We start from the raw sequence: 71,637 nt of genomic DNA, 5'->3' as shown, positions 1-71,637 counted from the left end.
ACACACACACACACACACACACATGATTGTTTTTGGCGACCAAGCTATTTTGTGGCTAACATTGTACTTTACTTTTCATTAAGGGTTTTGGAGCTGTCCAGCAAAGTAAAGGTAATTTTGCAAGTTTGTTGAACTCCTCGCATCATCCGTTACTTTAGTTTTTCTTTGCTTCTGAAAAACCATGTCACATAGGTTCACAAGATGGCTATGGAGAAATAACTACTTCAGGAAAGGGAGATGGGTCCTTAAATGATGTGCACAGGTTAGAGCATTTCATTTTTGTTCAAATATTTCATATATAGTTTGAAGTTGATTTTCATCAGGTTAAATGTTTTTCCATTTGCTTTCTTCTCTGTTTGGATTTTGAATCTTACTTTCTCTCTCTCTCTCTCTCTCTCTCTTTTTGGGTTTTTCCTTTTGTTTGGGGGAAGAAGGGAGGGGGAGGTTGATGGAGTGATTTTGGATCGAATTAAACTTCTCTATTTTCTGTAGTTTATAAACGACCATATTTTCTCTACTGTTTTCAGTATTTGGTTACGGTCATGGAACTTTATGTGAGTGATATAGAAGGTTATAACTCTAGACACCATGATGTGCAAGAGAGATAAATGACAATTGCAAATATGCCTTTTAGTTTTTGCAATCCTATGCCACTGTATGATTATGAGAGTCCAATTTATATGTACACAGGCCTGGTCAGGATTTTCACTGGAAATCTTGCCCTTTGTGGCTATATTATTTATGTTCTAATTTTAAAATTTTTGTGAATGTAATAGGGATGGTGGTCTGGTGTACATTGATGCCACGAATGACACAAATGGGGATAATCATCAGCTAGACTCAGGTGAAACTAGAGAAGATATTTTTTATTTTACTTTATTTTATTTTGTCAGTTGCCTTAGATGTCTTATGATTAAAATAGCACACTATGTCAAGAGACCTTTTCTAGCTCAAGATCTTTAACTGATCATGTAATGCCCTCCTAATTTGTTTATGGTCAACTAACTCTGCTAACTAATTGGATGTCCTATGATCCTATTAATGCAGGTTTAAAATCTAGTTTACATGATGAAAACGGCTCAGTAATCAAAGAGAAGGTTGTAGTAGAAGCTGCATTACCAAATGGGAATTCAGGGCCCAGGTAAATCTATTTCTCACTGGCTTTCCTTTTTAGTTGGACGTTCTGAACTTAAAACCTTGTTTTCGTCTAAACTTTCACGCGACCTTTTTTTTCTGTTGATAACTTGATATACATAACCTGCTTTTCACATTTATCTAATCAGGCGTATGTGGGTTCTTATTCATTTAACACTTTTACTGATATATGCAATCATGCATAACCTCACCTCACATATTTGCAATTTCACCTGGTATAACAAATCAAAACATATAAAAAATAACAGAAAGAAATTCCATATCAATGTGAAGGGGAAATCTAAGAAGTACGAGAACGATAGGTATAAGGGAGTGTGTGCAAGAGATCTGCCCAAATTCTCTGCTAACAGCACACAGGGCAATGAACATGATCCTTCCAGTTCTCTGTTACAACTAACTACCACCTCTTAATTCCGAGCTGATTGATGATAGCTTCTGTTACTTGCGCTGGGGTATCCCCCAGCTTCAGCTGTAATTTGTTCCTTTTTGTTTTATCTTATGAACATGCTCTTTTAAGGGTGATCCCATATCATCACCATTTGATTATGACAATTCCCGCCGTATTTTCTGTGTGATTACGTTCTCATTACCAATGAGCCACAATTTTGTCTTTGAAGTCTTATTTCTGCTGTCAAGAGGTGAATAATTTTTGATTGCCTTGAATCATCATAAATTCATAATGGGAAATCAATTTTCATTCGGACACGACTGGGAAAAAAATATCGACCTTCCTGTCCCTTGTCCTTTTATCAAAATAGTAACAATGCCATTTTCTTTGTTGCTAGAATTCATGCAGGGCAGGTTATTGAACAGAACAGGGAGACACTTGATAATGAACCCACTACAGTTTATTCAAGGCAGGAGGAGACGACAGCTCAGAGGGTTCTTGAACGAGATAACTGTAAGGTGTTGAGTGAATCCATTGAAATACCCGACTCTCAGAACAGTTCCAGCATACAGTATGAGGTTCAAGAAGACAATAATCTGCCAGGTTCGGAAGCTAACTTGGAAGCCACACAAAGTAGTATTGCCAAGCGAAAGGGTAAGAGAGTTACCAGATCCAACACGCGAGGAGGCTGGGCCAAGGGTGTCAAATAATTCGTGTGTGTATTTTTAATGTTGGATTGTAATTTATTTTAGCTTAGAAGTTAGGGATCTTCAGGCCATTTGTTGTGAGATCAAGAGTTAGTCCACGTCAGTTAGGGTTGCTTCCCCTGAAATTCCGGGGAGGATGTTGAATGTATTTTATTATGTATAAATCGTTAAAATTAGAGACATCGAAGATTTTTCTTTTCCTTGTGTTAACTAAACAGGTTATATGGATCTTTTGTGGGATGTTATGCTCATGAAGCCAGAATAACACTGGGATCTGGAATACTAATAAAAAAACAGAGGATGCAATGCTAGATTGCTAGCTTCTGGAATAAGGCTCTCACCTCAAGCTGAGTGTGGTGTGGGCACTGGCTTTATGAAGATAACACACATATCCACCACCCTGCGGGAGTTGAAGTTTAACTATTATTTACTTCTATCCTGAAGGGTGATTCAAGTATAGCACATTTAAGCATGATGCCTGAGGGTTATGTAACGCCAATAGTTTGGAATTGCAAGAACTTTGTGATGTACACTAGAATTTATTTGTGAAATGCATGACGCCAATTTCAAGGTGCTTATTTTATATATTCTCAGAAGTGAATTTTAACATGAATTTTATATGTAGCTGAAAGTTAAAAATAAGAATATTTTTTACAAGGCTGTCTTTCTTGTTAGTTAAAAAAGTTGATCATGTATTAATCATGTTATATGAACACAAAATGAATCATTAATCAGTCATTTATATGAACACATACTTGGTATTTATGAAAAAAATTGATTATATTATAAAAAATTTGTTTATTTTACTATGATAAGTTTAAAATTTTTTTTTGGTTGTGATAAGTTTAATTATTTTACTGTGTAATGTTTGAGCACGGCTTTATTAAAAACTTTATTTTGGACGTGGGTTGGTCCGTTTAAAAAGTCAGGCTTTTTCCTATTTTAAAAACTTGTTAAAAAAGTCTAAGCCCAAAACAAAACACTTATCAAAAAAAGAAAATAACAAATTATTTGTCTTTTTTGCAAAATTATTGTGTTATATTCTTTATAACTAGTTTGCCACAGGGATTGGAAGGTAAGAACTAAGAAGTAAGTGTAACCCTAAACAAGACGAATTCCTATTTGAAACCTAACAAATTAAATTACGCAAACGTAAATTAAGTTATTAAATTTTAAATATGTTTAGATAAAAAAAATTATTAAAAAAAATCAATAATATCTGATTTTTTTTTAAAAATAAAACTAAAAAATATTTTTAATATTTAAAAATTCTTTTTAAAAATCTATTCAAATATAAAATATTTTTTTGTTTATTAAAAAGAGATTTTTTTTTAAAGAAAAAAAAATTTTTTTTTCCAGGAGTGAATCCAATCTAACCATAAACATCTAATAATAAAAAAGGGTTGATGAATGATGAGGAGGCTAGCGATGCGAGAGTAGCAGAGTGAAACACACTCACTCACAGTCACGTCAGTGTTGCTGTGAGAGCCATCGTCTCGTCTCGGTTCTGTTCTGTTCTGTTCGGATTTTCTAAATGGAAGGTTCTGGAAGCAGCGTTTCGGCGTCATCATCGGCAGCGATGGCGCAACAAACATGGGAGCTGGAAAACAACATAATACCCATGGACACACCACCTTCCGGCGCCGACGACTCCATCTTCTACTACGACGAGTCACTCCAAGGAGAGTACCAGCGCGAAAAGCCATGGTCCAACGACCCTCACTACTTCAAGCGCGTCAAGGTTTCCGCTCTCGCGTTACTCAAGATGGTTGTTCACGCGCGTTCTGGCGGCACCATCGAGGTCATGGGTCTCATGCAAGGCAAGATCGACGGTGACTCTATCATCGTCATGGATGCTTTTGCTTTGCCCGTTGAGGGAACCGAAACGCGTGTCAATGCCCAAGCTGATGCGTATGAGTACAGTGTTGAGTATGATCAGACCAACAAGCGTGTATGCCTAAAACCCTAATTTCTCGCTGATACTTTTCTAGTAACCCTAATTCAGATATGCTTCCTGTGTTTTATTTGAAGGCAGTGGAGGGGATTTGGTAACCCTAATTTATTTGAACTTGGTAAAATTAGTGATACTAATTGGAGATATACCCTAATTGAGTTCCCTGTTATGTTTCTGATTATTTGCATTTGAAGGTAATGAAGGGAGTTAGTAATCCTAGTTAATCTGAAACTCAATGCAGTTCATAACCTTGATTGGAGATATGCCCTAATTGAATTCCCTGTTATGTTTATATACATTTGAAGGCTATGGAGGCAGTTAGGAACTCAGAATCCTATTTTCTTCCTGTCATGTTGATGATTGTTTAGATCTTTTTATTTTTACTTTTTTTAAAAATGCACATGAAGACAATGGAGGGAGTTTGTAATTTGAACTCAGTAGAGGTAGCAACCCTAGTTGGAGATATGACCTAATTGAATTCCTGTTATGTTTATTATTTCTATTATTTTCAAAGGCAAATTGAGGGAGTTAGTAACCCTAATTGGAGTTACAGCCTCCTTGAATTCCCCCATTAAGTTAGTTTACTTTGATTGGAAGCTGATGGATGGTGTTATACCCTAATGTATTGGAACTCGGTAGATTGGTATCCCTGATAGAGTTAATACCATGTTAGTTTTCTTTAATTCGGATTGAAGAGAGCTAAGCTTGTGTTTCCTGTTGGTTGTCTTGTTTCTGATCGAATGAACATGATGCTGTTAGTAACTATCATTGGAGATAACCTTAACTTAGTATATGCAGCTTGTAACCCTAATAGGATTCCCTGCTATTTTATTCTCTGTTTGAAGTTGGAACAAACTTGCAGTTAGTAACTCTAATTTGAGACACCCCTGTAGGATTCCCTGTTAGTTTTATTTAATTTGTATTTTATATAGCATTCTTAATGTGTTTGTCGGGGTGTAGGCTGGGCGATTGGAAAATGTTGTTGGGTGGTATCACTCTCACCCTGGTTATGGGTGCTGGCTTTCTGGTATAGATGTGTCGACACAGATGCTCAATCAGCAGTTTCAGGAGCCCTTTCTGGCTGTTGTTATTGACCCCACTAGGACTGTTTCTGCTGGGAAAGTTGAGATTGGGGCCTTCAGGACATACCCTGAAGGGTATAAGCCTCCTGATGATCCTATTTCCGAGTACCAAACCATACCCCTCAATAAGATTGAAGACTTTGGTGTCCATTGTAAACAGGTTATTCTTCATTCTTCTTTTCTTTGTGGAAGTGTTTTGGCTCTTGATTGAACTCCATTTGTTTGTGTGCTTTTGCAGTATTATTCATTGGATATCACTTACTTTAAATCTTCTCTTGATTCACACCTCTTGGATCTGCTATGGAACAAATATTGGGTGAATACGCTTTCTTCTTCTCCCCTATTGGGTAATGGGGACTATGTTGCTGGACAAATCTCAGATTTAGGTACTGTTGATGAACTTAATGGGTACTGATGTATTCCTGGTTTTAGTTCTTTATCTTGGTGGTAGACTAGATTATTTCCATGTTTCTCACATAAGATCCCTGTTGTTATTATTATTATTCTTATTATTCAAAAGTATAAGTATCTCTATTTGAAATGTCTGTTATTGCAGCTGAAAAATTAGAACAAGCAGAGACTCAATTGGCGCATGCACGCTTTGGACCATTATTAGCACCTGCTCCAAGAAAGAAAGAAGTAAGCAGCTAGTTCTTTATAATTCCATAGCAATTCCTTTCTTACATTTGTTAAAATTCAGTTCCTTCTTGTCTCTTGGTTTCCTTTGGATTATTGGAGGGTTTCATCTTGTTAGTTTTCCATCAAATGACAGCATGACTTTTGATGAGACGATTGTTTATTTATGCAGTTCATGCGACAAATTAAGGCTTTAAGGGTGAATTCATAATCAGTGTCTAGCATTATGGTTTCTTTCTCATAACTCATAAGTGATAGACATATCTGACTATTCTATTACATTTCTTCCAAGATTGTTGGCTTGTCTCCACCTCAAAAATCAGCTTAGTTATTCCTATAATTTTAAGATGGTAGCAAAGCTGATCTTTTGTTAATATTAGAATTAGGCCATCTTAGATCAGGTTGGAACCTTTGGTGAGTATTGGGTGTGCCTGCTACCTTAGAGCAGTTCTTGACTAGGTTTCTTGGTGTGGAAGTAGTGAAAGAGGCAAAATCTGTAGCATTGTGCAATATTATACGCCACTATTAGACAAGCAAGTTTTAAGGGATAGGATTGAACATTTGGCCTCTATTTAGTGTAAAGCTTTTGATTATTTATAGGACTTCCCCTCTTAGACATGTTGAGAGATTGGAAAGCTATGCTTCGTAGATAGCTTTCCGTATTATCTCTTTTTAAATCTCTCTCTCTCTCTCTCTCTCTCTCTCTCTCTCTCTCTCTCTCTATTGTATGGACGATTGCTTTTCCTTCATTTCTTGTATTATTAGTCTTCTCTTTGTCTTGATTTTTCTTTTCAAAAATGAGGTTTTATGTACACTTCGACAATCTCTAGGTTTCATGCTCTAGATGTCTAGCCCTAGTGAGGGATTATAAATCTACATTGCTTCAAATATGGCCAAGATAGGTTTTATGTATACTGGGATATCCATAGCTCTAGTGTACCCTTTTGGATGAAGAATTTCTGCATAAAATATTTTTATAACATGGGTGTCATATGTAAACGCTAACGTCGTGTCTTGCACCTTTAAATAAATTATTTGCTTGGATTGGGATAGAGAAGTCTAGAAATTTCAGGAAACATAGTTAGAGCCAAATACTGAATAAATTGCCAAGTGTTTATGATAGATTGATACCAGATAGCTTTCTTTCTGGTTGTTATTTTTTTAAAAAAATGTTGTAATAGATCCATTTGGCTAAGTTAGGAGTCAGAACTTCCTCAAATGTACGGATGATTGAAGTAATTCATTCTCTTTGATTTCAGCTTAGTTTGCTTAGGTGACAATTGCATTTCTTATTTTTTGTTAGATTTACTAGGTCAATTTACAGATCTATTACAAGCATGTTTGCTCATGTTTTTTAACTTTTGGAATAGTTGTATTTAATCCAAATAAAGTTTGATTAGCCAATGCTCATGTTGTTTGGCTACATATCATTTCCGAAATTCCATGAGTGGGGTCAGCCTTTTTTAATGTGCTAAAAAAATTCTATGGAACTTGCACGTTCGTGATTTTGGTGTGATGGATGCAATGCCGATTACCTCGAATTGACTTTTGCAAATGCTTTGCTTTAAATTCTTTATTTAGTTTCATTTAATGCTATTTTGTGATTATCTGCTTTGTGAGCCATGAAATCTCTACTCAGTTTTGATGTTAGCTTCCTCTTTCTGCTGCCCTTAAATTTTTTTCTTTGCATGTTTGATGCTGACATCTCATTCATTGCAGGAAGAGTCTCCACTCGCTAAGATTACTCGTGATGGTGCAAAAATTACTGTGGAGCAAGTGCATGGACTAATGTCACAGGTGACTTACATAACGAACTCTTTTTTCTCTTAATTTGTTTTTGATATATTGCCGTAATATTTTGGGAAATTTACTCCTGCATTTTGAATTGTTTACCATATCCCATTTCTCTGTAGGTAATCAAGGATATTCTATTCAACTCTGTTCAATCAAGTAGGTCTCGCACAGAAACATCTGGCCCTGAGCCCATGATTGAAAGTTGATTCTGCCATTTTTCTTGGCATGCTTTTATGAATTCTTTTTTAATCTTTTTTTTTTTTTTGGTGGGGGGTGGGGAGGGTTATCTTCATCCTTGGCTGGCCAGTTACATCTAACTTATGGACAGTATATCCAATTTTCAATAGTAATGTAATATACCATTTTATCTAATTCTTGCACTTTAATGGATTCTACTGAAGCTTGTGGTTGGTGATTTTTACACCGTTCATGTACGGATAACACGGATACCAAGTCACCTGTCCTGGTAGTACCTCTGTGCCTTTGGTTTCTAGGTGTGGTGTGTCCACGGCCAATTGAAATTCAAACACTGGTAACTATTTAAGTACTTGACGAGAGAATTGATTATAAGTTATAGTAGTTAATGTGATGGTATATGATTTGATGATTGTAAAATAATAAATTCACTTAGTGACGGGTTTGTTTGCAGCGCCACATATATATAAATAAAAGAACAATGAGAATGAATATGTGGGTACAATAATTGCTGTTAAATCAAGGGGAATATTTGATAGTCACTTGCTCAACGGCAGTCTCTACCATTGTGGGCATCCCCACAAATTTGGCTAACTAAGAAAATAAATAAAAGAAGGATAACGAATAAAAGGTCTCACATTGATAACGACAAATACATAGCAATGATGGCAACTAAGAACCTGCAATATTTAACAGTTATCGTTCGATCTACTATGAGAAAAGTTTCCTATGGCAGAAGTGTCGAATTTGGATACGCATAATAAGAGAATGGTTGTTTCATACAAAAACATGCGAAAACTTTGTATGATTCTAGAGGAAGATAGGATCTAGATTTGGTCGGCGCTTGCATTTGATCATGCACATATGCACAGAAGGCTTTAATTCTGCAGTCATTTTCTTATGTAATGTACTTTATTTTGTAATCATTTGGTCACCCAATTTTAGAGGCCTCTAAGAAGACGTATTCTTGGTGTTTCTTCCCCACTAAAATGCAAAAGGGCAAAACCAAGTGAAGCTGGAATTATTAAATCATCTACTTACTTTAAAATTAGGTTGTCAATGTAAACCTCATAAACTTATGTAGACTTTATCAGGCTCCTAACATTACTTTAATTTACTCTTATATGAAGCTGTTAGACCACAATAACCTACTTTCTGAATACTAGCAAAAATACTTTTGATTTATGATCACAACAAAGATATTCTCAATATTGAAAAATGCGTTAAAAATATCCAGACGTGAAGAAAAGGTCATCTTTATTAATAGAAAAGCTGAGGCCACAAATACCAATGCTTATGTCAACGAAGAGAGTCTTTCTGTAAATTTAAACACTTTTGACACCTTTTTAAATATTTTAAAGACGTTACTATAAATCATTAATATTTTATAAGAGAGATAATTTAGAGACATTTTGTGGTATACTCAACTTACTTACGGTGAAAACTCAGGTGTAATCAACTTCACGTAAAGTTGATAGTTAAAAGCCGTTAAATGATTTGACTGATTTAACTAAATTTTCATCTAATGGCTTTCAGTTATTAGCTTCACGTGAAATTGAAGGTGAAACTTACTTATTTAATGATGGAAAGGCAAAAATATGTTGTAGCAAATATTTCTTTGTCTAATGTTAGTGGGATTTGAGGGTCTAGTGGATTGTGATAGAAATTATGCTCCTTATGACTCTATCTCCTTCACCACCAAACCAAGAAGATTCTTAGAGGATAATAGAAAGGGATATCTTCATTCACAAGCTTAATGGTCCTCTATCTCCCATTATTATTGTTATGTAACTTCCTACCTCTGATACAACCTGTGACAATCTCACATGGCAAACCAAACAAAGCCCTCTCTCTAGATTCTTGGAGTCATATCATTCAACATCAACACTAACTCTAGAGATATCAGCAACTTTCAAGAATCCAACACTTGGTGTTGTTGGTGATGCTACCTAAAAAATGCACCATCAAAATTTTAAATAAAATATAAACTTTAATATTTGTCTCGTGCTAGTCTTTTTTCTCTTTTGGTCTTTTGAGTTTTCTAGGGACAAGTCCTACACACCAATCATGTGACAAATCTTTACATTCAGCATTCACGTTCATATCATTATCCTAATCAACTTCAATTAGCTAGTCTAACCAAAAATAGGAAAAAATATTTATAAAAAGAAAAGTTAGAGATTAATTTTGATATACTAAAAGTATAAAAATGCTTTATATAGTCGTACACGATCAATGTAAAAGACAATTATTTTTGCTCATGTGACGTTACATAAGACTGTGTTTGGTTCTGAGAATAAGACAAGATAAAACACTGAAAACAAAACACAAATGATTGAGACATGAAATTTAGTGTTTTTGTATTTTGTTTGGTAATAAATTAGAACAAATTATAAAAATTTAATTTATTCTCATTTCTTTTCATTCAAAAAATTTAGAAAGAAAAATATAATAGTAAAAAATATAATTATAAAAAATTAACAAGAATAACGAAAGAAAAAATGAAAAATAAGTTGTATTTTTTATTAGTGTCTCAGTGTCTTGAATGGACACAAAATACACCAATTCCTTGTCTTTGGACAAAATGTTTCTGTCTATATCGTATCTGTCAAACACAATGTCTCAGTATCTCATGCCTGTAAATAAACACAAGCTAATTGAATGCACCTATAAAACTGTTTTATAATGATAATATATCAAAATTAAATTTAAAAAGTTATTTGCATTTTCTTAATGGGATAAAAAAAAGTGAATATTTGACACATCACTATTGTGTATTAAGTAAACATTACATTAGACACCCAAAAAAAAATCACATTAGTGCACTAATGATGTTCATGCTCAGCTTCTTTTTAATTAACTTATTAATTTAAAATGTGCCATTGATTTATAGAAGAATCCTAAAAATATTATAGGCATAGGCAACAATTGAAGCAAAAATTTAAATAATAAATAAAATGTTGGGACTTTATTCTACTTTGAATGATAACATACTTATACTAAAATAGATGGCACCTCTCCCGGTTGTAGAAAGGGTAGGGGCAAGAACAGAATTTTCACTTTTAGACTTTGAAGATGGTATTGGTTGGTTGAGAGAAGTTCCTTCCATTCCCATCACAATTGATGTTTGTGGAGAAGTAATTCCAAGTTATCTCAAAGGAGAAAATTTTGAAGGGAAAAAATATTGCTCTCCCAAGTTTCAAAAATTATTTTTTTGAGTTTTTTACTTATAAAAAGTAATAGTATTAATATTTGGTATAATTTTTAAAATCAAATGTAACTTTTTAAGAAGCTATTATAGAAAAGTAAAAAAAATGACTCATCTCATAATAAAAAATTTTTTATCACATTTTTTTTTAAAATAAGTATTTTTAAAACTAAAAAATCTAACACAAAAAAATTTATTTATAAACTACTTTTAATATAAGTATTTATTGTTTAAATTATTTTTTAAAAGAAGTTTAATTAAGGTGTTTATTCAATCTGGTCCTAAATATATTTATTACTTTTCATAAAAAAATTATGTAAACACAAAAATTAGATACCAAATTATTAGTTATCATGTATTGTGTATAGATATATATGTTGTTTAATTTATTTGTATTATATATTTTGTATTTGGTATTTTAACATATATTTTATATAAATAACTAATTTAGTAGTTAATTTTTTCTTGTATACGTAACATAATTGATTAATTATATATATACCGATTTAATTCGTTAACTTTTATTATTAGATAAGATGTTAAAATCGACTAATGTGATTTTAAATTTCTCTCACAATAAAAGAGAATAAAAGCAACTCAATATACAAATAAAAATTTGAGGATGGACTTTAGTTTCAACACATGTGATTTGGTTGTTATGTGCTTGAAATTCACACTTAACAACAAAGAAACTATGTGGTGATCTCTAATTCTCTATAAGGTGATGTTCTTTAGTGCCTCAAATAGAAGCACTTGTCTAAAACTTTGCCTGTTCTTTATTCTATTTGATATCTTATATTCTTCCTCATCCAACCTGCCAGCAATGGTTTTCATCTTATATTAAGATTTTGCATAATTTAATTATATTTCTTAATTTTTACTATTAGTTAAATTTTGTTATGAGATGTTAAATTGGACCATGCCCTTTTTATATAAAATATAAAAAATATATATGTATACTAATTAATAGAAAAATAATATTATTATTTCTATTTTTTATAATATCACTTCACATATAATGATTACACATAAATTTTTTACGTAATATATTTTCATCAATTTATATATAAAAAAAATAATATTATCAAAATAAGAATGACAATATAATTAATAAGCTGTTATCTAAGTAGTAAGTAATTTACCTATTTTTTTAATTAAAAAACGACAAATATAAATTTTAGAAAGTGGACATATAGTTCCAACTTCCAATTCCTATACATGCCCTTATATGAGTTTTTTTTTACGGTATCTTTTAATTCATTGCGAATCTAAGTTTTATTTAAGGATTTGTTGTTAGCCAATAAATTATTGCATGTATAAAATGAAATTTAAATTCTCAATATTTATTTAAGTGGACAAATAAACTGTCGATCAACTCAAATTAGTTTATACGAAGTTTTATTAATAAGAATCTTTACTATTTTTGGTGATAATAATCCATGGACAAAAAACACAAATTTTTGTTTATTGTGCCTATAGAATTGAACAAATGCTATATATAGCTCCCCATCAACTTTTAGGCAGCAATGATAATTATTCTAATGGCATCTCTTATCTCTACCTTTCTTTCTCAATCCTTTGTTTTTTTTTTTTTTCTCTTTCTTTATTTATTTTTTTCAGTTCAACTTTATACTCTCAAGGCATTTGAGTCCATTGCATATTTGATTTAGTGGATCATAAAGTGAAAGCCAAAGGAACTTTGTGGGGGTAATTTAAGGGTATCAAAATCCATGGACCAATTTGTAGAATATATACAATATATTTGGTGACACCTTCAAAATCGTTATTCAATTGAAAACTATCTTACCATATAATTTTTGTTCCCCCATTTTATTAAATCTCAACCAGTCATTGTTTGACATTTATTTACTTTATATAGTCTTATATAGTTTTTATGTATTCTTTCCCTATTTTGTATTTTCAGATTATTTTGAAAAATAAAAAAGTAATAAAATAAAGTTTAGTACATTAAAATTCCAAAAGGTATGTATGTTTTTTTGAAAGGTCTGAGTCCTTCCAAGTATAACGATGCATTATTTTAAAAAAAAAGTATAGAATTTTATCTTATAAAAAGACCAAAATATTATTTTTAATTTTAAATTAATAATTATGTCCGTGTACTTTGAATAATTCCGCATTCTAGATAATAATACAATTCCTTTTTAAATTAATTTATTAAAATAATTTCATAAAATAACTAATACTTGATATTAATTACTAAATTTGTAATTTAAGAATAAAAAAAAAACTTCCTCATCACAAGTACCACATCTTTATCTTTCAAAGCATAAATGCTTGTGTTATCTTTCCATGTATAATAGAAAGATAAATTAAGTTTTTGAAAAAAAAAATACCAAAAATAGTCCATGGGAAATGAAAGCTTCATGTTCACAATTTAATTTTTTTCCCATACACCTTTTTTTTTTTTTGCCGTTTTTTATTTGGGTATACCAAACCATACAACTACATACTTTAATTTAGATTCCAATAATGAATTATGATAGAATTATTATGTATCCTACCTGAAAGAATATGAATTATGTTCACGTAAATAATAATAATAATAAATTGATTCCATTAAGATCTTCTACTACTTGTTCATCAAACTGCATCTGTTTTAAACGTTTTTAATAATGAAACTATATATTTTTCATGTGAATAGTGACCCATCCAGTTGTTACTAATTAAATAATTTGTTTTATATTTTTTTATTTCTAATTCAAAATTAATCTTTATGTATATTTGGGTGTGGAATTAGTTCTCTTCTCCGTGCCACGGTTTTATGCCCCAAAACCTCCTTCCTTTTTTTTAAAGATTTTTCTCTCAGAATTATGTAGTACAACTTTTGTACTCTTACAACTTTTCTTAAATTATAAAATTAACTGCAATTTCCAAAAAAAAAGAAAAGAAAAGAAAAGGAGTTAACTTCAATTGGGATTGTTACTATTTTTAAAAGTTACTTATTATTAAATTTTATATTTTCTGATAATTTAAAAGGTACACCTAAAAATAGTCTAGAGCTTATTTAAATATATAATTTCAAATTTCAGAAAAGAAAGTTAAATGAGCAAGGCAATATACTTTTTATTTTCAAACAAATTATTACAATAAATATGTAATTAGCAATTATTTGGAAAAAAAAGTATTTGTGTCCATCAAAGTAGCTTAATAATTTTGGATATAATATTCTTAAAAATATATATAATTTTTTGAAAGCAAATTTTTTTAGAAAAATTTTTGGGGCAGTAATTTTAATATTTTTTATTATTATTTGACTAGCATAAATACTAAATTATCTTTAACAAATAAATTTTATTAATTTTTATGTATAAATTCTAAAAAAATATGGATACAAACGATATTAATTTATATATGCGTACAAAATTCTAATAATATAGGTGCAAATTATATGTTTTTTGTGTGTAAAATCTCTGTAAATATCAGTACAAATTATTACTAGTAAAAAATGATAATATTTACTAACGTTTGTTTTGAGGTATTGAGACAGAGACTGAGAAACTGAGACTCAGGATCATATTTGTTGGTTCTGGTCCTAAAATTTATGTCTTTATCCCCAAAATTTCAGTATTTTAGTACCTCCAAAAAGTGAGAACACAGTGGACTAAAATTTTTAGAGATAAAGACTAAAACTTTAATAACATTTTATATCTAAAATATCTTCATTTTAATTAATTAATTTCAATTTTATCCTTTATACAAATTAATTAGAATTTCATTCTTGTTTCAATTTCTGTCTCCCATTTTACACCAAATAAAATACTAAAATTTATTTCTATCTCTGCTCTTTATCTCAATCTTTCTATTTCTATCTCTCCACCAAAAGCTACTAACAACAACTTAAAATTCTAAATTTTATTTTGCTAAAGTAGTTAAACACTTGGCATTAACTCAATTACATAATCTTTGCAATGATGATAGTTAAGAAAACATTGCCATAACCCAAAAGAATCTCTCCTTGTTTGCTGGAGTTGGTGGGTTGTGGAAAGAATGTAACGAAGAATATCAAATAGCCTCTTAAAAAAAACAAAGAAAGCCTAAAATAAATGATATGAAATAACCCTAAATCTAACACGTTGCTCTCTCTTTTTCCTCTCTTCCATAGAAAATAGAAAATCAAAATTGTTAACTAATAATTAGTTAACATTTTTTTTCCGAATTTGATATTCGAACATTTGTAAAACGGTAATATGCTTGGTAAAGATCGATCTTATAAAAACACAAAGATTCAAAGAGGTAAAGGTAGATTTTTCTCTACAAATTGTTTTTTTTACAAAATTATATTTTTTAATTATTGACTTGAGTATTGAAATAGTTTGTGTAAGTATTTATATTTTGTACTATTTGCTACCGAAATATACCACAATTGTTAAAAAAAATAACTTAAATTATATATATATTTATACCCAAATACACTGATAACTAATTTTAATGATTAATTATAATATATAAATAACTGAGTTTTTATTTCAGCTATTGTGTGTTCCCTACTATCAATAACATCCACATTCACATTCTCATCAGTCTCATTCTTATGCTATATATTTCACCGGAATTATTCCTACTATTTTTATATCTGTAAAAAGTGAAAACAACTAATTAAATTATTTTTTTAACCATTAATTAGCCAATAAAATAATAAATGAACAAGACTAAGAGTTTTAATTATTATTATAAAAAAATTTAAGAAAAATATTAATTGACGGTTGAAAAAAAATAGTTTCCAATTATTCCCTGTGTTCATAACTTCATATTAAAAGCTTTACACAAACAATATATAAATTACACACATAAATATACGTAGACATATTTGCGTATATATACGTATATGCATCTGAGTTTCTTGGTATGATTTCTTTTGGTATAGAGAAAACAAAATATTATTTATACAGTAAAAATCAGTTATTAAAATTAGTCATTATTAAAATATTTTTTTGTTTGTATTTTTTAGGACGATGGAGAAATTGAATAGTAGAAGAAAAGTATAATAATGGAAAAGTTTGTTATTTATTTGCTTCTGGCAAAAGAAGAATCAAAGTCGAGCTTTAACAATTAAGTTTTAAAATACATATGTTATTTAATATTTATTTTTAATATATATTTTATATTTTAGTATATAATCTATAAATTAATTTCACACACATATATATGAAACTATGTCAAGATTAACTTGTACTTTGAAAGTAATTATATTCTACTTAAATCACTTTTTGCTTATTATTAGTTTATTTCTTTAATTTATTCACTACATGCATGATAATATCAACAGCTCAATTGTTAAACTCCAATGACTTTTGAATTGTCTTCGCTGTTTCAACAATAATATAATTCTGTAGAATATGAACTTGTCATAAATATTTAAATCTATGCCGGGCTAAATAGAAATTCGGCAAAATATAATATATAATTTAATACCCTAAATCATTCTTTTAATGTTGAAAATAAAAGGTTACACTGCCAAAATAAACAATTTATGTATTGTTTTTTCTTTTCATTTTTGTCTAAATGGGAATATTTTGATGCAAAAGAAATATATAAATGAAAGAAAAGAAAAATTAAAAGCACGACAATGGAATTATTCCATTAGAGAGATAATATCTAAAATTACTTATTTATTATATCTAAAATTACATAATTATTCTAACAATAATTAATGAATATTAAATTAAGCAATTTTAGATCGTTTGAACTAATTTTTTTTTATTGTCTCCTTAGCATTATTAATTGGATACTATATAATATTTTCATAAAGATCAACCATATATAACTTCAACTCAAAAAATAGTTGTATGTTTAAGAACAACTTGATTCATATATTAAAATAATAATGAAAAAAACAACTTGGTTCAGTTGGGTCAAATAGAATTTACCTTTTGATATGGTTGCCAGGTACTATTTAACAAAAATGCCTAATAGGTAAAAAAGCAAGTCCACCCAAAAAAAAAAAAAAAAAAAGATTAGGTATCAAAATTGCACTAACACGGCAAAAAGGAAAAGACTAATTATATTACTGATTATTAGATAATAACGATTATAATATCCTATTTAAAAGTTGAGAACTATAACACCTCTAATAAGAACCAATAATTAGGTGTAACTTTGGAGAGAGAGTTTTTGTATTTGTACAATTATTTAAAAAATAAAATACACTAGTTATTGTTGATTGTTGAAGATATGTGTAGTTTTCAAATTAGCATATAACTCTTATTTAAAAAGTTTTCATGTCATATAAAAAAATATTTTTTTATCCAAATTTAATACAACATTAGAAATGAGCCACTAATTAGATATCTATTAGAAATACATAATATTCTCGTAGTCATATTTATAATCAAATTTCATAAACAATATCATCAAATATATTCGCATTGATAATCATACTTGAAAAATAATATAATTAAATCAAGTTTATTTATAATCAAAATCCAAATAAAAATATTAAAGTATAATCATAACTGATTTTATATTCTCACAAAAGCTTAATTACTCTACAATTATAATTATTATTATAAAACAAATAAAATATAAAATTTAAAATGGTTTAAGAGACTAAAATTTAGTCCAAATATTAATAACTTATAAAGCACGCACACTTTCCTGTCAGACTCATCGATACTCGTTCGATACGAGTATTTTTTGTGTTTAATTATGTTTTAATAAAAAATAAAATTTTTTTGAACATGTTTAAATATATCTAAATATTATTATCAGTATGTCCAACTTTATTTTTAATATATATTTTTAAAACAAGTTTAGAAATAATATATATTATTAATTATTAAAATAAAAAATATTTTAATTATTTTATATAATTAAAAAATATATTAAAAATAATGAAAAAATTAATATCAATAAAATATTAAAATATTATTATAATTTATTTAAAAAAGACTTTATATTATATATATATATATATATATATATATATATATTACGTTTTTATATTTTATAAAAATTTTAAATTTATATAATATCCCGTATTTATATTACATTATAGTTAACAACTACCATTATTTAAGAAAGAAGGTAAAGGAAAATATGGCCTACTTGTCTCTCTAATATTCTCACGGCAGCATAACTGCATAAGGCAGCAGCTGAATCCAGTAACAAAAAATATTTAATTATTTATATTTAAATTATTAAGAATAAAATAAAAAAGCACGCGTGGCAGTAACAAGACAAAGTTACCGTTACAGTTACCGAACAGTGAGAGCGCAAAAAATGTGTGTTCCGTTGTGGAACCCACTAACCACTACAATGAGAGAATAAGTACAATAATAAAATACAAAAAACACATAAATAATAAGCAAAAATAATAAAATTGTAAAAAAATAATGTAAAAAAATAAAAAAATTTATTAATGGTTAATTGATTAAAAAATTGTAAACTATGAAAATAAAATAAATATATATATAAAGTATTGACTTATAAAAAATAAGAATAAATAAAGATAAAATAAAAATAAAAATGAAAATGAGAATATATATATATATAGCTCCATCGCTACTGCAACCTTTCTTCCATGTTTTCACAACCAATAACTCTTCTTCTTCTTCTATGACTTTATAGTAAGTTGTTACCCTCTGATCTTGAAAACCTAATTATATTAATACTCTCTATTTGTAATCTTTGGTCGTCGTTGTCTTCTTCTTCCGGAGTTGCGGTGGTCGTCGTCGCCATTAGTGCTCCAACATGGGCGGAATCAGCCTTGAGGAGATCAAGAACGAGAACATCGATCTGGTAGCTCTCTTTCTTTCTTTCTTTTTTTCACATGCAACCATGGAAATTGAATTGAAACAGCTACCTAGCTAGATTTTAAGTTTAACTACCATTTACGAACTTCGTTTTTTCGGAAATCTACTTGATTCAGCTTCATTTTTGTTCTTTCAAGATAACAATTAAGCTTTTTTCTTATTAGTGAATCAACGTTTAGTTCTTCTTCTTTTTTTTTTTATAAAAAAAAACTAAATTATTGTTCAAGTGCGTCAAAGTTGCAATGATGCATAGCATAACGGTTTTTCTCGGGTGGAGTACGTGAAATCTGCAGTTTAAGATTCACAAGGAAACGAATACCGACTTTATTTTTTTCCCTCCATCTTTGCATGCTATGCTTTCTTTGTTTGTCTCTTTCTTTCACGCGCCTCTATCACACGCCACTTACACTGATTCAGCCATTTTGAAATTAACGTTTCAATTCATTTTTCTTTCTTTTAATTATTGAGTTTGGGTCTTTGGGATGCTTCCATGCTGCTAGTAGTACTGTTCGTTGTTAATAACTTAATATAAATTTTCATTCATTACTTTTATTGAGATATAGTTTATGTATTTCTTTATATAATTATAAAATAAAATTCATTAAAAGAAATTTTCATATGTGCACACACAAAAAAAAAAGTTATATATGATATTCTATGTTAAAATTAAAATAAAGTATGAATAATCTTGTATTAAGTAATCTTAATCTTATTTTCATCAATAATAATAAGTGTTACATTTATTTTTTATTTACTTAATTACTTGTAGTATAATAGGCTTTATTTTAAATAAGTAAAAATGGTTACCAAATTGTTTAATCTTCAAAAGAGGAAAAAAAATCATTAAATCATTATTTTTATTCGGTCAATAAAATTATTTTCTTATTCATAGTCTCAGAGTCCATTTTGTATCTATCTTGTATATTATAAAGCCATTTTTATTCTTTATTTTTGGTCGGATATTGTAAAACCAAGTTTTGTGCTCTTAAATTTTTTGGTAATATTATATGCAATAATCCGTACACATTTCATTTTTTATATTAAAAAAATTTGATAAGAAATAAAAGAAAATAAAAAATTTGTTATATATATATAATATTTACATAAAAATAATACAAACATTATTTTTATAAAATTTTCTTCCCATGTTCTTGGTGCCTAAAACAGTTAAATGACATGTCCCAGAGTTCAGAGATGAACCAAAATCTTGAGAAGCATTGAGTGAAATATATATGACATAAAGAGTAGAAAATGAATAAGATAGAGTTTGTTGATTGCTGTTAATGAATTTGGAAAAAATAACAAAGGCTTAAAACCTTGTCCCCTCCCAGGAACATATTCCAGTAGACGAAGTGTTTGAGCAGCTGAAATGTTCCAGAGAAGGTTTATCACAGGACGAAGGAGCCAGCAGGCTTCAAGTCTTTGGACCAAACAAATTGGAAGAGAAAAAGGTCTTGTCTTTTTTCCAGAAAAATTTGTTATATATGTCTTGTTGGAAATTTTGCAATGTAATTAACATTTGTTGTGTTGGTTCATGAGAGCAGGAAAGCAAGTTTCTTAAGTTCTTGGGTTTTATGTGGAATCCATTATCATGGGTGATGGAAGCTGCTGCCATTATGGCCATTGCTCTTGCAAATGGTGGTGGAAGGCCACCGGATTGGCAGGATTTTGTTGGTATCATTGCTCTCTTGTTCATTAACTCTACAATCAGTTTCATTGAGGAAAACAATGCTGGTAATGCAGCTGCTGCACTCATGGCTGGTTTAGCCCCCAAAACCAAGGTCTACTTCAATTAATTCATTGTTTTCTTTTGTTATATCATCATAATAATTAAACTAGACTTAACATTTCTGAAAATTTGTTATATGTTGTTAATGTTTGATCATTTTCCGTTGGCACAAATTGTAGGTTCTGAGAGATGGCAAATGGACTGAACAAGATGCTGCTATTTTGGTCCCAGGAGACATAATCAGCATCAAATTGGGAGATATCATTCCAGCCGATGCGCGTCTTCTGGAGGGTGATGCTCTGAGTGTTGATCAGTCTGCTTTAACCGGAGAATCTCTTCCGGTGACAAAGAATCCTCATGATGAAGTGTTTTCCGGGTCAACTGTTAAGAAGGGTGAGATTGAAGCAGTTGTGATTGCCACTGGTGTCCACACCTTCTTTGGTAAAGCAGCTCATCTTGTTGACAGCACCAATCAAGTTGGTCACTTTCAGAAAGTTCTTACAGCCATTGGTAACTTCTGCATTTGCTCAATTGCTGTTGGGATAGCCATTGAGCTCATAGTCATGTATCCAATTCAGCACAGAAAGTACAGGGATGGGATTGACAACCTGTTGGTTCTCTTGATTGGAGGGATCCCTATTGCCATGCCAACTGTGTTGTCTGTCACTATGGCTATTGGTTCTCACAGGCTTTCCCAGCAAGGTGCAATCACAAAGAGAATGACAGCTATCGAGGAAATGGCGGGTATGGATGTTCTCTGCAGTGACAAAACTGGGACTCTCACACTCAACAAGCTGACTGTTGATAAAAACCTGATTGAGGTTTTTGCAAAGGGTGTTGAGAAGGATCATGTTATCCTTCTTGCTGCAAGGGCTTCTAGGACTGAGAATCAAGATGCTATTGATGCTGCAATTGTTGGTATGCTTGCTGATCCAAAGGAGGTAAATATATTCCCAAATTGATGTTTTCAATATAAAAATATATGTTGAATTTAAAGATAAGAATTTCTATATCTTAATGTAAATTTTGCAGGCAAGAGCTGGAATCAGGGAGGTCCATTTTTTCCCTTTCAATCCTGTAGACAAGAGGACTGCTCTAACTTACATTGATTCTGATGGAAATTGGCATAGATCCAGCAAAGGTGCTCCTGAGCAGGTAAAAATATTCTGCTATTGGCACCAGCTCATTATGTTTGTGCAGGGGACTTATCAATGTTCTTTTCTCCCGGTTTAGATATTGAACCTCTGCAACTGCAAAGAGGATGTGAGGAGAAAGGCTCATGCAATTATTGATAAGTTTGCCGAGCGTGGGCTCCGATCTTTGGGAGTTGCTAGACAGGTTTGACAAAAAAAAGGATACTAACATTTATAGTTTACAACTTGGTTGAAGGAGTTTCTATTCATAATTGCTGCTTGAATATCTTTATATAACAGGAAGTACCTGAGAAATCAAAAGATGCTCCTGGTGCACCATGGCAATTTGTTGCGCTGCTACCACTCTTTGATCCTCCCAGGCATGATAGCGCTGAAACCATCACAAGAGCCCTGAACCTTGGTGTTAATGTAAAAATGATTACTGGTAAGATTTGTGCTGTTATTTTTCTTTTTGTTCATACCATTAACTCAAATCATGTTGCTTAGAAATTTCTTGTGGGTTTCTTTTCTCCAGGTGATCAGCTTGCTATTGCCAAGGAAACTGGAAGAAGGCTTGGCATGGGAACAAACATGTACCCTTCATCCTCATTGCTTGGTCAAAGCAAGGATGCTGCAGTTTCAGCTCTTCCAGTTGATGAGTTGATTGAGAAAGCTGATGGATTTGCTGGAGTGTTTCCCGGTAGGGATGAGTATGCATATTGTCTTATGTCAAATGTTTAAAATAGTTACCAACAAAATAGCCTGGTAAATAATAATACTGATGGAAGTAGCATCATCCATTTTGTTTTGGTACTAAAACAAAATGGACTGCAACTTACAACAATACTATAACTATGTTGCAAATTGCACACTAGCCGACATTTTAACCCTTTCTTTTGTTTTTTCCTGTGACATTGTAGAACACAAATATGAAATTGTTAAGAGGCTGCAAGACAGGAAGCATATATGTGGAATGACAGGTGATGGTGTCAACGACGCCCCTGCATTAAAGAGAGCAGATATTGGAATTGCTGTTGCTGATGCTACAGATGCTGCTAGAAGTGCTTCTGATATTGTCCTCACTGAACCTGGTCTTAGTGTCATTATTAGTGCAGTGCTCACCAGCAGGGCAATTTTCCAAAGGATGAAGAACTATACCGTTAGTTTCCTTGCATACAGAATTTAGTGGCTTCACTCTTCTTTTTCTTTTTTGATATTTTAGTGTTCTAACATTGCAAAATTTTCATTTTTTCTTATGGCAGATATATGCAGTGTCAATCACCATTCGTATTGTGGTAAGTTTAGCAAATAGGCGAACAAAAAAACTTTCTTTTACATACCTAATTAAATAGTTCATATAATTTTATTTGATCTACTTTTTATTTTGCAGTTTGGTTTCATGTTTATTGCATTGATTTGGAAGTTTGATTTTGCACCCTTTATGGTATTGATCATTGCCATACTTAATGATGGTAAGATAATATTGTGCTGAATGACCTTCATGTAGTTTGCTTGGAATGTTGTGTGATTTTTCAACCTAATTTCCCTTCACCATTATTCCTTTAGGTACCATTATGACAATATCCAAGGATAGAGTGAAACCATCCCCACAACCTGATAGCTGGAAACTGAAGGAGATATTTGCTACTGGTATTGTGCTTGGAAGTTACCTGGCACTAATGACAGTAGTATTTTTCTGGCTTATGAAGGACACTGACTTCTTCTCGGTAATCAATTTAATTTCACGTTTCTTTCGGTATATTTGGTTGTAGGTAGAAACTAGCAAGGATGAGCTCTATTATAAATTTATACATTAGATTCATCTATGAAGAGTTCACATGATACACCTACTAGTGGAAACTGTGACAGTTATGAACACTAACTTTCTGTTGTTGCAGGACAAGTTTGGTGTAAGGTCTCTGAGACACAGCCCTGCAGAAATGATGGCAGCCCTTTACCTACAAGTCAGTATTATTAGCCAGGCATTGATTTTCGTCACTAGGTCACGCAGTTGGTCCTATGTTGAAAGACCTGGTCTTCTTCTATTGGGTGCTTTCATGATTGCTCAGCTGGTAATCTTAATTTTCTTTGTTCTCCTCTCAGCAACCTATGTGTTGGCTTGGTTTTCTTCTGTTGTAACTGAAATTTTTTCTGTAATTGGAAGGTGGCAACTGCTCTTGCAGTATATGCTAACTGGAGCTTTGCAAGAATCAAGGGAATGGGATGGGGTTGGGCTGGTGTAATCTGGCTCTACAGTTTAGTGACTTATGTGCCTCTTGATTTGCTTAAATTCGCAATCCGCTATGCTCTTAGTGGCAAGGCCTGGGATAATCTTTTGGAGAACAAGGTAAGTTTAGTTCCTTCTTCGTGATTATATATCTATCCATAAACCTCAACATTCTTAACTAAACTTGTTCAATTAAAATAGACTGCATTCACCACAAAGAAAGACTATGGCAAAGAAGAGAGAGAGGCACAATGGGCTGCTGCACAGAGAACTCTTCATGGTCTTCAGCCACCAGAAACAACCAATCTTTTCAATGACAAGAATAGCTACAGGGAACTTTCAGAGATTGCTGAGCAAGCAAAAAGACGTGCTGAGGTTGCAAGGTAACCTTTCACTTTAGTTCAATACACTTGTATATCCTATGAAAATATACTAAATTAGAGATTTTGTTTGAATTGATGAACAGGCTGAGGGAGCTTCACACTCTAAAGGGTCATGTTGAGTCAGTTGTGAAGCTGAAGGGACTTGACATTGACACAATCCAGCAGCATTACACTGTTTGAGGAAGAAACCTTGTCAGTTCTTTTGTCCAAGGCGACAACATAATATGATGATGAAAGACCTAAGTTAATCCATCTTTAGATTTCATTTCGGTCCTTTATTTTGTGAAAAAAAAAAAAAAATTGAATGGTTACACTCCCCTATCTCACCACCCCATGTTTATGATAGCAGCAGGAGGAGATGCTATTCTCTTTAGGTACCAAATAATATCGTTGATAGGGTTGCTTTTCTTTTGTTAAGAACGTTCATCTCATAAGTTCATATTAAAGCTCAATACTTTTTGGATCTTCATTAATGTTGCTTCTTCTTTATACTTGAAATCAATCTTTACTCTCTTCTTCTCAACCTGAACAATCCTTCTAACACTTAACAAATTAAAATATAACTATCTTTTACGTAATTAGTTGGTTATTACATGTTTGTTTGTCACTTTATCACTTTAGGCTTTGTTTCTGAATTTGGGGTTTAGGGTCTAGGATTAACTATCTAAAACGTTATTTTGACAACTTAAGACCATTTCCAACGGCAAAGAATTAAAGGCCCTATTTCCTTTTTTTTCCTGATAAAAGCTGAGGACCAGGTAATGCTAGGCTAATAACTTTTTTGAATAACATAAACTACTAACTATCTACACTTAATAAAATAAACATTTGAAATATCCATTATTCATATTGTTTAGTATTTTTATTATCTACTTATATTTTTTTCGATTAGAAAGTAAAAACTAAGAAAAAAGAGTCCCTGCACGTGAATCGAGAATAATGAGTCTCAGCTTTAGAGGGATTTAGGGTAACTAATTATAATTTGTCATGTGATAAGTTATTTAAAAAAAAATTAAAACTATGAGATTTTTTTTACAATAATTATATTTAAATGTTATCATTGCAATGTCACCATTTTTATACTCATCTACTCTATAAATACTACTTATACAACTTTTATTATTGTAACTTCTAATCTTTTACGATTTTTTTTAACAAATTTTTCTATCTACTCTACTTTTTTTTTTCAAAACAGGATCCAAATCAGTCCAATTCTTTTTTTTTAATTATTTACAAAAAAATTTCAAAATTTAAATACTCAATAATTTTAATGTTCAAATTCTCAAAATCCAAATCAAAACTTTATATTATTAAGAGTAATTCTTCGCATACAAGCGATTAAGGTTTGTAAGCCTTACAAGTTCAATTAAAACTAACGCTCAAAACACGCTTCCAACCATTCTTCTTCCTCTTCGTCTTCTCCTTTTTCTTTTCTTTCGTTTCTTACATTCTCTTTCTCCTTCTTCTTCTTCTTCTTCTTCTTGCTGCACTTTCTTCTTCCTCCTACTCTTCTTCTTCTCATTTTCTTTCATTTCTGCACGTTCTTCTTCATCGTCTTCCTCTTCTTCTTCATTTACGTTCTTTTCTCTCTGTTTTATCCTTTTTTTTTCGATTTTTCATGGTGAAATCGTTTTTGAAAAAGAAGAAGCAGGAGAAGATGAGGAGGAGAAAGAGAAAGAGTTCTGAATTATGCATAAGATGTATTTTAACGAATTTTGGGTGTATTTCTTTAAATCCTTTGGGTGTATTTTCTGTAATCTCTTGGGTGTATTTTCTATAATTATTTTGGGTGTATTTCTGAAGTTCCATTATCTTCAAAAGGATTACAGAAATACACCCAAAGGATTACGAAAAATACACCCAAAGTATTTAAGAAATACACCCAAAATTCGTTGCATAATTCAGAACTCTTTTTCTTTCTCCTCATCTTCTGCTGCTTCTTCTTCAAAACGATTTCAAAACTTGATTTTAGAAACCATGAAAATCGAAAAAAAAAACGAAGAGGAAGAGGAAGAAGAAGAACCGTCAACAGGAAACGTTGAATAACGCATTAAAAGGCCTAATAACTTGTAAGACTTGTAAGTCAAAAAAATTTGTATGTATAGCACTCCTTTATTATTAAATACATTTCAACGTTCAAACTCAAAATCTTCATAATCCATCACAAAATCTTTAATCCAATTGTTACAGCGCATCTTACCACCATTGCAATGAACCTAGACACCGTTACAAGAAATTCTGTTTCTGTTGCAACGTATCTAGCTTCTGTTACAACACACCCAACCGACATTATTATTAAGGTATGTCTCATTGTCTCAATCGATATTTGTGGCTCTTTTAATCCATCGAATCAACGTCCGATATGTTTTAGTCCAAATTTACAATATTCAAATTTTGCTAACTATCATGGATTAGATATCATCGATCTCAATAATGATAAAATTAAAAATCACATATAAGATAGCATTTAACACTAATAATGAAAAAAAAAATGAAATGCTAAAAAGTGCGTGGTTAAATATTTTAATTGGCCTTATAGGTGTGTGTTTGGATTACAGTTTGCAAACGGAAGTTTGCATAAAATTGATTTTGCAAACTTGATTTTGGTCAAAAGTAGGTTTGTGTTAAAGTGATTTATGTTTGGTAATTTTTGTATCAAAATGGATTATAGTAAAATAAATGTTGTTTGGCTTATACCATTCAAAATCACTTTTAGATAAAAAATTACTAAAATGAACATCAACTTAGATTTTTTTATATTATCCTATTGTTTTAATTTAGACATTTAAATAGATTTTATTAGTTAATTTTATAATAAAATTAATATTTACTTACTAAAATAAAAATAACATATAAAAATAGATAAAATATTTTTTTAAATAAAAATAAAAATTATATATTTTAGATATATATATAAGAATATTTAATCAAATATGTTACATTTTTTAAGTATTAAATGTTACTTTAGTATTTTTTTACATCGTACTCTTATTCTAGTACTCTCAATAATCTTATTCTTAATATTAATTTGAAATCCAACGTTTATGATTTTATTATTATATATGATTAATTTTTTATTTAATTTATCTTTTTTAATGGAATCATAATCTATATTATAAAAAGTTACACTAAAATATAGTATAGGAGAATTACAATTATAAAAGATAGTACTGAAAATAATAAAAAAAAATTAAGTGAGTGAAACAAATCTAAAAGTTTTTAATGATCTTTTTATATAATATATTTTTAGTATTTTTAGTACTCTTTTTTTAGTATGTTATAATTTTTTACTATTATTATTATTTACAGTTAATTTTTTTATTTAATTTACTTTACCTAATAGAATTAATAAATCATATATAAAAAGATAATAACAAACATAATACATAAAATCACGATTATAAAAGTGTATAATGTCAAACAAATAGTTAAAAAAATAAAAATAATAAATAATAGAAAATTAGAGCTCATATAAATAGAAATAACAAGAATTTTATAAATAATACAATAACATATACAAAGGATAAAGTTGGTAAAAAATAAATAAAAGGTTAATATCTATGGCTAAAAGCCCGTTAAGAAAACGCAGAAGCTAAAAATAGTTGCTTCTTGTAAACGCTGGTTTTGGCAGCAGAATCACTTCTGCGTTCGTGAGAAAAAAATTTGCCAAACCAAAAGTTGAAACTTTCAAGAAATTTAAACGTGCTTCTTCTCTTCCAACGGGTTTCCCAAACACACCCTAGTTAGTACAGACCAAAACGTGAAACATTTTGAACTTTGATCTACGGCTCTTATGAAAAATTTAGTCCATAGAGTTTAATTATATATTCTTTTAAATTATATAATGTTGCTAATTAGTTGAAACTCAAATTATATATGGTTTATTATTACTATTATTTATGAAGTTATTTAATTTTTTTCTTCTATTAATTTATAATAATAAATTATTTTTTAATTTATAAATTTAAATGATATTATTATAAAAATTAATTTAATAACTATATTAATTTATTTTTATTTAATTCAATCGATGAGACTATAATAAAAATCAAAGTGAGTCTTTTTTTTTTAATTGGAAAGAGAGAAATATTTTTAGTTCTTATTTATTATTTATGACACAAAAATTTATATAAAGTTATTGTTTATGACAAGTAAACCATAAATAGACATTATAGATAGATAATTCTCCACACCAAAATTGCTCTAAGATGTACACGCACTGCCTTTGCCCTCTGATGCTCTATAAATACTTAAGTAATACTTTCAAGTATACGTTATTTGATATTTTATTCAGATTTATTTCCTTAATATTCAAATACTGGAGTCTTTACATGTATACTAAAGCTCGTTTGCTTAATATCTTTGAGACTCATGCATATATACACAAATATACAAAATACATAAATATAAAGATACATAAATTTTATAATATATTTAATAATAATGTACAAGATACATATATATAAATTAAATATCAATTTTATTCTATTTTTTGTGTTTTATGCATTGATAATTTTAAAAATAATTAGAAATAAAAAGGTTAAATTTTGTGTCCTATGTATTATGTCTCTGTATCTCAACTTTAAAAAAATATTAAATACATGTATTTTGTGTGTATCTATGTATTATTATATCTATCCAAATCTGTGTCTAAACAAATATATACCACCATATCTAACCATTAGTATCTATATCTCAATAAATAAACACAACTTAAAGACCTTTGTTACATATCATCTCAGCACTCTCAAGTCAATTATCCAAAGTATCCCTGTCGTAATCACTTATCAGATTAACCTCTTCCTTTATAGATGGAATAAATATTAAGAAATTACATCAGTATAAACATTTTAGTTGTTACTCCACCCTCAAGACTTTTTACAAAGCGATTCTAGTCGAAAGACTGGTAACGTAACGAGGATGTGTTCGGAATATGTTCAAAGCTCATGATAACACCCCACCAAAAACAAAATTATCAGAATATGTTCCATGCTTTAACCACCATTCTTTTTTTTTTTTTTTTTTTGCGCATTCTCTTTTTCTGGCACTCAGACATTGCGCTGATAAAAGTTATTAAGGATAGTAATACCGAAAAGAACGAGTTATTAAGGATACCATCTCGACACGTTATTCTCAAATTTTTTAAGAATATTTTCATTTCCGGAAAAGATATAATTAGTAAAATATTTTGTATATACAAAACTACAACAGTTTAGTCTGCGTAATATCTTTTATGTTTGGACAACAGTTAATAAAAAGTATTAGAGCAAGAAAAAAAGTCAAGTTAATTTGTGGTGAGGCAATAATTGTTTATACTCTTAAATATTTGATTGAGTTTAATCACAATTCCTGCAACCATACGTGTAACACGTGTGCCAATACCTTGTCTCGTGTATTACTCCTTAATTCCTAATGTATTGGACTGTAATGATTGAGAACTAATTAAATGAAACTAAATTGCATACATAAGAGTTCAATAGTGAAGGAAAGATGAACTATAACTAAGTTTTGACTGTCTAGTGGTACTAATGATACAAGACACCAGTATTCATGGAACAATGAGGGGACAAAATACAAATGGTGGGTAAAAATTTCTCGGTTGTTTTTCTAACATATCGTAACATACTCTACTAAGAATTTGTACAGATAAATCTGGAATGCAGAAAAGCCAAAGCCCTAGGTGAGGCCTCTTTGCTGATTCACCTGTTGAAGCTCTTGAGGTAGATTTAATACAATTTCCGCATATGCTGGGAATGGGAAACAAATAACATAACATCACAAGTAAGAAAGGCGAGAGGAACACATGTTCATTACTAGTTCTGGTTGAAAATAACTGCCCAATTTGAAGTTTTCTTTTTTTTCCCACAAATAATTGTTTAATACAAAATTGTGGGTAACCTTATTTTTCTTTTCTAAGGGGAGAGTATAATGGAAAGAAATAATTAAAAAGGAGAAGTTATGCCATGAGGCTAGTTTTGTAAAATGTACCAAAACTACTTTTACATTGTGATGCTTCTTAATTATTTTCTTAATTTCTGTGTATAATTCGAAATGAACAATAATTTATAACCAGAGGTAGTACATTATAGTAGCTGTCAAACTGTCACGCAGTTCCAAATATCCAATTAGGACAAGGTTTTACTGGAGACAAGAGAAATAAACGACAAAAATACGTTAGATTGTTGGAAACTAAGCCAAGTTGTGTAGTTTTTACCTTCTGGTAAACTCATGCTTCGTAAGGCATCTTCTGCGTAGGTTAGCCGAATTGGAGGAGCTTGAGTTCCTGAGACTCCATCTTCCTTCCTGCTCAGTGATGCAGAACTAGCAGAGTTTTTCTTGAACATTGGCCAAGCTAACACCGAGATTCGAGTTGGAAGAAGTGAAGTGAGATCCGCATATCGAAGACTGACTGTTATCTTGCTGCAAAAGAAAACGAATTCTTCAGTGAATAATACTTTCAGTTTTCTTTTTTTTTTTTCTGCTTTTTGCATCAAGTTGATTGCCATAGGGAAAACCATATACATGATCATTTTGTAACATATAAAAGTGACTACTCATAATAGTTACAAAAGTACAAGACTCCAAAAGTTTGAATCTTGATTTTGAACAAGTCTGTAAACTCTGGTTCTCAATTTTCTGCATAACTTAACTGAAGGAAAGATGAATTGCTGAAGAACGTACTAGTAAATTAATTCCAGACAAACCCTAATCTGAAGTTCAGACAAAATGTACTAAGCGCATTTGGAAGCAAAATCACTGCTAACTTCCCCCTTTTGACCTTTAAGCATCATATCACACATAAACATGCCCTTAATTTCTTCTTTCTTTTTTTATTATAAAGTAGCATTTGCCAAAAAAAAGGAAAAAAAAAAGAAAAGAAACAAATGGAGAAAAGGCCACACCACCACTGCAGTATGATGCTTGCTGCACAACCATTTTCACTTCACCTTACTAACAGTTTATTCAACTATTCAATAATAAGTTAAAGAAACCCAAAATCAACATTTGTTTTGGGAAGTGAGAGGGATAACTTTAACAAGCTAAAAAATACTAAATGCAAAACATAAAAAACAAATAAAAAGAGGAAGAAACAGATCACTAAATGATACTCACCAATCAAAATCAACCCGCACAAATTCAACCATGTGATAAGGAAGACTATGATACAGCTCCCTAATTTGATTTCCATAAATTTCCTTTATAAGTCTAACCTGCATGATATTTAGAAGAGAAGAAAGAAGTGGGGGATTATTGTTTGATTATATCAGAAAAATATAATTTATAGGTAAATAGGTTCAACATAGTTAGTTAATTTTTATTTAGCAGGTAATTAGCTATAACCGGATGTATTGCATCATATTAGATCAGATATAAAGAATACAAATGAGTCCTTAGCTTCAGCTCATATTCCATGTAAATAATATTACATGAAAAAAAAAGCATATCAGTCAAAGATAATAATGACTGCCCAAGAAAATCATGCAAGTGAATTTTCTCATATCATAGAAAATTTAGTTACAAATCAATGAACAAAGTATTATACATATTACCCCCTCAAGTTTTCAAATTAACCCTTATTTCCCTTAACTATTTAAAGACATCACACTAATCCCTATATCTTTTTTTATAAAAAAGATATATTAAAACTATATAAAATGGCTATCATACCCTAAATTCTTCAAATAAATTAAGGGATGTAAGTGTCAACTAAAACATTGTTGGGGATAAAATGTGAGATCATCACACCTCAAAAAAGGTACATGTACTTTGCACTTACGTAAAGCATATCCCACTGATAATAAAAACCAAATGTTAATATGTTGTTTTATGGATGTTTTCAGGTAATCAGAAAGAACTTGCTACAAACATCTTAGGCCATTCATTCTTCCATAATAAATACTTGAAGATGTGTAAGCTTTTACTCCACATGTATAATAGTAAGATCATGCAAATTAGGACACATCGGTTGCAAAAAAAAAAAAGAAAAAAAGCATATTAAACCTCTTAATTATTACATACATGCATCATCTACCTGTTCCCGTCTATCCACATATGCCTGCAGAAGCTCTCCAATGTGATCTATGAATTTCTGAAAGCAAACCAATAAGAAACGTTTATAAATAAAAAAATAAATTAAAAGAAAACAGAGAGAAAATTGGTGCAGAGTCAACACAGATAATTTGCCATACCATTGCGTTGGATGAAAGGAGATCATTTTCTATTTCTCGTATTGGCAAGAAAAATGGAACTGTGTGTTCAAGGACAGTCATTTTTTCAAGAAATGACTTGCTCTCTAATACACAATGGTACAACTCACAAGGTTCACCTGGCAATAAATGAGCAGGAATTAATGACAAAGGAAAAACAAAGACAAAATGGAAAAGATAAAGGGCAGGTACAAAAAGGTCCAGCCTACATCTTGCCATTCCTAACATTGTCATCTTACGAGTTAAATAACATACTCGTGTTAAGTTTGTCAAGAGCAATTTGTATTTTTCAAATTACCAGCAAAAGACGTCTCATACTGTATGCCAATTCTTGCCCCTTCCAAACAGCAAATTACCTGCTTCCAAATAACAATCAATATGAAAAATGACCATCTAGTTGTGAAGTTAACAGAGAAGTGACAACTAAGTACAGCAATGACAATGCTGTCAAAGCAAACTCCTGGGAAAATCACCAACTTTTCACGGAAGCAGGAAGAGGATAAAGAAACAATATTATTAGCAAACAAAAAGAGAAAATGCAACAAGTGGGACAATTCGGGAAAGACAACATATGAGAAGCATGAAAAAAACTAGAAAAGTATACAGTGTACTCCCATGAAACAACCACAAGCATATTATCAAAGTGATAGCAACTACCATGAAATAATCATATTATCAGAGATAGCAACTCCCATGAAACAACCATAAGCATAATTTCAAAGAGAACTAATAAACATAGCACTAATCAACCATACAACTGCCTACAGTGTACTTGAAAACTATGAATGATACCGCATTACTGATGAAGACATACAAACACTTTTCCAGGTAAGATAACAAGAGAATACTCAATACTCAATAGTTTCTAGGGGATTATTGATACCTCTGTCAAAATCAAATCTGAAAACCAACAACTCAGCCCCATAATAGAATCCCCCCATTAATTTCCAATGCAATTAGTAACTTAGCATATATATCCCCTAGAATGCTTGAGCAAGCATGAGTAATTTTAGTATCATGAAGAATCAATTATGTTATGGATCAAAATCCACATTAAGTAATGCAACCCATGTTTACAAACTTATTTATGCATGCTAATGAATAAGAATATCTATGACTCCAACTTCTAACCTCCAAGCTCATATCATCGGCCTACCATTGCTCTAAAGCTTCTGTGTCTATAAGCTTACAAACATTCAACTTTTAGGTGCAGTTACTGAAAATTAACTAGTCTCATGAGTGAAATGTGATTCAGGATGCAGCATTCATATACTACTTACCTTGTTTCCAATTTTATAAGTAATCTTTTCCTGAGGAGAAGGCAAAAGGTTAGCATCCCCAGACATTGCTTTTCTGTCTGCCTCCATATGCACCTGATAGGGAACACATTTTACTGTTTCACATTATTACTAATGTCAACAATGAAATTGAAAACACAATTGATAATGGAGGTCATCAAAGTCAAATATCAGAATACAAATGAGAAGAAAAAGGTAAAAATCACAAATCCATACCCGCTCTCTTATTGTAGCTAGTAGACCATCATTCCACTGTTCCTTGTCCAAACATATCTCTGCCAAAAGAAAAATAAAGGATGGAAGGGAAAGAAGGAGTAAAGACATAATTTTCCTGAATATATAATTTCCAATAAACAAGATAGCAATTGAAGATATAAATGAAGAGAATAAGTACTTGAAGAAATATAATAAAAGTGAATCTCATCAAGTGAACCAGGATTTAAATATTAAGACTTTCCCAGTTTTCTCTCGTTAAGCTTTAAAAAAAATGCTTTAAACTATGCTATATCTCATCCTCTGTTCAATTCCCTTAGGTTGTCCATGCAAAAATGACCCTGATAATGATTCTATATAATTAGTTAACAATAACAGGATCATGATTTAATTCTTTTGTTTTGGTCCTGTTAAATACTTGCTAGTCCAAAACACAAAATGCAGAGATTTTGATTTTTGATTTGTGAACAGTATTACTTCAACCAACCAATAGCCAAGCACTGAAAGATCAGCCTCTATTTAAGCTGAGCTAAGATACACGGTATAGAAAAATATTATTCTGCCATTTGTATAATATGATGCCTTATCAGTTGTCCTATCTCTAATTAATCCAATCAGCACCTCATCCCATGCTCCCCCAAAGACAGTGAGAGGGGATATATGCAAACACACACCAAGAAAAGCAGCTTAATCAATGGACATGAAACTTGAACCAAGGCGGAGCCAGATCACTATCCACTATTTATTAAAGAATTTGCAAACATCAAAATCAAAGCTACCTTCAGTTTGAGAAGCTCTTGCAGCTTCAAATTCTTTCTGTAAGCGTTCAAATATTATCTTGTCAGAATCCCTGCAAACCCAGCAAATTCATGTAAAAATTTGATACCACAGCATACAGCATTTGACAGAGATAAACATGTTGAAAGAATATTCTAAATCATATCCAGTAACAAATGTCCTTCACATTCTTTAGCATCACCATGGATCATGAACAACTTCAATCAGTTCTACAAATATTAATATTAACTGGCAGTTCAATTAGGTGCAATTGTGTCTTTTCAAAAATGAAATGAAGTATTGAACTACAAAACAGTCCTCATCTTCAAAGCATTTTTACCTAGAAAGACGCTCTGTCAAATCTCCGTGTCTTTTAAGCAAGCTTCCAACTGGCATAAAAACAAATGGTATAACTTCTAAATCATGTAGAAAAAGGAAGAAATGCAAATGAAAACCAGATTAGAGACTTACATTTAGCCTTAGTAATCTCCAGTCGATTATCATCATCTTGCATAAAACTCTGGAAAAAAGAGAACCCAAAAACAGTTTCAGCTAAGAAAGAAAGAAAGAAAATTAATATTGCATATAACAAGGGAAATATGTAACTAAAAAAATATTCAAATCTAGTTGAAAACACTGTACATGGTAAAAGACACACTAACATCATACAAAGTTTAACTTTACAAAGCAATCACAGGATATTTTGTTTTCACACAAGTGTAATATATAGTCATATAGATTGACAACTGCGATTGTAGAATTCTAAGAGGCAGCTTTAGCTTGTGACACTAATTTTGATTACAAAAGCTTAAAAGTTAAAATTCTATTCCTGTCTGTTTATAAACAATTCGAAATTTGAATCTTCATTAAATATCTTATTCATGTAAAGAATGGATTAACATCTTGTTCTACTATTGGAATTTTCAGGCTTCCAAAACATCATGAACAATTCAAAATTTCAAATCTCCATCCCCATAGCTGTGCACAGAAATAATGCATTATCATCTTATTAAATAATTTGGACTTTAAACATTTTAGTTCCTTTTCTAAAACTCCATGCCCATGCATCAAACGAGTATTTATCCAGCAATAAAAAAGCAAAATGGAAACTTATACCTATCTATAACCATCCTTAATAATTACATGTAACCAACTAGTAGTGCCATATTGACAGGAGTCAAGAAGACAGATATATATTTTTATCATTTCAAATAACACCTATGTGATAACATCAGGCTGTCGCCGTCATCTAATTCTTTAGACTTCACTTTCTTTGTTACGTAACAAGCCTACAGGGGATTCTAAGTTTATCTGCATTAAACATGGCATACAACATCAAATTATCATGTATCATGAAGGTCAACCATATGGCTATAAATCATAATTAAAGGTATGAAAGCCAGTTGATGGTAAAGCTCCCTACATACTCAGGTATAGTAGAAACAGCTCCACCGCATCAGATCATAAGGCAAATTCCACAATGTTACTAGGTCAAGCATTTTAAGCCAATGGGTAATTAATCTAACAGGTACCTTGTTCCTAAACCTGTATGAACTTGATTATCACCTAGCAACCCAAAATGAAAATCACTGAAAGAAGATCTGGACTATACAGTCCAGAGCTGAAGCTTTTACATCTGATTCCATGCTCATATTCACAGCCTAATTATCTAATTCTGTACTGAAGCTATTGATTTACACCATTTATCTCTTTTATTCTCATATTTACTATCTTCAACTAGAATTTGGTTCATCGTGCACTTACATCATTATGTTTCTAGAATCATTAATTCAGATAACATTATGTTTTAAAGTATTATCATGGTTTAATTTGTATTTATCTGATTTTGGCCATGTTTTGCCGTTATATAAAAAAAGTTTCTAATACTTCTTTCCAAATATACCCATCATCACTTCAATGAATGGCCTGATTACCTCACCAAATCAAAATGATGCAGTTTTATGGGTAGCCACCTCAACCTCAGCCTACTCTCCCCCACATGACAGCACTAATGCAGCAGCTGGATGCTGAAAATCCTAAGCCTATCAATGTTCCCAGCATGTTGACTACCCCGACAGCCACCAAACAAAAGTTAAATAAATACAAAGAGATTAAAACTGCAGGAAACATTGCAATAATGCAATACACAAAGCTCTTTTTCCCCCTTATTCATGCTCATCAATCCCAAATTAACAATGAGGAGAGCAATTATAATAAATGAGAAAAGAAACAACAAATAGACATCCAAACCAACCAGCACTTATTGAGGTGAGAACTGAGAACCATTACCACTACCCCCTTTAACTGCATAATACATATGGCCGCCCAGCATATAGTTCAATTTGCTGCATGGTTGTACAATAATCTCAGTAGAAAGAGGAGGTAAAGAAAGGAAGAAACAGTAAAGCTTCAAAGTGGTCCTTGACAAAAGAAAGTTGATAAACCCTCCAAATTGGTGTAACTAAAAACCTTCTTAATTTAAAATTGAAAATTGCACTCCTATCTATTGCGTAATCCTTAATTAGACACTGTGTAAAACTGTAAAAGTTAGGTCAAATTATTCCTTCTTAGGGATCTCAGTCACCAAAAAAGGATTAATTGTGGAGCAATGAAAGCACCACATGTCAACATCTACAAGACCACCATAAATTCATGGTGAATAAATTACTCGGATATCTATAACTATACAAAACAAACCAAATAGTAAATAAATAAACTTAAAAACGATGTTCTACTATAGAATTCTAACTAACAACAGTGAAATCACATGAAGAAACACCGCATTAGGGTTTCTTATTGCAATGATAACAGCAAAAAATTGAAAGGAATGCATAGAAAGGCCCCGGAATTCACTACCGTAACAAGAAATTAATTAACAACAAAACAAAGAGAGAAGATGAAAGAAAGAATGGATAAGAGACCTTGCGAGAAGAGGAATTGGTAGAGAATGGATATTTTCGAGGCCTCTTTCGAAGGGATTCATCGATGTCGCTATCCATGTGTTTGTTTTCTTCTTCTTCTTCTTCTTCTTCTTCTTCGTAGTGATGAATGCCGCGGTAGTAGCAATGAGCGAAGAACACAAACACAATAGGGGTGGACAAGCTCTCAGTCTTCCCACTGCGGAGAAAATTGGAAACATTTTATAAATTGGGCTCGGCCCAACATAATGGGCCGAAATGTGCTTATTGGGCCCTGTTGATAATATTCTCAGAAAAACCGATTTCTGGAAAAACAATAAACGTTTCCGGAAATTTCGCTCTTCATAACGAAACGAAAAAATGAGAGGAATTGGTGGGCCCCTCCTATGCCTCGGAGATCTCCTCAGCGACGTCGGAGAAGAAGGAGACGCCGCCGTGGTGGTGTCACCGGTGGCGGAATATCGCCGCCACGAAAAGCCTCCTGCTTCCACTTGCCTTTTAGATCTAGAAGGCGATTCTCATGTCCCTGACCTTACCAAACTCTTCCAGGTTCAGCACCTTACACTTTTCGTCGTTTCGCACTAATTCACCATCCATCTCTATTCCATTGCTCTAATTTCTCATTCGTTTTCAGGAAAACTATGATCACTTGGTTTCGGCACTTGCTGGCACCGATCATTCTTGGACTTCTCTAACCTTAAAGGTAAGTAAATTGAGATAGCTATAATATAAGTTTAGTATAAGAGTGTCATTTTGATGCAATACATTATAAAAAGTGTAATTTTGATGCAATATATTATAAAAAAGTAATAATTTTTGCTGATACGAGGAGTGTAATTTTGATGCAATATATTATAAAAAGTAATAATTTTTGCTGATATGAGGTTACGAAATTAGAGTTTAATTTTGACGTACTATTCTTTTAGATTATCATTTAAGTTTCAACCTAAAAGCTAGTTATTTTTGTTAATGTGTCATTACATAATTAGATACATGAACATTAAAAAATCTTCTAGAATCAAGAGAATCAGTGGATTTGGAGAAAATTGACAATTTGAATTTAGTGTTACAAGATGCATGATTTTTGGTATGTAGAGCTAAAATAAAACCATCAATATCTACAAGAGTCACCGACTCCTGATAAGTGATTAACTCTCACTAATAGTGTCCTTGTCAGAATTTAATCTATCTATTTGGTTATTTGTTAGCCGACCCCACTTAGTGGACAAGACTTTGTTGTTGTTGTCGTTGTTATTTGGTTATTTGTTATCACTTATTAGCTAGGTGATTTTTAAGATAAATCCTAATGATATAAAAATGTAAAATTGGAATGGTAATTAAAAAATTATGTTGCAGTACTAGAATTCAAATAACCAAGTTAAATATTGTTGGTAGTATTACTTTTATGGTGTGATTGATGGATCTTGCTCTTTTTCATTAATAATTTTTGTGGGGTTTATTTAGCTGTGCACTGCTCTAGAGACTGCGAATCAGTTGGTTCAATCAACCAGCACAAATGTTACATCGTTATCTGAGAAAATTGGGGAGCTTCAGAAAATTGTTAAGAGGGCGGATTCTGCCATAGCTGCAGCAAGGGAAGTTCATGCTGTCATGGATAATAACAATGGTATTATGGGAGGTTCAAGTAGTACAACTTCCAGGGCTTGAATTAAGACAAGGTTAGTAACATACTAACATTATACATGAATACATGATGTTTTATTGCTTTGTCGATGTTAATGGATGCTCCATGCTGGTGGTGTGGGATGATGTATTTCAAAAGAAACTGATGTAACATAGCGAGTTTTTTAGTAGCAGTTTTATTTCATGTCCTTTAGTTGGCTGTTTGATCCTGGATTTTGGCTGAGGAAAATATATACGATACCTCTTGACATAATACAAAGATATTTAGTGTTTTATATAGGAAAAGAATGAAAAAGAGTATTGACAGGGTATTAAATAAATTTGTGGTTATTAATCTCAGACTCAGAAAACATTGGTTTTAGCACTACGAAGAGTGCTTTGGAGGTCTGCAAACTTCAGTGGTTTAGCACATCATCATTGTGAATCCTATTAAGAACAATGGTTGTAATGAAAAGATCATAAATTCACAATTGAATGAGTCATAGACATCCTAAGAGAACTTAGAAGGTATTCAGAGTGGTTGAAGAACTGCAAATAAGATTTACTGAGTAATGCATTTATCCCAGTAATTTAGATTGATCAATTCAAGTTTTTTGTGATACTCTTTCAGTTAAAAGTTAGGTTATAGGCAAGGTACTTGATACTTGATGGGAGTTCTAAACCTGCATTTAGCGAACTTCCATGATAGAAATACTGAAACCTTGAGGGACACAGAATTGTTAGGAGAATATATAGTTACAAAGTCAAGCAAATTGCCTTTATCATCCTAGGACGGGTTTCCTCTGTATTCTCTCTATCTTTGCTGTCTCATTGTCTTTGTATTTGTATCTTGGCAGTTGGCATATTCTCCTGTTTATACCTCTTGCTTCAAATGCAGTAACTCTGCTAAACTTAAGGGGGGATCTATGAATTCAATGGGAATAATAATATTCCAGTTTATACCTTGGAGGCTTGGACCAATTCCTATTAATTAGGTTTATTCATTTTGGAAGTAGGAAAAAGGCAAGTCTATGTGGCAGTGTGTAGTTTACACCACTATGTGGAGTATTTGGTTGGAGGGCACTCTGCTTACATTCAACTACAAATTTTTGGACAAACAAGCTTTATGGGATACAATTCAATGTTTGGCATCAATATGGTGTAAAGCCCATGATCTTTACCGATTGAAAAGCTTTTCTTCATTGATATCTCTTCTATTTTTATTGCTGCTGTCATTTTTTGATATAGTAGAGGGGAATTCTTATCCTTTGTTTACATTTCAATGTTCTGCAGCTGGTCCCAAAGATACAATGGAGCATGTGTTAGAGAAGACTTATGATCTTTGAACGGCTTTGATACCTTGTTCCAAATTTCTAATTAGGTAGCTGTTTTGGTTATGTCATTTTTCACATGTTTCATATGTTTCTGTTAAGGATGATTTTAAATGGTGAAAAGTTCGTTAAGAGAAGTGATAATTGTCAACTAAAAGCTAGATGTAAGTATAATATTGATAAACTACAAGGGATGTGAGTATATTTCATACATATATTATTAGTAAACCATTTGAGAGTATACTCGGAAATTATTTTTTTCAACCTTCACTTCTTAGAATGTAGGGTTTGAGAATTAAATAAAAAAAAATCAAATTGATTGATATTGGTTGAAAAATAGTTGGTTTCCTAATTAAATTCTTTTATGCTTTAGCTTTTCTGCTCTAATACTCTCAATAATTCAGTTAATTGTTCATCGTACTTTATTTCTATTGTATTAATCTTATGAAATGTAACTTGGGGTTACTTTTGAAGCAAAAATTTGCGGGAAGTTGTGTGGTGCTGACCCCCTCTGTCAGCATGCTATGTTGTTCATGCGTGTCCTGGGGAGAACACCGTGTGAGGGCATAGTGTTGTTGATTCCCGTTATACGTTTTGGTGAGAGTAGAGAATTAATCGCTGATATGCTATTAATGAAGCTTTGGTCATGGGTAGTAGTAGTAGTTGATGGGACGACGATTTAATTAAAGGGGAATGATGAAAATTAAAAGCGCCACCAAAAAAGGAGGATATTGAATATTATTAAGAATATTCACACCACGAACTCCTCCTTAGCATTACATAGAAATTACCCATCATTTGCCCGATTAGTCAGAACGGGATATATTCAAACCCTGAACCCTAACCTAGCACTCTTACCATGAGGTTGATGCGTCTGGACAACTTAGCATGCTTACAAAGGAGGTCAACACCACAGAATTTTCCTAAATCAATATGTGCGTCCATACATAAACAACACATTCTTAGTTGAACCAAACGAACTAATGTAGCAATATGCCTAACCAAAGAATCATATCTTAATTTGACAATCAAGCGATCATTGAGACACAAAATAAAAATAGCAAGTATGGAGCTTATGATATACAGTTTGACCGTTAACTTTATGTCCAATGATGGGAAAGTGTCCGGTTACTGCACCATTAGCATAGAGTTGAAGCAATCAAAGCCAAAATGTCCAATATAACTTTATTAATGGAGGGTTTCAAATACTATTAAGTTTGTCACACAGGTACATGATCATATGCATAAAGCAAAATTCAAACTCTCGATACTTACTTAAGTGGACTAGTGAGCTAACTACTAAATCAATTCAACTTGGTTACAACACTCGCAACTTTGCTAACAAGTAATTTACAACATTTCTTATATCAGCTAAAAGAAAGTTATGAATTAGAGAAATTCTCCCATGATCCTAGAGTGCTCTAAAAGCAACCAACAATAATAATTAAGAGTTATTAAAAAAAATTAAGATTGAATGGGTTAGAGTTACTCTTACCACATGCATCAAATGTGCTCTAAACGCATACTAGCATTTCTCTACGCATCATGATACTTGCTAGCTAAGACGCAGCTAAAGAGGTTACTTGTGCACATAAAAGTCATTTATGACACCATCAACTGATAAAAAACAAAATTGTACCTATGTTCAGGAAATTCATATAGCATATTACAGCAAACGCAACATTTGGAAGCCTTTGCATTCAAGTGTCATTTTGTAATCTAAAAAACACTTGAAAAAATAATATCTAAAGTCTTTAAATTGTGTTATTAAGTTTAAGTCAAAACTATATTCTAAAAAAGATAAATATAAATAATATTCTTTGTACATTTATTCTAATAGTAACTTTTTTATTTATTTTAAAATTAAATATAAGCATTTTAGTCAAGTCAGTATATATCAATGTATTTTAATCTCTCAACTTTTTAAATTTTATGCTCATTTATATCTTCAAGTTTTTCAAAGGCTTCAAAACACTACTTTATAATTTGAAGCATCTTAAGAAGATGTCTAAAACAACTTTATTTTGATCATAAAATTTCATCATTATCTAAGTTGTCTTAGATATTTAACAAAAGAGTCTATTGAATTAGATGCTTATATATCTTGGTGCATACAAATTCAATGACTTGATATGGGAGTTAATACTCAAAATGATTCTAACTCAATTTAGCTCTCAAATTTTCAATTGACTCTATTTGTACCTTAAAATTTTGACCTGTGTCTCAATTTGACTCTTTCATCGTTTTCTGTCACTGAAAAGCTGACATGATAATTTCAATTGACACTTGACATTGTCTAAACGATGTCATTTAACTCTTGGCACCGAAACAACGTCGTGTGACATGAGAAGGGGGTTAAACAAAAACTCAAACGTTAACTACGTCAAAAGTGAAACTCCAATTAACCATTCTTCTTCTTCCTCCTCCTCCTCTCGTATAGGTCGAGTCAATAAAGAACCATTGTTGTTGTTGTAACTAACTGATGTTTAAAGCTTTTCTCACTTGTTTCGCCCCCTTCATAGCCATTTCTTTAAAAAGAGGTTAGTAACAAAATCGATGTTCTCAACATACAATGCTTTGTTTTTTGCAAAATGTTGATTGAGGTTTGTTTTTCGTTTTTTTCACTCTACTTCATCAGTAAATTTTTGGGAGACTTTGATTGATTATGGTTGTTGGTGATGGTAGGATTCTTGTATGCTAGGGTTTAATTATTATTATTTTTTTGTATATATGTGACTGTGATCAACTGAATTTTTTAATTCTTTGTCCGTTTAAATAGTCATTAATCCCTTATATTCCATTTTAAAATAACAATCTTTCCATTTTAATTTTTTGTCCATTATTTTTCAGTTCAAATTACATATATTTATATCGTTAGAGCAATTGTATTACTCCTTGATCAATTTAAAATGACAATGTTATTCTTTTATGGTTCTCTAATATAATTACTGTACATCACAGAAAGAATACAATTACATATATTTAGATAATTGTATTACTGTAGCAACTATGATTCTCGTATAAGTTTGTCATTTTAAATTATTATAGCAATGTAGAAGGAATACAATTACTGTACATCATAGAAATTTGGTAAAATCAGTTGTAAGAGTTCTTAATATTGTAGAAACTTGGTCTTGGTAAAATTAATTTATATTGGAATGAGAAAGTATTGCATGAAAGACATTGGATTTAAACTAGACATCTTTAACAAAATACTCTACTCTAAAATTTAAGTTTTAACACCTCTTTTTTTTAATATTTGTCAAAACACTTTTGATTGATTAACTTATTCAATATATTAAAACTAGACCCCAATTGAATTGTCTGTAATCTGAATCACTGTTTTTAATATATTGAACTTAGTGTTGCTTTTAATCATCTGTGTCTTTTTTAATTTTATTTATAAATGGATAATGGTATAATGATTGTGTATCATTATGGAGGTAGTTTTGTCACCAAACTAATGGTAGTTTGGTTTATGATAATGATCACACTGATGAGTTGACTGGACTGCATAAAAATTTACTAGATGTATTTTCACCGAAAAATTATTACAAAGTCCTAGATTATGATAATATGGTTGAGTATTGGTAGCTTGTTCCTGGTAGACCTATAAAAAGTGGACTGCAAACACTAAGTCATGACAAAGAGTTGCTAGAGATGTGCTTCTATGCAAAGAATAATGAGGGAAGAATGCACACATATACTATGAGCATGTAGTTTTTCAATCCATGGTAGATGAAGCACCTGAATTGATAGAGTTAACACCCAATGCCACTAGTGTAGACAGAGATGTCAAAGAGACCACATCTAGCCCAAAGGATACACCAATCATTCCTTCCGAAGAAAACAACCTTAAACCACCTGAATTTACTACAACTCATAGCAAATCATCCATCAATTCCACAACTAAAGGCATTTCTAATGCAGCATCCAATTCCCCACCTCAATCTGTTTTCAACTCCCCATTGAAGGAGATAGTCCAACCAAAAATAGCACCTAAACCCACACCTAAGTCTGAACCAGCACTTAAGGAGACACCAAATGCAAGAGAAAATTCTGGAATCTAAGAAAAAAATAACTTTTAAGATGGACTCAATACAAGAATCAAATTCTGGAACAGCTGTACGCTTGGCAGAATTTATAAAATTCGTTCTCACCGCAAACTTCACACCACCAACAATAAAATAGAATACTATTTGCAATGTTGACTGGAAGAAGTTGTGTGAGACATATTTTGTAGAGAGTCTTTTCAAATTATGCTCTTTTGATATTTTAAGACTTTTTTTTGGTTTTCCACGGTATCCTCCAACCCGGCAGGTCAAGGACTAATCCGTCGCGGTACTGAGCTCCATTTAAAGACTTTGTTATGTAGAATATTTTGAAACTGTGTTATGTGGAATATTGTAGTATGTTACATATACTGCTATTGCTAATGTTGTTTATCACCGATGACAATTATTAATCACTATGAATTACTAAATGAATGACTATCTTTTGTTTTTTTATAACTTATTTTATAAAATTTTATACCTCTTTCATATAATCTCAGTTTTAAACAACTTTCACATAATACATCATTATCCAAAAAAACATAAAATTTTATTTCTATTTTGTCATCAACTTCTAGCTCTGAAAAAAAAATCAAATGCATAACAATATTTCATTCACACAATTGATATCATATTTATATATATTTCATCCCACCTAATCACAAATCCAAAAATAATGACAAACACAAACAACATAATATTCCGCATTTTTAATATTCTATTTTCAATTTCAACTGCACTAATTTTTCATCCTACAAATATTTTCCAATAATCTTCACTAACTTGAGTTTCATTTCTCTTAATTATGGCTCTTCTTCAACATCTGCCCATTTAAAAAAGTCGCACCATCTCTTACTGATAGTCTACAACACCAAAAACCCAGAAAAAATTGGGAGGAAGAACAACTACAAAACCAAGAAGAATTTCAGAAATAAGATAGTTACAACAATTCAACCAACTTACATTATATTTAGGGTATCCATAAAATAGTTTCTATGGATTGGAATTCGTCCCAGACCATCGAAGAACAGGTCGCAACCCATAACCGCACGAATGCAAAACCTTCCCACCTCTGTCATGGTGTGCGTTCTTCACTCAGCCACCATGCGAACGAACTCTATTAAAACTACCGGAGTCTTGGCTGCTGCTCCCCAATATCCTTCCCAACTCTTGAAAAAACTACTATAATTTGGGAGAATTGGAACTGCTAGGTTTTATGTTCAAATTGTGAGGGGTTAATTTAATGCCATGAAGAATTTGGTCGCATCAACAAAAGAACCAAATTGAAGTACGGATCAAAATTTTAAGGATATAATTATAGTCAATTAAAAGTTTAAAGATTAAATTAAATTAGAAGTCAAATTACAGAAATCATTTTAAGTAGTTCACTTGTTATAAGAAAAATTGTCTGTGTTGGATTCGAGTCCCTTCTCATACTAAGGCCACCTTCAGTTTCCTCCCTCCTACTTTTTCAGGCCGTCCATCTAACTCCTCCTCAGCTTCTTACTCCATTCTTTCCGTAGCATTTTCATGGGTCAGAGCATGAGATGTCCAACAACTGAATTAGCTTTCCCATGTTGACTTCTCCATCAGCATCTTTCCATACCCTATCCCTATCTGTTATAGCTTTCATCTTCCTGCCAAACCCATATCATTTTGTCCTTTTCTTTCATCCTTTTAAGGCGATTTAGTTAGTATTTACAGTGAAACATAAACATAGAGACAAAATTATATTTATCAAATAAAATGAAATATGAACAGAAATATTATATCTTAAAAACACTAAATTAATGTATTTTATATTTTCTTGATATAAAAAATAGAAATATAACTTTTTTATTGTTACTATTAATTTTTTATAATTATATTTTTTATTATTTTAATTTTTTTTAGATTTTGTGTGAAAAAAAATAAAAAAATAAAACTTTCTATAATTTGTAATTTTCAATTGTATTAGGACTTGGCATTCCATAATTAGCAATTTAAAGGATGAGTCCTACTTGTGCCCACCATTCTCACGTTCCCATACAACGTTGTCCCGTCATCATCATCATCGTAAATTATTCTAAATTGTTCGTCTTCGCTTCCAAAATCTTTTATCTTCAATTTATGTTTCCTTTACCATCGCCAAATCACTTGCTCTTCCCCCTGTATTTTCAAATTCTATTGCTTCTTGTACATGCGAATTTATGCTTGAGCTCCCTTCTTGTGATGTTTTCTCGCGTCCTCTCGTCCTCTTCTAAACTACATTTTAACTTACTATTATTAATGACTAAATTTTATAGTTGATTATTTGATTTAGGGACAACCTTATTAATGTGAATGATGATGATCTTGTTCGTTATGTCGAACCTGAACTTTAAGAAAATGATGTTTTCTACGAAAATGGTGAAGATGAAGATATTGGAGAATTTCAATTTATTGTTAGGTTATATGAAACTTTGATTTGTTTGTTATATGTTAAACTAGATACATACTTGTAAAGAATTTAAATATGTATTCTAAAATACTTGTTATAATTGTAATACTATTTTAATTTATTATGTGTTGAAGTTGAAATGGTTAATTTTATAAGCCTAGATTTGAGTATATATATATTTAAAAAAAATCACAACAGGTAAACTCATACAAGTCGAATCTAGATCAACTCTACAAGTTTACTTAGACTTGCAAATTTAACAACCTTGCTTATTAATGACTAAATTTTAATAAGTACATAAACTATCGTTCATTCTTTTGTTCGAAGAACTTGATCCTTCTAAAATCGCTCATCACAAACATAATGTTGAGATTGTTGTTGTGATCTAATATATCCAAAAGAACATTAAGACTATAAGAGGAAGAACACATTTGGATGGCACCTATTCCACAGTAGTTCAAATGTCTATTATCAAGCCAGTAGCTTGTATTATTATTAGTAGGTAATATAATTGGTGCGAAAATATTGGCTATGTACAAAATGACCAATAATAAGAAAGAGGTGAGAGGAGAAACTGTATTTTGTACAAATGTGACAAGAAAAAAGGAGAGTGAGAAAAAATGAAGAGACGGCGGATAAAGAGAAAATGAGTCTTCCTCCATCTGTGTGACCTAACACCATGGAATCATCAATAGGATGAAGGTGATGATGATGATGATGGCGGCGGTGACGGCGGAGTTGATGACTTTGCCACTGATGCTTTGCAAATAGGGCACCAGTTCTTGAGCCTCAGCCATTGTTGGATGCAAACCACATGGTACATATGTTGACATTGCAAATTCCCCACCTCATCTCCAACCACATATTCCTCCTACATTTCCAAGTAAATCAGTTATGTTGTTTGTTAGTGTAATCTCAAAGAGTTCAATTGTAAACCCTATATAATATATAATATATAGCAACATCATATATAACCATTCAGCAAAGATATCATTACTAATAAGAACACTTGGCCAACAAAGATATGTTTATACTAAATTCTAAATCACAAAACCTAAATCCTAATGGTATAAAGATAAAATGTTTTTTTTTTTGGCGTAGTATAAAAATAAAATGTTGGCACAAAGTGTTGGTCCCCTAACATTTCTCATAGAGTGATATTGCTATACATTGTTTGCGCACTCAACTAATTAAGATGCTTGTGTGTGTATTTTAAAAATTCTAATATGGCGAACAAGTAAATCAACATCTATGCCAATTTAGCAACATATAGTTAGTTAGGTCAGCATAAAACTTCTCTATATTAACACCACATGCAACCTAAATCGGTAAATCCTTATAAATATGTAGATATGAATTTAACTTTGATACACTCATAGTGTAAGAGAAGTTGACACTATTATCAAATAATGTATTGTCACATTAATAATGTATCCAATAATGTCTAGATGTGAATTTGATTTTACTATACTCATGTAGAAGTTTTACACAATAATTATAAATCAGATAATGTAGTGCCACAATAATAATGTACTTAAATTGTCATGGAATTAAAAAGCTTTGGCATTTCGTCAGTTATTTTAAATCGTCAGTGCATTAAAATTGGACTCTCTAGTAACACAAACTGCAGCTTATGTATTGGCCCACGTATGATTCACCACAAACTAAAATCCATATTAACATTTCTCACTCGAACACACACTAACTCCATGAGAAACATAAAAAGATGCAATTATCAAATATCAAATGAGGGGGAAAGAAGAAAAACCTGACAGATGCTACATTTGGTATCGTCCTTATTCTTATTCCCATTGAGAGTCTCAGTTACATCATCTGAAGGTAAGGATTTGAAGAAACTTCTCTTTAGGCACTCTGATAATGCTTCCTCTGTTAGAGCTGTGCTCACAGAACCCATCCTCTCTTCCAAAGCTAATAGTTCCTATTATATGTAACAAAAATGGAGAGGTGAGAATAGCTAAAGTAACTGAACAACCTTGCAATTCCAAAATAACTGTTTGCAATATCAAGGATAATAATGATCCCATCATGAAACATCACAAAATAAAATTTAAAAAAAAAAAAATCAAATCTCTCCCTTAAAAGTAGAAGATCAAACATACTGTCAATAAGCAGCAATAAGACCTAGGTTATATAATCTTCAACATCGCTTTTAATATGCATTATTAAGAATATATTCATCCGAATATGTTCTCTAATACGAATGCTCTCAAAACCATTACAAAAAATGTGGCAATAACCTACGCAAGTAACTAAAAAACTGAATTGTGGCACCTTATGACATTAACAAACCTCATATGACATGTTATCAATGTCCAACCGCATGTCTCTATGTTGATCATAGAAGTTTAGTCCAGTGAGGAGCAAGTTCGACTCAAGTAAAAGAATTTGCTGAAATACACAAAATGAATGCGTCAGATAACCCATGGCTGAAGTCAAAGATGTTTAGATTGATGAAGAATTACCTCGTGTGTTAGCTCAACATCTTGCTCAATTCTCTCAAGTGCCAACAATACCTACATATAATTACAGAATATAATTAATTACCATGATTAAAAAGGGAGGAAAATGTATTCTCATGGTTAGAATAGAAGTTACCTCTGCAATACCATCCATGTTATAGCGTCGTCGAAAGTTGTCCCGATTTATAAGAGAATGAGTGATGCCATATGCTGTGGGAGACATAGGCATAATACCATACAGTTCATCACTGCTACTACCAGGTCTATTGTAAGAGACAGGACATCTTAAAGGAGCATCCGGAGAAGGGAGATGCAATACACCAGGAGCATTATGATCACCCGAATGAGGCAAAGTAGGCATCATGACAACAGGCTCATTCGATGCCACGGGATTAGCATTACTTTGGTTAGAAAGTCTTCCCCTCGCATTACCATTAGTCGGCCTCCGTGTTCTGACTGACATTACATTGCTGTCTGGCCTGTCCCTATTATTAGATGGCATATTTCTGGGTCTTCTTGAATCAGAGATAGATATACCATTTCTAGGACCAGAATTCCGTCCTTCTAATGAAGAACCATTGATCTTCTTCCCTCTAGCTGTTGAACTACTTTCCCCTTCACAGTTTCTCTTTTTTACTGTATCCTTTCTTCTATTATTGGCTGAGTCTGGTGGTTGAAAGCCAGCAGGGACGACATCAGATATGGAGTTGCATCTGAGGTTTCTTAATCCGTACCTACTGGTCCCGGCTCGTGTTGCTGCGCCGCTGCTTTTAGTTTCTTGACCACGCAAAACAGGCTTTGGATGGAAATTCCTCCGTGATCCTGTATTAGATGATGCTACGCTAGAGCTCCCTACTTCCATCTGCACAACACTACTAGATCCTACATTTTCCACTTCTGCTTGAAGCACTCTCCGAAAGTTTTCAGGTGGAGGGGCGAGATTTGAAACTTCTGTATCATCATGTACACTACTAGTTTCTGAAGAATCAGCCTCTAATTGAGAGGATAATGTCTTCCGAGGTTTTATAAGGGATTTTCCTGAGTTATTATTCCCTGTGAAAGTTCTAGAAGAACTTCCAATTGCTTCCTTACCACTGGATGTAGTTCGAAAAGAAGTTCTCAAAGATTTACCCTTTTCAGAAGAACCAATTTGAGAACCTTTAGGAGAGTTGACTTTACTACTGCAACCAAGACGGCTGCACACTTGACCATTTCTATCTCTAGTATTAGCAGAATCTCTAAACAAATGGCCCATCCCCTTTTTAGGGACTACCACCCCATCAATTGCTCTTTTTCCAGAATAGTCATCCATCAATTTTTTTAATCCCTTCAAAATCTGCAACATGTTATTTTGCATCAGTAAATGAAGAAAAAAAATGATAATGCTGATTAGGATAAAACGTTCACTCATATTTTCAAATAATCAATCTAATTCACACGATAAACATGAAATTCCAATCGGTTAATCATATTTTCCAAATATCTGCAAACAGACAAGAGTTCAGTTAACAGTCAACACAAACCATAGCAAGATGAAATCATGCAGAAAGCTTCTAAGGTTAGATGAACAAATGGATATACATAGACATGCCTTGCTCCCAAATAACAACACCTTTTTTCTTTCTTTTTAAAATAAAATAAATACAAACAAAAATTACACATATATAAGACAAGTTACTATAATCTATCAATATTTACATATCATATAACAAAGGCACCTATTTTGAATTTGAGAACCAAAACAGTACTCTTTGTAGCTTCATATGGACCATCAAGATGATATACATAATATATATGGATGATTCTGCCTGGATTTATCCATGTTAAACAAACAAACCAGGACCACAAATCTTCATAAAAAACAATAACATCAAAAAAGGAAATACAACACATTGATAAAAAGAAAGAAATAACAGCAGAATCAATACATGATTATGTGATGACCAATTCAATCCCAAAGCTGCAATGACCACCAAAACCACAAACCAGCATCATCTATTCATCTTATGACTTAAACAGAGGGAGAAAATAAGAACCTAATTCCTCAGAAAACAAATTAAATTCTGAAGAACAGAAACCAAAAACATATATATCAAATCTTTTTTATTTTTTTTTATATAGATTAAGGGGGAAAAAAAAGAGTTGAACGATAAAAGGGAGGGTTTGTTCCAGAAAAAAAGTGAGGGGTTCCTTCGTTATTAAAGGACGCAACTTTGCTTCAAATACTCTCCACACAAAACACATAACACGCACACAAAAGACTTGTTCTCCGCAATTTCAGCACTCATCACTCAAACAAACGAAACAACACAAATTCACAAAAAACCAATCACAAAATAAATAGCAAAAAGAAACAAAAATAATTATAATAATCACATGTAATCCACAAAACACAAACAAACCAGTACCAAACACACCCTAAATTTAATTAAATTCTTAATTATCATCCAAATTAAAAATTCAACACGGTAGTAAGTTCCGTAAAATTATTTAAATATATTTTATTATTAGTATGAACCGAAGCTAAGGAAAACCGTGTTCACAAGTTTTTGATCGAAAAAAAAAATTTCCTTACTCTCAATTCGGCTCCGAATATAAAGCGTAGTTGATGAAAAACATGAAGTGAATTCGATTAACGTGAGAGAAGACGAGAATTTTGAAAGTTTGGTAGCTACCTTTAACGTATTTGTGTGCGTGTTTTTTTTTTTTTAATTTCTTCTTCTCGTTGTGCGGCGTCGTTTTGGTTTTCGTTTTGAAGCTTTGGTAATATTAAGAGTGAAAGAGAAAAAGGTTTTGAGAGAAGAGAAAGAGAAAGAGAAAGAGGGGCTGAGAAGGGAACGAAGCTTTTTGGAGAGTTGACAGATAGAGAGAAAGAAAAGAGAAGTAGAGAAGCAGAGAGATATATAACAATATTACAATAATATATATATTAACCTACTTTCTTCTTTTCTTTTCTTATTTCTTTTATATAATTTATATTAAATGTGTAAATAAATAAGTAATCACTTGTAAAAATATATATTTCGTATTTTATATATTTATTTATTATACTACTGTAAATAAATTTATTAATTTTTTGTCTACTATAAATTTAATTATTTTTTATAATGAATTTAATTATATTATTAATTTTTTATTTAATTAAAACATACGTAAAATAATATGTAATAACTGATTTAGTTTTTAATTTTTTTATTTTAAGATGTTATCATAATTCCAATTTTTAAAATCTGGTCGTATATATTTAAATAAAGGTTAAAAGTAATAATAAAATAGACAGGGATGAACTTATCCTGCTTTACAATAATTCGCATAAATTAGATTTTGTTTTTATTCACAAATAATAAAAAATTATATTTTAATCTGTTTTTATTATTGTAGTATTCGTTTTTATAATTATTAAAATTTAATAAATAAAATTAAATTTTAAAATTTATATAATTATTATCATATATATAATATAAATTAAAATAAAAATATAGATATAATATAATATTATTAATTATTTTATTAATTATATATATTATATATTATATATATCATTCGGTTTTACTCTACTAAAAATCCGCATCACATCGTAACAAATAATTATCCAAATAGATAAAAATAAAATAAATATCTACAAATTTGAGTAATGTTGTTATCCCTTTGAAAGTTAGAAAAAAATCAGCCATTATGGTCAATAACTCAATATATATATATATATAAAGTGTCATCATAGACCAAAAATATCTGAATTTATTTTTTTTATTGATATTAATGAAATTTGAACTTATAAATTCGTATTCAATGTCTAACTTTTTTATAATTTGGCTATTTCTAGTAACTTTATTATGCGTTATAGAATGTTTTATGTTATTTTTCAAAATTTATACTGTATATTTATGTGCTCTTATGCATAAATTAACTTTTATTTTTATAAGATTTTTTTAACATAATAATTAAATAAATATTTTTTGAAAAAAATTGAACTTTTAAGATGGTAGAATATTTTTTTGTGTTTGATAAAAGAAAATCCGTGAAAGTATTTGTATTTTGTAGGGTAAATATTAAACGAATTAATAATAAGATCTTTTGTAAGACAAAAAAAACATTTTTAACCAATTTATTAAAGTTAAGAATTAATTTTAGAAAAATATTTCAGGAGTAGATATCTTAAACTTAAATTAAAAAAAAAAAAAAGCAACTATTAAAGTATATAGCGAAAGCTTGATGATATGATTTTTTTTTTTTTTTTTTGATAGAATGGGATTAGGAAGCTTGTGGAAATAATTTTTTAATTTGAGGAAGCTTTTTGATATGATTATCAATAGTGGTGATAATAAAGTATAATTATCACCATATTCAATTACTACGTAATATATATAATATATATTAAATAATTGATGACCTGTTAATTTTGCTTTTTTAATGATTAGCAAAAGTTTATATTATTAAGTAGGAAAGCCTAACAAAAAAAGCAACAAGAAATAATAGAAAGGGTGGCGATAGTGGTGCCGTCCAAATAGAAAAGCGAGATGAAAGAGATTTATGGACCGTTGGTTTTTGAGTATGTGGGGGACGAGAAAAGATTAAGGGCTAGGATTGACTGTTATGTCACACTCAAGGAACCTTATAATAAGGTGAGGCTCATTTTGTGGGTACAAGAAAAGAATGCCATTATGGCAAATGACCCAAAAACAGTTGCTTTTTGAGGGTGGCTTAAGGCTAGACCAATTTTATTTGCAAAGTTAGGAATTTCAACTTTAGGGGAAAATAAATGTATTTTTTTATTTTTCATGGGATCTCTTAATTCGACAGATCAATAATTAATTGTGTTAATATTATAAGTGTGAAGAATGTATGAAATTAGTCCCACATAAAAAAAATAAGAAAGAATAAAGAATTTATAAGATAAGAGACATATTAACTTATTATCTTAAGATTTTGAGTTAAATTTAGTGTTTTTTCATCTTATGTTCTCTTATTTGATACCTCCCGAAATCTCCCGTAGTTCGACTTCTATTTAAAAGTTTATCAAAATAGTTAAAAATAAGACAAGTTTATTATTTTAGGTTTTTTTTTTAACTAAAAAGGAAGAAAGGCATTGCAATTTTATCAAATAATTAGCAATAGGTTATCTCCTCTGTATATAAAAAGGATTTATATAGTTGGATTGAATCCTCACTTATGTTTCGGTTTTTCTTAGTATTTTGCTTTTGATATTTAAAAATAGAATATTATTAAGTATGAAATTAAAAATATATATATATATTTTTTATTAATCTTTTGTTATTTCACACATCAACAGTACCATAAATAAAAAATGGATTAAGAAGCTTGTTACTAAATAATAAAATAAATAAATAAAACAAAGAAAAGAATGGCAAACGGCAATCACTCATACCCTGGCCTGCCTCTGCTTGCTTTATTTTTTCAAAGGTAAACCAAAAAAGACAAACTAATCTAATTAGTCCTTACTACAAAATTATCAACCATCTTTTAAAAAAAATGTTAATTATAATTTTATCAAATTTTTAATTAAATTTTTATATTTTTATATTAAAAATATTAAAATTAATAGAATATTTTTTTAAATTATATATAGTAAAAAATTTAATTAGATTATTTTTGAATAAATATTCAATTAACTTTAATATTTTTTACATTAAAAAAATTTAATTATTAAAATTAAAAATTATGTAAAGATTTAATTAAAAATAAAAAATACAGAAATATAATTAAAGATTTTTTAAAACTATAAAAATTAACAGAATAATTAAACTAAAAAAATTGACCATATTTGATTTTAAGTGATTTGAAATTACTTAGTCAAGATGTTAAAATTCGGATTCTGTAAATAACAACTTAATGGACCACTATATTTTTTTATGTAGTGTATAGTGTTTGTTTTAGTAGAAATAATAATAAGTATGTCCTCTTATTAAAAATAATATTATACACTATTTTATCATTTTAGATTTTCGAAGACATGTCCCGCTTTAAAGAAGATTTATTTTAGGATAAAAAAAACTTCTGACAACATTATTATTGTTTAATAAGTCCTTCGCTTTATGAAAAAGACTAAATTAAAAAAAGATACATTGGCCTTTAAGATTGATCTAGAAAAAACTTATGATAGAGTTAACTGAAGGTTTTTAATTCATACCCTTAAGAGCTTTGGGTTTTCCAATTCTACAATAAATTTGATTATGAAATGTGTCATTGCTTCCTCCTTGTATATTCTTTGGAATAGAAATCGTCTGAATGGCTTTGTTTCTAGCCGCGGTCTTAGACAATAAAACCCTATGTCACCCTATCTTTTTGTGTTATGTATGGAGAGATTGACATGCTTTATTAGTCATCGGGTTGATTTGGACTTGTAGGAGCCAGTTGCTGTTTTTAGAGGGGTACTAAAAATATCCCACTTAATGTTTGCGGATAACTTGCTTCTATTCTGTAAAGTTACAAAGAGACAAATGTAAAATGTGATGTTGGTTTTAAAGACTTTTTGCAAAGCATTTGAGATGAAGATTAATGTGGAGAAGTTTAAAACGCTTTGCTCCAAGAATGTATCTGCAACAGGGAAAGAGGTTTTCACTAGAGTATCCTCTATCAAATTTGTCCAGGACTTAGGCAAGTTTTTTGGAGTTACCTTTAGCCACTCTAGGGTGACCCGTTCAGCTTTCAATGGGGTCCTGGATAAGATTCGGAGTAGACTAGCAAGTTGGAAAGGGAGTTTACTCAATCGGGCTGGTAGACTCTGCTTGGTTAATTATGTTGCAGCCGCTATTCCCACGTACCAAATGCAGGTGTCTCTATTTTTTCCAAAGGAATCATTAGTAAATTGGAGTCTATGATGAGAAATTTTCTTTGGAAAAGATAAGTTGATAGAAGAGGATTGAATCTTATTAGTTGGAAGGTACTGGTTATTCCAAAAAATATGAAAGTTTAATTTGGGGTTTTGAGATTCTTATTGTGTGAATATTTCTCTTTTTGGGAAGTTAGTTTGTACTTTTTTCCAGCAGCCAAACAAGTTATGAGTCCAATTATTGGATGCCAAATACCGATCATTTCTATACGACTATTTTAGTTGTCTTAAAAATAAGGACTCTCCCATTTGGAGGAGTTTTTACAAGGCTTAGGAAATGTTGAAGGATGGGTTTGTTTGGTGTATTGGAAATTCGAACCAAAAGTTTTGGTTTTCTAGCTGGAGGAGAGAAGGACGATTATATAATGAGATGAATTACGTTCACATTTCTTATTCGAATCTCCGGATACAGGATATTTGGTCAGTTGGTAGGTGGCATTTGGATACTCTTTATTCTCCTTTATCTCAAAATTTGAAAGGTAATATTCTCTCTTACAATCTAGATGTGTAAGTAGGTCTGGAAGTAGGTTGGTATTGGTTTAGGTCTGCTGCCAAAGTCTATGACTCACGCAATGGTTACTTGTGGTTGTGTAAGCATCTGTTTGGTTGGGAGGAGCAGGAGAATTGACTTTGACTTTGGCGCCAACTTGTTCCAGAAAGGGATAAGTATTGTTTTGGTCCCTCACGTTGAGGGTCAGAATCGAACCCGTCCCCGATCTAATTTTCGATTTAGAATCGTTCTTAACGTTTTTTTTGTATTAAAATCGTCCTTTTTAATTTTTATTCCTAAACTACCCTTCCTTTTTAATAAAATTTAAAAAATTAAAAAAAAATAAAACATGGTCTCCACCCTCCGGTCTCTCCTTCCCCCCTCCCCCAACCTCCGGTCTCCCCTTTCCCCCCACCATCCACCCCCACCCCACCCCCACCCCACCCCCGGTCTCCCCCTCCCCGTCTCCCCTTCCCGCCACCCCCACCCCTGGTCTCCCCTTCCCCCCTCCCCCACCCTCCGGTCTCCCCTTCCCCCCACCATCCACCACCACCTTTACCTCCACTACCAAGAAAAACATCAATAAAATCAACATCATCATCATCATCATCAACCCCAACTGTCACTCCACCACCACCAACGCTGCCGTCGTCCCCCTCCCACTTTCCCCTTTCCCCTCCCCCTCCCCCTCCCCTTCCCCCCACCCCACCCCCACCTCCCCCTCACTGCCTCCCCCTTCCCCGCACCCAGCGTCCCCACCCGTCCCCTCCCCCGCCCCCTCCCCGTCTGTCCTTCCCCCACCTCCACCTCCACCTCCACACAGAGAAGCAGAAACAGAAAATAAACAAATCATAAACAGAAAGCAACAATTCAGAAATCAACAGCAAACAATTCAGTCATCAATTAACAAACTTCTTCCATCAACAGCAAACAATTCAGAAATCAAGAAAACTAACAACTCAAAACCAACAATGATTCAACAAATCAAGAAGCAGAAGAAGCAGAAGACGAAGCAGCGAAGCAAGAAGCAGAGGCGGCGAGCAGCAGCGGCGAGGCGGCGACCAGTAGCGGAGCGGAAGCCGACGACGACGAGGAGGTCACGGCGGCGACCTCCCTGTTTCTCCCCCCTTCTTTCTCCCTCCACCCCAGGTAGCGTGGTGAGGACGACGGCGGCAGCGCGGCGAGGACGCAGTGGTGATGAAGACGCGGCGGCTCCAAGCCCATGACCCCCTCACTCGCGATCCATCTCTCTTCGTGGTTCTGCTCACGATGGCACGACGCAAACGGCGCGATGGTGGCGGCGACTGAAGCACGAACGGCGGCGACAGGGTCTGACGGCAGCAACGCGAGCAGCAGCGAGCTGCTCCCTCCCCGGCGCCATCCCCCTCCCCCCTTCCCTTCCCTTCCCCTCCCCTCCCCTGCCCCTGCACTTTCGTATACCCCCCATCCACGCGTTTTCTTCCCCCTCCCCTCCCCAAACACGCGTTTTTTTTTTAATTTAATATATTTTATTATTAAAATAGAAATATGGGTAGTTTAGGAATTAAATTAAAAATTTTAACAAAAAGGACGATTTTAATACAAAAAAATACGTTAAGGATGATTTTAAATCCAAAATTAGAAGAGGGACGATTTCGATTCCGACCCTTAACGTAAGGGACCAAAACAATACTTATCCCTTTCAGAAAAGCACAAGTTTTTTACTTGGCTGTGTTTTAAGGATGCTCTTCCTATTGCAAGTTTTCGCTTCAGAAGAGGGATGTCATTATTGGATAGGTGTCCAAGATGTCTTTCTAGCCAAGAATCAGTTTTACATTGTATTTGAGATTGTCCATAAGCTCAGCTTGTATGGCATAGATTGGATATTTCTTATCATCTTTTGGATTTGAAGAACTGGTTCTTGTATTATAACATAGAGCATCCGTTCAAGTTTTTTTCGCGACTTTGGTGGATATGGTGAGTAAGGAATAATGATATCTTTAACTCTCATAAAATTTAGCCTTTGAAAAAGTGATTTGTCTTACATTAACTTAAGAAAATAAGTTTAGAAACATTTTTGAATTATAACGTATGTCTCTTTCCTCTACTCTAAATGATTTTTGGAATCCCCATCCATTGATACTTTTAAGATTAATTGTGATGCTAGTTATTCTGGTTCGGGTGATAATGTTAGTTTTGCTTGTGTTATTAAATATTGTAACGGGAGTTGGCAAATGTGGTATTTATGAATGATTGAAAGTAATAGTATTTTTTAAGGGGAATTGTTTGCTATTTGGAGAGAATATCTCTTAGCCTGTGATGTGGGTCAACGAGATGTTCTTGTGAGACGGATTATGTGGAAGTGTTTAATCTTATTACTAATCACCAAGATGGTTTTGGGTTTATTGATCTATTGGTGCTCAACATATGAGATATCATGTATTGGAATTGGAGTCTTGACTTTCGTTCGATTATGAGAAATACAAAAACGATGGCAAATATTATGACAAAGATGGCGATGAAATTACAATCTTTTTATGTGAAGCTTTATTTACCTTAGAAAAAGTTTAAGAATAGTCTTAAATAGAACTGTTATTCTATTTAAACAGTTTCTTTGTTTTGTTTTTTTTTTTGTTTAATTTATTTAAGTAAAAAAAAAAATATGTTGAGTTTGGATAAGAATGAAATTTTCACTTGAAAAGGTAAAACAATACTACTTAATTAATAAAAGTAAAAATAGAAATTTCTTTCATTATTGTTAACCAAATTAAAGAGGTGAAATCTGAATTTTAAAAGATCTTTACTCAATTAACCTAATACATTAATAATATTTAACTAGCAGTATCATCGTATGCATCTCAGATTATAAATAATATTTTTATATCCTAAACATTTTACATTGTAATTCTAACACTTGAAATTGGACATTATCTAATATTCAAGTCACTACCCTTTTTTTTTAATAAAAAAATACACACCTTTTTTGGTGGAAGAAAAAAAAGGAGTACTTTAGCTCTGAACTATATCAAATAGTTGTCTTCTCTGACTACGCGGAATTTTAACCTTGTTGACTAAACATTTCTACGATTAATATTTTATCCAAAACAAGAAAAGACAATTTAATATTTTAGTTTATACAATTTATTTCATTGTCGCTTTGGTTAAAAATTAATATTTTCAATCACCCCGTCTTTAAAAATGAAGAGGCCATAAGTTGACTATTCTTGTCACAATTGTTCACTTTTGGCGATCAATATTTTTTAGTTAATATGAAGAAATTGACTTCTTAATTCAGAAGAAATAACGTCTTACGTCTCTATTAAAATGAATTCGATATGATTTGAATTAATTTTAAGTTAAAATTTTATTTAAATTAAATACTAATTTTATTTATAGTATGATTTAAATTATAATTTTTTTTAAATTCGATTCAATTTTAAACTATTTGAATTGAATCAAATTTGTATTGTTTATAAATTAAATATACATAATAAATTTTAACATTAAACTTTAAGTAACTAATAATAATATAAAAGTTTTAATTTTCTACATTCAAATAATTTTATATTTAAGTTCATCCAAGTGATTTGAATTACGCGTTTCTTTTTTTTTTTCCTTTCCTTGTATTTCTTCTTTTTTTTTTTATCTTGTTTTAAATTCATGTTTCTTCTTCGTTTCTTCGGATACTACATCTTCTTCTTCTTCTTCTCTTTTTTTTTTATTATTTTTCAATTTCGTTACCGTCGTCACCAATAATATCTCTTTCTTCCTTTTCTTCTTATTGGAATTTCGTCTCCTCCTTTCTTTTTATCTTCTCCTCCATCATCATAATCATCTTCGTTATCGTCATTGTCTTTTTCTAATATGTATTATCATTAACGTTATCATTGAATTCGAATTTATATAATAGACAATTTTTGGTTCATTTGGTATTATACCATAGTTTCGTTTTGAGTTAATTTTCGATTCATTCGAGATGCAAGTGTTTTTTAATTCGAATTTATATAATAGACAATTTTCGGTTCATATGGTATTATACAATGGTTTTGTTTTGATAATATTTTCGGTTCATTCGAGACGCAAGTGTTTCTGAATTCGAATTTATATAATGGACCATTTTCGGTTCATTTGGTATTATACAATAGTTTCGTTTTGATCATATTTTCGGTTCATTTGATCACCACAAATAATCAAAATCAATAAAGATGCTAGCTAAATGTTGGTGTTGTTGGTGATGACGATAATGATGATGGAAGAGAAAGAAGAAAAGGAAGGAGGTAATAAAAAAAAAATCAAATAAAAAAGAAAGAGAAGAAGGAGAAGAAGGAGAAGGAGAGATGAATGTGGTAGTATGGTGGTGCTCTCGACGATGATGATAATAAAAAAAAGATGAAGAAAAAAGAGGAGAAGAAGAAGAAGAAGGAGGAGGAGGAGAAAGAAGAATACAAAGTCCCGCGTAAACTAAATAACTTTGACGAACTTGGATGTAAAATTACTTGAATATAAGGGGAGACTCATCTTAAAAACTAACAATAACATAACAATAGAAATAAAATTATAGATTAGTTAAAATAAATAAATAAATCTTATTTTAAATATAAAATATTCACGAAATAATAATACATGAATAATATAAAAATATATAACAAAATAAATATATTATAAATAAAATTGTACATATAATAATAAAATAAAAATATTATAATACCTTATGTAATTTGGATTAAATTGGATCGATTTTAAGAAGTAGATCTATAATCCTATCTTATTTATGCGATTTGTTAAAAATAAAATTCAATAAAATTTAAATTAATATGCTTTTAATCAATTTTCAATTTGGAGTGAATTAGTTAAGTGGTTTAATTTAAATTCTTAAAATGAACAATAATAATAAATTGTACTAAACTAAAATATTAAATTGAGTTGAACTTTGAAGTGAAGGCTATTATAAAAATTTTAAAATTTGTTATATTAAATAAAATTTATTAGATTTAATGGATACAAAATAAGAATATTTATTAAAATGGCCTTAATTACTAAAATAAAATTAAAATTTTAGTTTTTGTTTCTAAAAATATTAGTTTTTTGTGTTTTATTTTTTAAAAATAATTTATTAAAAACTTAAAATTTTAATGTTAATCTTTTAATCATCAAACACAATATTAAATCTAAATTCCTCAATTTGAGTCTAAATCTTTAAAAATAAATACTACCCTATTGTATTTACTTTGAACCTATTTTTATTGATGCAAGCTTTGGAATATTAGATGCTTCTGCTTAGACTTTTAACTTTAACAAACACATACAAGCAATAAGCCAATAATAACATTGGATTCACATTCGAAACTGGGTAAGTCAATGAGTCTCAGTTTCAGTTTCAATCTTTTTCTGTTTCCCTAAATGTTAAAGTTTGTTACTCACTGCTGGATTATTATTATTTTCAAAGATTTTAATTCTAATAACAACAACCTTGTACCAGGGAAAAATTTTTGTGGACCAAAATGACAACAGAGATGTACTGGTTTCACTTTGGCACACGATAGAGACCACACACACTTGGATTTGGCTCCAAGCTCCACCATTTTATTGTTGATGCATGAATCTTTTCTTTTTTCAGATTTAATCAAATCAAATACATGTGTAATCAAATATGTTAATATAATTTCAAATGACACCGACCCTAATGGGTTCTATCATAACTTTCTTTTATAAAACTATAAAAGCACGTAATTCTTTATAAACAACAGGAAATAAAAAAATAAAGGAAATATGTTTAAAAAAAAAACAAATAAAAAAATTGCAGAAGAAGAAAAGAAAAAAAAAATAAAAAGACACAAGAGAAAATACATATGTAATCAATACTCTAAATTGGTTATAATAATTTTGTACAAATATTTTTGATATACAAGTCAAGTCCATACAAATTTCTTTAACTTAATTCACTTCACAGTTCACACATCATTATCTAACCAACTTTTTAATATGCGTGTGAATATATAACTACTTTTTTTTTAAAGGATTTCGTTTTTGTTTTCAAATTTTCTCAATGTTTTCTATCTATGTTCTCTTTCATCTCTATATTCTCTGCGTTTTCTCTTTGTTCGTTTTTTACGTTTTTTAAATCAAACTCTAAAATCAGTTTTAAACGGTTATCTCATTAAAGATAATGAATAATTCAAGTTCAGATTGTCAATTGAAGTATTGAACAAGAACAAAGTTAATTATTGTTTTAAATTCAATCAAGTGACTGAGATATAGTTTGATTCTAGTTAATCTTATTTATGATTTTGTAGGTAGTGGCGGAACTTGAAACAAATTTTTGGGGGGCAGATAGAAGATAATTGTCAAGATGCTTTTGATATAGACCCATTTAAGATAAGCCTGTCTAAACTCATCTCTCTGGTTTGGGTGATATTGTCAAATTTAAAGCCATTTTTCAGGATCTCGTTCCAAAGAATTAAGGTCAAAGTCATCACATGCAACTCTTTAAACTGTTGAAGGTTGTATCTCACTTTCTTTGTGATTTATTAAAATAGAAAAATTATCTATATGTGTTGATATTATAAAAATTATATGTTCTCCTTGTTGAACTTCCTCTTAAAAAATGCATCAATTCTTTGATTTTTTATAATTATTTTATATAAAAATTTGAATATATACTTGTAAAATATGCAAAAATAAGTTAGAAGGACAAATATTAAAATTTATAATATTTATTGAATTTTTTTATCAATTTATACAAATACAATAATATCAATACTTATTGAATATTCTAATATTTTTTATCATATAAAAAATTAAATTAAATAAACAATAAAATATAAAATAATATTAAATTAAATAAATAAAAAATACTTAATTTTTTTATATTTGAACTCAAAGATAGAAGGAGTGTTGCTTATTGAATAAAGAGCTGCGAAATATAAATATACTCAGTTCAATCAAAATCCAACAGATGAAGATTAAACTTGGATACTTTAAGTTGTAATAAAATATTTGAGCCAACTAAACTATTTTTTATTTTTTGAAAAAGTTCTATTAATTTTTTTATAAAAAGTTTGGGGGCATAGCCCCCTTGTCTCAACTAAGTTCCGCTCCTGTCTGTAGGTAAATAATATTATTTTTTGTTTGTGAAAATTGTTATTCATTGTTGATGGTTTGAATTGAATATAATGCAAGAGTTCTGTATTAAAGAAAAGATTTTTCTATATTTCAGCAAATTTCGGTGTAACTCGAAGATATTTAAGTGTTGTTTAAGAATTTTCGGTGTACGTATGCTGATAAGTTCTGTATAATTCAAAACTCTTCTTCTCCCTCCTCCTCATCTTCTACTGCTTCTTCTTCTTCTTTATCTTCTTATTTCATTTTCTCATAATTCTTTTCGAATTCAGCTTTGCAACTTCATTCACTTTCCGCAATAATTTTGAGAGATTTTGAAAAGATTTTGATCCTTATTTAAATTTTGAGCGTTGCAGTTTTGATCGAGGGAGAATAATAGTTTACGTTATTCAAGAGTTAGGGAAGCACATGTTTACAGGCAAACTAAATTGAAAATTGTTTTTGTTGAGTTTGAGCCAACTTGCATTATATAAACTTATATACTAAAAAGTCTTGTATGTGTAGCACCTCTCAATTTTGTATTGAACAAATTGATCTTAATCAAATACAATAATATATATTACATGACTAATAAAATTTATTATTTTTAGTTAATATATATTTAGTCAATTCTAAAATTTTAATAGTATAAAAAAATAAGATATGAGTTTAAAATGTTGGTTATTATTGATAAAAATATTACTTCTTAATATTTTTCTTTATATTTTATTCTTGATCGATGCTTTAAAATTAAGAGAAATGTTGAATCAATAAGTTATTATAACCAATTCTCAATTAATTCTCCAAAAGATTACTATTTATTTTAAATAACAAAAAATTCTTAAAACTAACACAAACAATATTTTATAAAACCAACACAAAAGGTTTTTTATAACCAATACACAAACTTTTGAAAAAGAAAAAAAATAAAAAAAAAACAATTTTTTTATAAAAGAATAGAATTCTGTATAAATAATAGAAATAAGAAAGTGAAAAGAGAAAAAAAAAGATGTGTTAAAAAGAAAAAAAGAAAAACATAAATAAGAAAAAAAAAGAAAACAGAAATAAAAAATATAAAAGAAAAAAACAATGGAGAAGATGGAAGAAGAATGGAAAAAAAAATGGAAAAAGAGACTTAGGTAAAGATTTGGTTAAAAAAATATATTTGTCTAATATTTTATTGTTGTAAAAAAATTTTGCTATAATGCATTCAAAATTGAAGTTTTAGAATTCTTATGTAATTATTTATTAATAAGTTTATCATGTCAGACCTAAATTCTAAAATTAAATGTACTTTTTCTCACAACCACTTTTTAAAGTATATCTAACTTTTTCTCTCACCAACTCAAGCCTTTGACAAACCAACGAATACACCCACAGAACTAATTCATTTGTATATTTTAAATTAAAATTATGAAATATGAAATGAAGGAAAAATAAAAATTATTAAAAAATGCGTAAGAATTACATTTCATTAGTTTGGTATAAGAAACATGTACAATAATATCCGCTATGAAAGTATCGAGAATAATCATAATTAATTAGAGAAAAAGACAACACAAAATTGCAGATTCTTGATTCGATAATGACATGAAAATTAAATGTTTCACATGTATGATTTGATTAATCTTTTTCTATTTTCTGAATCAAACGTTACATTACATTGCGATCTGCTTATTATTCCCGTCAATATTAAAAACAAACATAAGCATATATAAGCTATCATCGCTTAATAAATCATATCATTATTATAATCACATAATTAATATATATGATATGTGCCTCAATTCGCCGTCTTCATAATTTTTCTTCTGACTCGCAGTCACATTAATTAGTCATCTTCATAATCATAAATGAGACACTCAATTCAAGATTGTTCTGATTTTTTTCTTCAGAAAATATGAACACTCAAATAAAATTCGTGGCACGCAACTATCATTATGATTATTTACTTAATTTTCCTAAGAAATAAGAACATTTCTTTTAAATTATGATACGATGAGTGTTGTTTTGAGCTAAAAAAGTATTTAATTTTAAAAGTATTAGTAAAAAAATAAAGTAAAAATTGCAATATTTACATTTAATTTATATTTATCTTATTTTTTACTTCTGAAATCCTTAATTAGTATTTTTTAAATAAATAAATTAAATATTAAATTTATATTTATAGATATACACGAATTAATTTATGATGATACACCTTATTATATCTCATCCTCAATATAACGAATTTTTTATGAACGTATCTTATTTTTGACATAGATGAGATAAGTAAAAAATGATTAACAGTATATTCAATTTACAAGTAAGATAAGACACTGACATCCTAATTAACATATCTATCTCATCTATACCAGAGACAAAATATGTTCATAAAGAATTCATCCACACTGAGGGAGAGGGGTCAGGGCCCCAGCAACAAGGAAATAAACTAAACCAGAAGAAAAACAAAAAAAATACTCAAAGCAAACTAATTACACCCTCTTAATCTATAACAATCAAAACTATCAAGAGATAAGGTAAGAACAATGTCTGATGGAGGATGCTAAAAGATATGTAGACCGAGAAGAAGTACTTGGCATATTCACCTCACGCAGGGTATGTGTCTAGTGGATTTGATTAATACGCCCAACAAGTATTTTGATGTCTTGCAGTAGGGGAGAGCAGGGGTGGTGTCCTGAGCAATCATCTTTTATGAAGTTGATAGGCATCATAAAATCCGATTCCATAATGATGTTCTTGAACCCATTGGCTAAGGCAATGCTTAAGCCTTTAATGATAGCCCATAATTCCGTGTGCATAATAGAGCAACTCTCAAAGTTGCATGAGAAACCCTTAATGTCAATGAACCTGCCCAAACTATCTCGAAGCACTCCTCCACACGCAACATTATTTGAACTAATCATGAAGAATCCATCAACGTTGACCTTGATGAAACTCTCATGTGAAAGATGCTACTTGACAAGGAGTCCCATAGGATTGTTGCCAGTGTTGTGAATAAACTTTTTTAAAAGAGTACTAAGAATTTCAATACCTCTTGTTCTAATAGACATTGACACCGCTACAGGGTCGGTATTCTCCCCTTCAAAGATCAACTTGTTTCTAAAGAACCAAGGAGAAGAGAGAGCTACACCAAATAACACCGACTAGTCGTGGGGGCTCGAGAGATTGTTTATCATCCAATCTCTCTTGTTTGATCTGAAGAAGTTTCTCACTTCCGGGATAGGTTGCAAATTCCTCCAAACAGCAACAGCAAATGGGCAGGAGACAGATAATGCGGACGACTATGATAGAGGAAAGGGGAAAGAGAGACAAATAATGCGGACGACTAGCTATGTTGCATGTCGGCGGTCGAATTTGGTAATAGGCCTCTGAGATTGTGGTGGTGGAGGTGGACATAAGACTGTAATAGATAATCCTATGGTCTGTGGATGCGACGACAGTGGTGGATACTAATAGTATTGTGAATACCCAGACGATTACTGTGAGTATTGTGGATTGATCATCGGACGATAGTCCACTGAAAGTGGTGTAGCATATTGTGTCCTAGACTGTGATGATTCTAGTAATTGTAGTCCACGTAGAGGAAGACACATAAGTCAGTACCCATGGCAGAGTGACTCCAGGTAGTGAGGGAGGAAAAAGAGGAGGTTGTGGTGGTAGAATGACCTCAATAATTTATTGCATTCTTTGTTTTGGCACATCATCCTTATCGAAAAGCTCTCCTTCCTGCCTTCCGGCTGCTGCAGTGGCGTGGCTCTCAATAGTTTTGCTAACAAATTCCATGTCGGTCTATGATGGTGCATCTAGAAATTTTGCAGACAACCATCAACTAGATCTCCATCCGTATGCAACTCAAGATGATATGTCATTTTTGTTATTTCGGATGACTGTAATATCTTAACAACTGCTGCTTTTACTTTAAATTAATTTGGTGTTTTTAGACTGTGCATTAACACTTTTTTGCAGGTTTTAAGGTGCGAATTTTACTTGATGTTGACTTTGCTCCACCCTTGATGACAAAAGGGAGAGTAATAGCATGAGCAGTAAATTTTTTGGGTGAATTTAATTGCTGCCAGTGAATTTTTTGGGTGAATGTAATTGCTGTTACTGAATTTTTTGTAATTTGTTATTGCTGGTGCCACAATGATTTTAGCATGAAAATTAGATTTGTAATTTTTGCTACTGCTATGATTTTTTTTACATGAAAATTGGAACTTGCTATATATGAGATGTTGCTGGTTTGCCCTTGATTAACCTTGATGCTTTGTTTTTGTTGCTGACATGATATGTTCAGTATTGGGATGGATTTGTGGTGCTAATTGTTTAAACTTTCTTAGCCAAAGATAAATTTGTGTAGTTTTTTATTGTGCTCTCTATAAAAATAATGTAAATAGGAACAAAAAGAAGAACATGAATATAGGGGGAGCTACTTTTGAAAAAGAAAGGGGGAGCAACACGTAAGTAAGAAACATCATTCAAAGGGAAGCTTCTCAACTCTACTAAAATTCAATTCTTTTTGGTTAATGCTTAATTATGATTGTCAACAAGGGGGAGATTGTTGAGTTAAGAAATTAACTAACATAATTGATGATGACAAACATTAGATTATTAGGCTAATTACCCAATTAGTTGTTAATTATTTTGGTTGAGTGATGCAGGCCAAAACCAACACACAACAGTAGCCCAATTGGATGGAAAATAAGAAATAAGGCTGGTGGGCTATAAATCAATAAACAGCCTAAAAGGGATTCAAAGCAATGAAATTTGATGGGCCAAATAGATCAAATGGATTGCATGAATCAAACCAATCCAAGTCCGTATCCATCACTCCAAGCTGATCCCTCCCATGTACTTTCACCAAAAGCAACGTACACTTTTTTTCTCTTGGTCAGAAAGCAGAGAAGTAAGAGAAAGCTTAGTTCCTAAGTTGTTCACCAAAGAAGCAAGAAAGAGAAGGTTAAGCCAAAGGTTGAAGTCTAATCACCCACATCAAACTGTATCAAGAAGTCAGAAGCCAAAAGGTGATTTCATTTCCTTATACATGCATCATATCTTCTTCTCTTCATCTTCAACGTTCTGCCAATCCATTATGGGATACATGGAAAAGATGATCTCTACTCTTCACTGCTGTGCATCTACGGTCATATGTGTGTCTTGGAGACTAAGTTATTTTTCAATGGTCAAGATCTGGATTTACCATTGAAAATATTTATTTCTGCTGTCCTGTGACTTTCGATCAACAAGAGAATGTCAGAACCAAAGTTCCTATTATGAGGATTAATGAGAAAAAGTGAGATGGTGGGTTGGTGAAGCACAAAGCTCGAGAACTGATATAGGAGAGAGCAACTCAGCTACATGCAAGGAGATATAAAAGAAGTTGTCTCACTATTTAGAAGCCAAGGAGAGAAAACCAGTGTGTTGAAGTTCATGTCCTGAGAAGAGCTCTATGAAGAAGTTCATCTACTTGAACAGTGTTTTCTAGTCAAATGAGCATTCCGCCATAATGAAGAACTGAATCAGAGGCTAGCAAATCTGGTTTATCACATAGCAAAGAGGCTGTTGAAGCATTAATCTCCTTCATGTTTAACAGATTGTAATTTACTTTTCAATGTTTATCTTTCTATAATTTCTTGAGGTAAAAGGCTAAATGAGAGAGTCATTGAAAGAGCCTAAGAGTGGAAAGAGGCAAAGAGATACACATGAGAGAAAAGTCTAGAGTGATTTCAGATTTCTTTAGGTGAGTCTGTGTCTTGTATCTTGTACATGAGAGGTACCCTTTTTTAATTGGGTTAGCACTGAGAGTGAAGAGTTAGGTATTAGCATAACCAAGTCAAGTTAGGTTAGAATTTGAGTGTGAAAAGATTGTGTCAATCCTGTGGAATCGGTGTATGTAATACTTTAACTATAGTGGAAATTCCACCACTGTTGTGGTGGAGATTAGATGTAGGTTGTATTGCACAAGGCAACCGAACCAAGATACATGATGGTGTCAGTTTCTCTCTTCCCTGCTCTGTTCTGTTTTTTGATATTCATGAGACAAAATGAAATTGTCTCATAAATTTTCTGCTGTTAGTTCAAACAGAATCAGAATTGAAAGTTTGTTTTAAAAGGTTATTTCAGTAACACAAAAGAATGTCATAGATTCAACCCCTTTCTCTAAACCTTCTACAACCTTCACAAATATATCAAGGCATCAAATGGAAGAAAAGTAAATTAAAATTAGCAATTTAGGGTGTGTTTGGCTTAGCGTTTGAAGCATCAACCGTAGGTTTAGTTTTTTTGAAAGTCTTACTTTTTAGTTTGGCTATTTTTTCTTCTTCTGAACGTAAACGTGATTTTCCTCTTCAACCCAAGTTTAGTCAAAGCTAAAAATGATAGTTTCTGCGTTTACATTTTCATGTTAGATTGAAATTTATTTTCTATCTCCAAATTTTGTCATTCATTGTTTATATGATTAATTTTGTTACTTTTTTTAATAATATTTTTTCTCTAGTACTCTCTCATGGATAATATTATTCTTTATAGAATTCTTATTTTTTTTGTTTATATACATTTTTTATCTATTATTTTTTTGTAGAGAATAATAATAGTAAAATTATAGTGTACTAAAAAAGAGTACTAAGAGTACTAAAAATATCTATATAAAAATATCATAAAAAAACTTTTAGATTTATTTTCATCACTATCAAGATAAATATTTAATTTTTATTATTTTTAGTACTCTCTTTTATAATTGTAATCTCGTGCACTATATTTTAGTGTAATTTTTTTATAATATAAATTATGATCTCATTAAAGAAAGACAAATTAAATAAAAAATTAATCATAGGTAATAATATTTTTTTGGTGTCTTTTTTTGGTATCTCTCATAGGTAATAATATAATCATAAATGTTGGATTCCAAAATAATATTAAGAATAAGATTATTGAAAGCACTAGAATAAGAGTACGATGTAAAAGAATACTAAATTAACATTTAGATGTCAAAACTCGCAATACAAGGCTATGATGATGCAAAAAAAACCGACGAAAAATATTACTAACAGTGACTTTAAACTTTGAGAGCAGTTTCATCATTATAACTTTCTTTAATCATGCAGAGGCTGTATCATTCTTACTTTTCTCCTATTCGTTGTCTTGATATGTTTATTTGAGTGATTTAAAGTTTTGACGGTAAGAATGGCTAGAAAGAAATGAAAAAAAAAAGCATAGTGGAGAATTTATAAAGAAAAGTGGATTTACTGGATTGATAGCGACGCATGTGTACGCGTGAGAGGAAAGTCTGTCAGGCGACGCGTACGCGTGGGGTCACGCGGTAGGCGTGACAAGCATTACGGAAGCCACGTTAGCTTTTTTCTGAAGCCACGTTAGCTTTTTTCTGTTGAGTCTGACGGAAGCATTTAGACGAGGACTTTTAAGGATGTCAGAAACTTAAAAGTATTTTTCAATAGTCAAAAGCAAAAATATCCGTAAAAAAAAAGATTAAATACCTATTTATCTTTTACTCAAAAAACCTAACAGGTGTTCTTACTCCTA

At 31.1% G+C, this 71,637-nt stretch overlaps 6 protein-coding genes across 12 annotated transcripts in view; 4 read left to right on the top strand and 2 right to left on the bottom strand.

Moving 5' to 3' along the window:
- LOC130944619 (protein KAKU4) overlaps positions 1–2,835 on the top strand; it is a 7,385-nt gene extending 4,550 nt beyond the window's left edge. For all 3 annotated transcript variants that reach the window (XM_057873022.1, XM_057873020.1, XM_057873021.1), the window contains exons 9-13: positions 84–111; positions 193–262; positions 777–844; positions 1,048–1,141; positions 1,941–2,835. In XM_057873022.1, coding sequence (XP_057729005.1) covers positions 84–111; positions 193–262; positions 777–844; positions 1,048–1,141; positions 1,941–2,253 — 573 coding nt within the window. In that variant the 3' untranslated portion in view covers positions 2,254–2,835. The remainder of the gene's footprint in view (positions 1–83; positions 112–192; positions 263–776; positions 845–1,047; positions 1,142–1,940) is intronic.
- An 818-nt stretch (positions 2,836–3,653) lies between these two features.
- LOC130946759 (COP9 signalosome complex subunit 5a-like) lies at positions 3,654–8,150 on the top strand. Of its 2 annotated transcripts, XM_057875603.1 has the most exons (7): positions 3,654–4,201; positions 5,165–5,446; positions 5,525–5,672; positions 5,843–5,925; positions 6,095–6,121; positions 7,642–7,719; positions 7,836–8,150. In XM_057875603.1, exons 1-7 carry the CDS (start codon positions 3,785–3,787, stop codon positions 7,920–7,922), a joined length of 1,122 nt encoding a protein of 373 aa, XP_057731586.1. In that variant the 5' UTR covers positions 3,654–3,784; the 3' UTR covers positions 7,923–8,150. The 2 variants fall into 2 exon arrangements, with proteins under 2 accessions (XP_057731586.1, XP_057731587.1); XM_057875604.1 differs by lacking the exon at positions 6,095–6,121.
- A 10,510-nt stretch (positions 8,151–18,660) lies between these two features.
- On the top strand, positions 18,661–24,836 carry LOC130944085 (plasma membrane ATPase 4-like). 2 transcript variants are annotated; one of them, XM_057872230.1, is made up of 16 exons: positions 18,661–18,877; positions 20,223–20,342; positions 20,436–20,672; positions 20,800–21,561; positions 21,653–21,775; positions 21,854–21,958; positions 22,054–22,198; positions 22,289–22,453; positions 22,674–22,912; positions 23,016–23,048; positions 23,144–23,225; positions 23,320–23,480; positions 23,652–23,825; positions 23,918–24,100; positions 24,182–24,363; positions 24,447–24,836. In XM_057872230.1, exons 1-16 carry the CDS (start codon positions 18,830–18,832, stop codon positions 24,541–24,543), a joined length of 2,856 nt encoding a protein of 951 aa, XP_057728213.1. In that variant the 5' UTR covers positions 18,661–18,829; the 3' UTR covers positions 24,544–24,836. The 2 variants fall into 2 exon arrangements, with proteins under 2 accessions (XP_057728213.1, XP_057728214.1); XM_057872231.1 differs by having other exon boundaries at positions 18,668–18,877; positions 24,182–24,355.
- A 4,958-nt stretch (positions 24,837–29,794) lies between these two features.
- LOC130944801 (uncharacterized) lies at positions 29,795–37,986 on the bottom strand. Its single transcript, XM_057873336.1, has 12 exons — positions 37,780–37,986; positions 35,330–35,378; positions 35,199–35,247; positions 34,861–34,931; positions 34,085–34,143; positions 33,851–33,943; positions 32,869–32,926; positions 32,553–32,689; positions 32,396–32,452; positions 31,477–31,574; positions 30,578–30,783; positions 29,795–30,110 (listed from the first exon to the last, which is right to left on the bottom strand). Exons 1-12 carry the CDS (start codon positions 37,855–37,857, stop codon positions 30,040–30,042), a joined length of 1,026 nt encoding a protein of 341 aa, XP_057729319.1. The 5' UTR covers positions 37,858–37,986; the 3' UTR covers positions 29,795–30,039.
- A 93-nt stretch (positions 37,987–38,079) lies between these two features.
- Positions 38,080–40,997, top strand: LOC130944802 (uncharacterized). Its single transcript, XM_057873337.1, has 4 exons — positions 38,080–38,325; positions 38,411–38,479; positions 39,241–39,455; positions 40,693–40,997. Exons 1-3 carry the CDS (start codon positions 38,137–38,139, stop codon positions 39,442–39,444), a joined length of 462 nt encoding a protein of 153 aa, XP_057729320.1. The 5' UTR covers positions 38,080–38,136; the 3' UTR covers positions 39,445–39,455; positions 40,693–40,997.
- Positions 40,998–47,502: 6,505 nt separating this feature from the next.
- LOC130944385 (probable E3 ubiquitin-protein ligase RHG1A) lies at positions 47,503–52,568 on the bottom strand. Of its 3 annotated transcripts, none has more exons than XM_057872693.1 (6): positions 52,257–52,562; positions 49,818–51,017; positions 49,685–49,735; positions 49,512–49,610; positions 48,970–49,140; positions 47,503–48,072 (listed from the first exon to the last, which is right to left on the bottom strand). In XM_057872693.1, the coding sequence occupies exons 2-6, from the start codon at positions 50,991–50,993 to the stop codon at positions 47,890–47,892; spliced, it is 1,680 nt and encodes a 559-aa protein (XP_057728676.1). In that variant the 5' UTR covers positions 50,994–51,017; positions 52,257–52,562; the 3' UTR covers positions 47,503–47,889. The 3 variants fall into 3 exon arrangements, with proteins under 3 accessions (XP_057728676.1, XP_057728679.1, XP_057728677.1); XM_057872696.1 differs by lacking the exon at positions 52,257–52,562 and adding an exon at positions 51,610–52,081; XM_057872694.1 differs by having other exon boundaries at positions 47,504–48,072; positions 52,357–52,568.
- Positions 52,569–71,637: the final 19,069 nt, after the last annotated feature.

The sequence above is a fragment of the Arachis stenosperma genome, chromosome 8 (genome assembly GCF_014773155.1).
Source record: "Arachis stenosperma cultivar V10309 chromosome 8, arast.V10309.gnm1.PFL2, whole genome shotgun sequence".
Taxonomy (NCBI): domain Eukaryota; kingdom Viridiplantae; phylum Streptophyta; class Magnoliopsida; order Fabales; family Fabaceae; genus Arachis; species Arachis stenosperma.
This window is presented reverse-complemented; position numbering and strand designations above follow the sequence as displayed.

What these genes read in the sequence shown, in the direction of transcription:
- LOC130946759 (XM_057875603.1), top strand. Translation starts at nt 3,785, where the DNA reads ATGGAAGGTTCTGGAAGCAGCGTTTCGGCGTCATCATCGGCAGCGATG. An exon ending in TGGACAAATCTCAGATTTAG is followed by an intron (nt 5,673 to 5,842) that starts GTACTGTTGATG and finishes CTGTTATTGCAG; the next exon opens with CTGAAAAATTAGAACAAGCA. An exon ending in GACAAATTAAGGCTTTAAGG is followed by an intron (nt 6,122 to 7,641) that starts GTGAATTCATAA and finishes CATTCATTGCAG; the next exon opens with GAAGAGTCTCCACTCGCTAA.
- LOC130944801 (XM_057873336.1), bottom strand. Translation starts at nt 37,857, where the DNA reads ATGGATAGCGACATCGATGAATCCCTTCGAAAGAGGCCTCGAAAATAT. An exon ending in GGAGATTACTAAGGCTAAAT is followed by an intron (nt 35,248 to 35,329) that starts GTAAGTCTCTAA and finishes TTTTTATGCCAG; the next exon opens with TTGGAAGCTTGCTTAAAAGA. An exon ending in ATGTGGATAGACGGGAACAG is followed by an intron (nt 31,575 to 32,395) that starts GTAGATGATGCA and finishes AATATCATGCAG; the next exon opens with GTTAGACTTATAAAGGAAAT.
- LOC130944385 (XM_057872694.1), bottom strand. Translation starts at nt 50,993, where the DNA reads ATGGATGACTATTCTGGAAAAAGAGCAATTGATGGGGTGGTAGTCCCT. An exon ending in TTGATAACATGTCATATGAG is followed by an intron (nt 49,141 to 49,511) that starts GTTTGTTAATGT and finishes TACATATAATAG; the next exon opens with GAACTATTAGCTTTGGAAGA. An exon ending in CCAAATGTAGCATCTGTCAG is followed by an intron (nt 48,073 to 48,969) that starts GTTTTTCTTCTT and finishes TTGGAAATGTAG; the next exon opens with GAGGAATATGTGGTTGGAGA.
- LOC130944085 (XM_057872230.1), top strand. Translation starts at nt 18,830, where the DNA reads ATGGGCGGAATCAGCCTTGAGGAGATCAAGAACGAGAACATCGATCTG. An exon ending in CTTTGGGAGTTGCTAGACAG is followed by an intron (nt 21,959 to 22,053) that starts GTTTGACAAAAA and finishes TTTATATAACAG; the next exon opens with GAAGTACCTGAGAAATCAAA. An exon ending in CAATCACCATTCGTATTGTG is followed by an intron (nt 23,049 to 23,143) that starts GTAAGTTTAGCA and finishes TTTATTTTGCAG; the next exon opens with TTTGGTTTCATGTTTATTGC.
- LOC130944802 (XM_057873337.1), top strand. Translation starts at nt 38,137, where the DNA reads ATGAGAGGAATTGGTGGGCCCCTCCTATGCCTCGGAGATCTCCTCAGC. An exon ending in ACCTTACCAAACTCTTCCAG is followed by an intron (nt 38,326 to 38,410) that starts GTTCAGCACCTT and finishes ATTCGTTTTCAG; the next exon opens with GAAAACTATGATCACTTGGT. An exon ending in GGACTTCTCTAACCTTAAAG is followed by an intron (nt 38,480 to 39,240) that starts GTAAGTAAATTG and finishes GGGTTTATTTAG; the next exon opens with CTGTGCACTGCTCTAGAGAC.